General features: G+C 42.0%; 9 protein-coding genes across 12 annotated transcripts; 6 read left to right on the top strand and 3 right to left on the bottom strand.

Moving 5' to 3' along the window:
* Window positions 1–12,923: 12,923 nt before the first annotated feature.
* hid1a (HID1 domain containing a) lies at window positions 12,924–21,829 on the top strand. Its single transcript, XM_031867825.1, has 19 exons — window positions 12,924–13,077; window positions 13,731–13,880; window positions 14,606–14,776; window positions 15,076–15,192; window positions 17,188–17,294; window positions 17,416–17,532; window positions 17,677–17,884; window positions 17,972–18,028; window positions 18,116–18,256; window positions 18,345–18,435; window positions 18,523–18,674; window positions 18,764–18,842; window positions 19,019–19,183; window positions 19,337–19,564; window positions 20,108–20,259; window positions 20,336–20,422; window positions 20,516–20,607; window positions 20,695–20,853; window positions 20,940–21,829. Exons 1-19 carry the CDS (start codon window positions 13,012–13,014, stop codon window positions 21,001–21,003), a joined length of 2,403 nt encoding a protein of 800 aa, XP_031723685.1. The 5' UTR covers window positions 12,924–13,011; the 3' UTR covers window positions 21,004–21,829.
* Window positions 21,830–22,203: 374 nt separating this feature from the next.
* On the bottom strand, window positions 22,204–28,076 carry LOC116394609 (proton channel OTOP2-like). Of its 3 annotated transcripts, none has more exons than XM_031867828.1 (7): window positions 25,877–28,076; window positions 24,119–24,516; window positions 23,905–24,041; window positions 23,742–23,800; window positions 23,542–23,666; window positions 22,656–23,461; window positions 22,204–22,530 (listed from the first exon to the last, which is right to left on the bottom strand). In XM_031867828.1, the coding sequence occupies exons 2-7, from the start codon at window positions 24,468–24,470 to the stop codon at window positions 22,360–22,362; spliced, it is 1,650 nt and encodes a 549-aa protein (XP_031723688.1). In that variant the 5' UTR covers window positions 24,471–24,516; window positions 25,877–28,076; the 3' UTR covers window positions 22,204–22,359. The 3 variants fall into 3 exon arrangements, with proteins under 3 accessions (XP_031723688.1, XP_031723686.1, XP_031723687.1); XM_031867826.1 differs by lacking the exon at window positions 25,877–28,076 and adding an exon at window positions 25,028–25,793; XM_031867827.1 differs by lacking the exon at window positions 25,877–28,076 and adding an exon at window positions 25,028–25,793 and having other exon boundaries at window positions 23,947–24,041.
* On the top strand, window positions 25,755–27,768 carry amn (amnion associated transmembrane protein). The gene has a single exon (XM_031867830.1). It carries the CDS (start codon window positions 26,057–26,059, stop codon window positions 27,713–27,715), a length of 1,659 nt encoding a protein of 552 aa, XP_031723690.1. The 5' UTR covers window positions 25,755–26,056; the 3' UTR covers window positions 27,716–27,768.
* On the bottom strand, window positions 25,877–30,803 carry LOC116394610 (tripartite motif-containing protein 16-like protein). The gene is made up of 6 exons (XM_031867829.1): window positions 30,036–30,803; window positions 29,769–29,864; window positions 29,456–29,689; window positions 29,053–29,224; window positions 28,732–28,806; window positions 25,877–28,631 (listed from the first exon to the last, which is right to left on the bottom strand). Exons 1-6 carry the CDS (start codon window positions 30,573–30,575, stop codon window positions 28,084–28,086), a joined length of 1,665 nt encoding a protein of 554 aa, XP_031723689.1. The 5' UTR covers window positions 30,576–30,803; the 3' UTR covers window positions 25,877–28,083.
* A 79-nt stretch (window positions 30,804–30,882) lies between these two features.
* Window positions 30,883–38,418, bottom strand: ush1ga (Usher syndrome 1Ga (autosomal recessive)). 2 transcript variants are annotated; one of them, XM_031867833.1, is made up of 4 exons: window positions 37,902–38,418; window positions 34,323–34,776; window positions 32,693–33,489; window positions 30,883–32,563 (listed from the first exon to the last, which is right to left on the bottom strand). In XM_031867833.1, the coding sequence occupies exons 1-4, from the start codon at window positions 38,063–38,065 to the stop codon at window positions 32,560–32,562; spliced, it is 1,419 nt and encodes a 472-aa protein (XP_031723693.1). In that variant the 5' UTR covers window positions 38,066–38,418; the 3' UTR covers window positions 30,883–32,559. The 2 variants fall into 2 exon arrangements, with proteins under 2 accessions (XP_031723693.1, XP_031723691.1); XM_031867831.1 differs by lacking the exon at window positions 30,883–32,563 and having other exon boundaries at window positions 32,689–33,489.
* A 1,767-nt stretch (window positions 38,419–40,185) lies between these two features.
* On the top strand, window positions 40,186–43,671 carry LOC116394709 (proton channel OTOP2-like). The gene is made up of 6 exons (XM_031867978.1): window positions 40,186–40,628; window positions 40,714–40,850; window positions 40,936–40,994; window positions 41,681–41,823; window positions 41,922–42,766; window positions 42,854–43,671. Exons 1-6 carry the CDS (start codon window positions 40,193–40,195, stop codon window positions 43,022–43,024), a joined length of 1,791 nt encoding a protein of 596 aa, XP_031723838.1. The 5' UTR covers window positions 40,186–40,192; the 3' UTR covers window positions 43,025–43,671.
* Window positions 43,672–43,883: 212 nt separating this feature from the next.
* LOC116394647 (Golgi apparatus membrane protein TVP23 homolog B) lies at window positions 43,884–47,112 on the top strand. Its single transcript, XM_031867897.1, has 7 exons — window positions 43,884–43,967; window positions 44,137–44,204; window positions 44,285–44,429; window positions 45,256–45,345; window positions 45,814–45,939; window positions 46,026–46,154; window positions 46,239–47,112. Exons 1-7 carry the CDS (start codon window positions 43,956–43,958, stop codon window positions 46,263–46,265), a joined length of 597 nt encoding a protein of 198 aa, XP_031723757.1. The 5' UTR covers window positions 43,884–43,955; the 3' UTR covers window positions 46,266–47,112.
* Window positions 47,113–52,778: 5,666 nt separating this feature from the next.
* LOC116394706 (inward rectifier potassium channel 16-like) lies at window positions 52,779–56,585 on the top strand. The gene is made up of 2 exons (XM_031867974.1): window positions 52,779–52,900; window positions 55,401–56,585. The coding sequence occupies exon 2, from the start codon at window positions 55,423–55,425 to the stop codon at window positions 56,563–56,565; it is 1,143 nt and encodes a 380-aa protein (XP_031723834.1). The 5' UTR covers window positions 52,779–52,900; window positions 55,401–55,422; the 3' UTR covers window positions 56,566–56,585.
* Window positions 56,586–60,829: 4,244 nt separating this feature from the next.
* On the top strand, window positions 60,830–63,948 carry LOC116394705 (inward rectifier potassium channel 2-like). Its single transcript, XM_031867973.1, has one exon. The coding sequence runs from the start codon at window positions 60,855–60,857 to the stop codon at window positions 62,169–62,171; it is 1,317 nt and encodes a 438-aa protein (XP_031723833.1). The 5' UTR covers window positions 60,830–60,854; the 3' UTR covers window positions 62,172–63,948.
* Window positions 63,949–68,838: the final 4,890 nt, after the last annotated feature.

Below are 68,838 nucleotides of genomic sequence, written 5' to 3'. Positions count from 1 at the left end.
AGGCCATGCGTCTTGGGCTGTATTTCGAATTTCAAATTCAGATTTTGTGGATCTTTTCAATCTATTTTGCCACCTGCCCAGGCCCTGTAAAGATCACAGAGATAAATCTGTGTTACAGAGATGCAGAGGTGGTTTCGGAAAGGCAACATCTCATCAAAAAGGGGTCAAGAAAACGACCACAAACCCTTGCAGCTGTACTGAAAAGATGACTTGGCGTGTGTCTCCCACACACACACACACACACATTATGCTGATCTTATAGCTGTCTGTGGTCCACAGAACGAGGCAGTTCAAGGCGCTTCACCAGCTGCCTTGATAATATGTGACATAAGAAGGAGGGAGACAGAAAAGTAGAGAGCGAATAAAGAAGTAAAAGAACAAAGGAGGAAAGTCAGTGAAGGCTCAGGAGCAAGAACACAAAGAGAGGGAGGGGAGACGGTGTGTATGAGAGTGTAAACGATGTGATTTGGGCAGACATTTGTTCCCCTTGGGCGAGCGTCTTACCATTCTGAGGAGGGGGAACACAAGAGAACAACGCTGCTGTTGGATGGAGGCTGCTGTGGTACTACAGTATATCGAGAAAGTGAAAACATTTAAGAGAAGGTCAGCATTAAAGCAGCGGCAGCCCTCTTTGTTTCCACCTAGGACTGAACAGATGTGCTCACAACTGTCGCCAGATGTGGATATAGGACCATCTGCTTGAGCTGTTATTGCGTGTGCGTTTGTGTGACTGAAAAGAAAAGAGCAGGAGCTGAATGCTTCAACTTACAAATTGAGTAATGTCACTATTTTTGATGATTTGATTTTTACACCTATACCTTTCAATTCCCCCCCCCCCCCCCAAAAATCCTCATAGCCTTAAGGTCTGTGTTGCCTGTTTTATGGGAGGAAAAACAGCTAAACGTTTAATTACTGGAACATAGTTTGGAGTGTGTACATAGACTCTCAGCATCTTGTCACACTTTTGCATAAAAAAAAAAAAAAGCCGGTCATAAAATGCTGCTGCACAAACACGCTTTGATCTCATGTGTGGTCAATCTGATCCTGAAGAATGACTCTATTCCATACTGACACACACACACACACACACACACAAGAAAAGAAAAGGAAAGTAATTTTGTCATTTTTTTGTATGATACCAGAATATAAAACCTGATGAGACATATAAAGCCATAAAGTGTTATGAGACCCCGTGAGATGGCAGATTAAAATGTGGAAGGGCGATTTCCACCAATGAAGGTGGAGACAGCGGCAGCTCCAATGCTGTGCTCTGCGCCAACAGGCAAAGAGAATGGTCTGAATGGATTTCAGCAACCTTCATAAAGCCAGGACTAAAGCCACTTCACAAAAGGGAATAGAGACCAAGCCAATCAATTAATGTCCCCCAACAATGACAAGCACAGACAGGGAGAAATGCTTTCAGGCCCGGTGTACGTTTGAAACTTGCTGGGTTCCATCATCCTGTGGCATTGAGCAGGAGAGTCAGGGTCTAACTCCCTGCATGTTCACGGCTGCTTTCTTTGTGTGTGTTCTAATGTGTTTCTGTGTGTGTGTGCGTGCGTGCGTGTGTTGAAAAAGCTCACTATTGAATGAGTACATTCAACAGAGCACCGAGCTCTTTAAATGCCAATGAAAATAAAGAGAGGGAAATTGTAGGCACTCTGAAGCTACAGGGAAAAAACCAACAGAGCGAGACAGAGAAAGCAGAACCTTACAGCGCCAAGGGAGACTTCATAAGGTTTAGCAGCCCTCCACTCTAATAAATGGCAGCCATAAATCCTCCACTTAATGTCCTTTGGGCTCCACTTTTTTATGGGCGGTGACAATGACGGTGAGTGACTCCTTTTTATTTTTTATTTTTTTTTAAATGTTAATGAACACAGCAAATTTCAACAAAGCCTGTCTGGGTAAACTCCAAGGTTTACTCTTTCAAAAACTCCCTGTCTGGTAATGAAAGTCGACATTACGCTCCGCTGCACTGCACAAGACATTCAAAGGGACGTGAAATATTATGTTTCCACTGAAGTTTGGAACGAGTAAATCATTGAATAGAATGCAGACAGCCAAATACATGATACTGTACTGTTAAGAACACCACACTTGGTGAAATAAATGTGTTAGGTTTCTTCTTGGCATTGTTTCCAGACTCCAATCGGCCATAAAAATGACATTTGCAGTGACAATGCAGATACGACGTGATAAAAGATGATGTACTCAAGTATCAGCAGAGAAATCTTCTACCCACAGCGCTCTATGTGACGAATGGTCCTGGTTGAGTGGTAAAATATGAATGCACAAACGCTGTTTTTACAGTTATTAAATGTTTTTTTTATACATAATAAACAAACATGATATAAAGTGTTGACGTGAGAGATTTAGACGTTCTAGTAGGCAGATTTTGTCCTCGTTGGACAGAGGCTAGCCGTTTTCTCCTGTTGTTATGCTAAGCTAAGCTAAGCAAACTGGCTGCTGACTGTAGCCATATATTTAACAGATAAATACGATATTCTGTGTATTTACCAAATGTCAAACTATTGCTTGATAGTGGTATTCCAGCTATTTGTCATTGCACCTCTACAATGCTGGGGGACTCAGAAGAGGTAGATTTTGTTAAAAAGGATACAAAGTCTTTTAGTCCTAATATGGTCCAAAAACTACATTGCCTCTAATGCAACTCAACAGCATATTTCATTGGACCCCTGATGATATCATCAGGGGCGTTTCTTCAAACTTTACAAAGGTCCCTCCAGACCCACAGAAGACATTAAACTACTGCTTTTACAGGCTGAGTCACACTTCTTACGACTAAAGTGAACTTTGTGTATAAAATCAGCAGTGTTCCTTTAAATGTGCAATATTTATATCACAAAATGCAAAAATATACAAATATTTATTCAAATATATATTCACAGTGCCAGCAAGTTAAACAAGCGCAGTATTTGAGTAAATTCACTTGTTCCAGCTCATCACTTACAAATCCAACATAGTATCATTTAGTGCGAGAGAATCGTTCTAAAAAATATTTTGAATTTTTATCCTTCTCTTTTTGTGTGCACAATTAAAGCTCCAACCATCAAGGCTCTGTGGGTGAAAAGTTCATGAGAACTTGTGTTCCTTCCGGTTTCATCATTACTCATGTTTTTACACCCCCCCCACACCCACACCCACACTTTGTAACTGGTCCAGCACAGACAAGTACCATCATTCACTGTGGCATTGAGGTGTTTCAACAATCATGTGCATGCCCAATCAATACTCTGTCCAAGGATTACTCACTGTTTTCTTTGGAGAGTCAGTTTGTTTTTCTATTTTGTCCATATATCCATGACTCCATATACCCGAGCTCTGTGATGTCAGCCTTCTCTCTTTATGTTTTTAGGTTGTTCGCAGTCGATCCTGATGGCTCATCAAGTTGTCATGGCCTTCCAGCTTTTACAGCATTCCTCTCTTCATGTCCCGAGCGGCACTTTCCTTTTTCATCAACGCACACCGACTGCGCTGTAAAATAAGGGCCATGAGCACACCAAAAGCTTTGAGGTGCATTCAAGGCCAGGTACGTCGTGTTGATATTGGAAGAGCCCCGCCTTCCCCGATGAGCATGATGCCACTCTGGGCTCGGCCTTCCCTTTTGGAAGAACAGTAGGAGGCTGCCCTCTTTGAAAGTCTGCTTGGGGTTGTGTTTGTGTGAAAACAAAGGGACTTGTGCTACACGGGGGGGAAAGCTGTGTGGGAGAGAAAGAGAGAAGGAGAAAGAAGAAGAAAGTTTGGTCGCCACGGCCTTGGTTTCATGTTTAACAGAGGAGTGATCATCAATGGGGGAGAGGAGGAGCGGATGGTGACTGAGTGACTACTAGCCCAACAGACATGATGGATGACTTTAATAACCTCTGGCTGCTTTTTAGAGTCCTCCAGGATTTGTTGTTATTAAGATCCCGGCTTATTATGATGACCGCCTCTTTCATCGACTCCCACATCACGCTGGGCGTCAGTCCTGACAGTCAAAATAAACACAAATCCAAAAGCCCCCTCCCCTGTACTTGTGCTGATGTGGCACACTGTGGTGCCAGCATGTCTAAGTCCCAACCAAGGAATATGTGGCTTTACAACAGTCAGCAGTGACAGGAAAACAAAACAACCCTGCTCGGTGATCACCTGTTGGAATCTGCACATTAAAGCCCTGTGGCCACTGATCTAACGTCACCACTGTACACGGTAGATTGCAAAAGCATGTTTAGGTAAATGGCATTTGATGGTTTTAATAAGCGTTTCCATTACGAAAAGGAAGGAGGAAGGAGAAAGGGAAGCTTGTTGGGACCACGGGAGCCATAAGACCTCATCACTGCTGAAAAACAAAATGAGAACATTTTATTGTGCTTCCATTTCTTTTGAAAATAACAATCACAAACACTCCGTCCGTTTAGTGTGTCTAAGTAGCTCCAAGCTCTATCCCGAGCATAGATTTGGTGAGGGGCCATGTTTTATTAATTTGCAGATGAGCTCAGCTATTGATGGCGCTGGCCGCCCGTGGGTTCAATTAGGATAATACAGGGAGAGGGGCAGATTATGGGCGGCTATTTAAGTGAGGGTATATCTCTTCCTGACAGTTATAGTCCAAATGAAACAAATTGCACCTTGGTGGCTGTGAGCGGCGCCATATCAGTCCTCTGGTGAAGAAACATGCACGTGTGGCAGGTCCGCCGTGTGGCATCAACACCAGGCTGTGTGAGCCATGTAGCCTGTCCTCTGTGAGCTAACAACACTGGCCTGAGTGCAGCCTATTCCCATTCAGTTAATAGGGGCCATTTAGAAAACAGCGGTCTATATGGCGGTGCGCTGAGTGCATGCTCTACCCAGCCAACCCTAAACAGTCCCACTTAGCACGACCCTCTCTAAACTATTGCACTTCTTCTCTCTGGCACTCTCCGGGTTGAAAGCCTGTTAGTGTTGAACGGACTGAAGGGGGCAAAACGGAACCACGTAAACATCACGTTTCACAAACACAAGATGAGGGTGTGTGAATATTCCCACGAGCAACCGTAAGAGGGGGAACGGTTGTGGCCTGCATGCGGGACAAGAAACTGCTCACAGCCTTTCTTTCTGTGTACCGGGGTGAACATTTATTATGATTGATCGGGGCCTTGACTGTAACTTTGCTGCGCAATGAAAACAGTCTCCTGTACATTGTCTCTGGAGCGCATTGTGTGAAATTGAACAGGGAGGCCATAAAGTGGAACCGGAGACACTGACCAAAGCATGCCGAGCCTGTCAGTTATCGTACTTTTCGGTTCAGTCCGTTTCAAGGCCTTACAACTCCTGACAGCTCGAAAGAGAGTGGCTGGACTGTTGTGCTTTCTCCCTCTCTTAGGAAATGACTCTCCGCTGCATCGGGGCTGCATGTTTTGGCTACAGTCAGTGAGATAACCCAGTCGTCCTCTCCACACCCTGACGGCAACAGTTGGGGAAAGGCGTATGAACTCACAGGAGCAGCGTAGGCTGGCTCAAAGATGATTAGGAAGATGATCCCCTTCTGTTTTTGTTTTTACTCAAGAGCAGGGGATTTCAGGCCGAGTGCTGTGCCTTCACAGCCATGCATTCTATATTCTAACAACCTCTGTCCTCAACTTGAGTGAACTGGCTCACTCTGCCAATAGGTTAAGTGCCAAACACAGAAAGACGTCAATCACAAATCAAGAATTTCTATAGTGCCCGTATGAAATCCAGTACTTTCCACGTGGCCTTTAAAAGGAACGTTAAAGGCCGATCGCAGGATGAAAAGGATTTGCATTAATGCAGTAAACACTCTAATATCAACCGAATATCTATCCATCTTAATTCCTGACCTGTGAAGTACTTCATCATCCCGACTCACTAACCCTTCGCTCTCCTTGTTCGCCTGCCACGGCTTTCACTACTCCCCGCTCCAGCCAGGCCGGGGCAATAGGGCACCGCTAATGTGCTTGGTGGGTCATTAATTCTTCGGACGGCCACGGGGGCAGCGGAGCGTTGTTGTTTGATTTTGGGGCGAAATAGTGGTGGGGAGGCAAAGCAGATGTTTGTGTTGGCTGGCGAGGGAAAGCTGTATACTTGATGCCAATCCAATCATCATCTCATGCTAGGCAACAGCTGCCCAAATACATTTCAGCCAAAGTCTGGCAAAGAGAGAGACAAGGGTGAGAGGGTCAGCTTTAGCTTACTTTTGCTGTCTTTTCTCATGTTCTTTAAGCCATCATTCTTAATTTGAATACACCACTCAGTTGAAGGACTGTCCTGCGACCAGTTTGTCTTTTCCTTTTTTTCAAAATAATCATAAAAGTGAGATTACTCAAGTGTTGAGGCTGAAGGTGAACCAGACACTGATAAATATAAAACATACAGTAGTTTGTCTGCTTGTCTGTATTTGTTGTGTGCAGCTGATGTTCACCGTGCCTCTTTGCCTTTGAGGAGAGATGGGAATCTTAGAGAGGACACAAAGAAAAGGAAGCAGCGGCTAACCCAGATTTTTTTCCCGCTGGCCATGGTAAAAATATAACAATGTATGCGCATACATAGACCCCAGAACAAGGACAGTTCATTTAACTCTCTCCTGCCTCTTCACTCAACTGATATGAGCCCATTCATCACCGCCCACCTTCATATCTGTGTGCTGCCTGGAAAGGACAGTATGTGTGTGTGTGTGTGTGTGTGAGTGTTTGTGTATATGTGTGTGTGAAAACAGATTAAAGATAAATGTCTTCTACGTAGCCCACACGTTTTGACCCTGTTGTAGAATCCCCAGCTCTTATGAGCTGCCGACTGCGAGGAATACAGTTTGTGTCCAGCGAACACTCAGACTGTGCTGCCCTCTACTGCTCCTTTCATGAACATCTGGACTCAGAACATCTGCTGCTCAGAAAAAAAGACTGCGAGTATTTATCCTTAAGAATACTGGGCTTGTATCAATGACTTTTGTCCTGTATGAATAAAACCTTTTGGTTCATTTTGTACATCTACAGATGTCGATGGGTGTGTCCTCCGCATATCTCGACAACCCTTCATCCGATCTACTTCACACATGGAGGGAGTGCCGTGTCGAATCGGGTGCAATTTGGACACAACCTGTTTAAAATTTGGACAAATAAGCAAACACGCTCTGTGACCCCAGGCTTCACTTTTCAACCTCTCTCTAACTGAGAATGTTGGCCTTTTCACTCAAAACGTTTTTTCTGAAGTACAACTATTACCTATTAATAGTAAAACTGTCAATACCGCACAGTATATGTCCAACAATCAAAATTGTACAAATTGAGTGTGAATAATTTGTTATATTTCGTGAGTTAAATCTGAATCTGCAACTTAATCAGTAACATTTCAGTCAGGTAAATGTAGTACTACAAAGTTAAGTACATAGGCTAAGTAGCATATAGTTGGGTTGCATATATTTTATGTGCTTTGGGGGCCTCTATTAATAAGTTAGCTCAGGGTACATGAGTTAGAATAGTAACATATTTTTCCTATCTAAACATAATAAATCTATAACATGTTTGGGGCCCAAGGCGAGGCGTACCTCACCGAACGATGATCTGCCACCGGTGTTTTCTTTTCATGTGAACTATGTGTGTGTTTAACCGGTGTTTTCTTTTCATGTGAACTATGTGTGTATTTCACTGGTGTTTTCTTTTCATGATGCAATCATGTCATGCCAGGTGTATTGCAAAGGACCCGAGGAAGCTCAGTGTCTAGTGTGATGATTGAGATGAGCGGGACTCCTAAAAGCTGCAAGCAGCAAGCCCACAGGCCAGGCATTCGTCTGAACAAGCTATGTTATTACGGGGTATTGCGCAAGTTGTTTAAAAAAGCGTAACGGGCTACTTTGGCGTCTTCATTGAATTTGCATTTTGGGGTAAATTATTTCTTTAATATTCCATAATGTTTGTCTTAAACAGAATTTTAGATTATCACCAGGAAAATATTTATCGAAGAGGCAGCTAATTGCATCCACACCACCTTAATTACACAGCATTCTGTTGACTCTAATGTGATGTTTGCTTCAAGATACAAAAGGCCGCTGAAAAGAGGCTTACCTCAGATCAGATGAAAGGTTCACTTACGGCTCATTAATTGTCTCTATAGGTTGCTGTGCTGCATGTTTCGACATAATGAGAAGGCACCTGAGAAAGGAAGAGAGCTGCATCGTAAGAGATGCAGGAAGATTGCTAATCCTGAATTATCATTGGCTCGTTTGTCATCTCTAACTTAGCAGAGGTAGAGCGAGGGAATCAAAAGGAGGCGAGTGATGAGGACCCACGGTAGCCATGGCAAGGTAACCGTGGTTCCGTGTGGTGCATTAATGCATGTAATCTGTTACTGTGTCTGTGACAAGACAAGGACATGTAGAGTGCTAATTAAAGAACCTCTCACTGCCTCTCGCTATGACACAGGTCATATCTCATTAATGATGGTCTCAATGCATGGGGAGGCATTCATTACTGGCCTTTTGGAGGAAGAGGGGAGGATGTTTACACATACAGCACATAGCATGCTAAGCTAATAGGAATATTCTCACAGAGGAACAGCATCAATAGACCCAGATCGTAGCAGCATCACCATGTTAGATTTCTTATAGGATGGTTTTAAAAAGGGCCAAATGCAGATTAATGAAAAAAAAAAAAAAAGAGTAAATAATGTCTTTGTTCAAAAACATTAATTTTTATTTTTTCAAATGAAGGGGTATTTACAAGAAAAAAAAGTCAATGGCAAGGCTAATGTAATTTATAATACTAAATACAAAAAAATATATCATTGGAAAATAAAATAAACCACATCTTCAAAATGCTTACATTTCTGACACACCAGTCTACGAAAAATAAAAATAAAAACGCTGAGCTTCCTCCTGGGATGAGGCTTCAGCAATGAAACCAATCCTGGTTAAAGAAAAAAGGAGAGAGGCACAGCCTTATGGTCAGTGCTCGTGTACCTGGATGTTCAGTGCACAGGAACACGCATACAGCTATACCATCGAGTGGTAACACACAGGCAGAAAGGCTCGTCTGCAGTTAAAACAGCTTTTTAGTGGCTCCAGTAATATTGCAAACAAAGCCTTGGGAATGTCTTTTTGTTCCTAAAGGCTGTACTGTACCCCCCCCACCCCCCACCCCCGGACAGAAAGAACTACATTTTCCAACACGCTCAAATGCCACATCAAACAGCCCTCCATACGACCCAAAAAGATTAAGAAAGTCCAAGGAGTATGGAAGGTTGTTCCTGGGTGTAACAATCGTTTTGTTTTTACTTTGTGGTCATGAGAAAACAAAGCTGGTAATGTTGCGATCACTGCATTTTTCCATGATCACAAGAAAACAAAAAATGATCTTAACTGCTCAAATTATCTGAACTAATATATCAAAATATTCCAAATTATTCTCTCAAGATCTCGACATAGTAAGCTTTGTTATCATGATCAATTTTGACATTAATTAATTTCTACTCTCATGATTATTAGAAAGAAGACGAGATATGTTATGTCAAGATCACAAACTTCAGTGATGACAAGAAAACAAAAAGGACTCTTATGTCGAGATCACGACAAAAATTATAAATCTATTCTAAGATCAGGAGAAAATAAAACTGCCAGAAGGCAACACCTGTGCATACCACTGCCAAGAATGCACAATATTTTAATAATCAATTACTATACTATTTGAATCCGCATCAGGAACAATAAACATTCCTGTGCTAATCGTTAAGCATGGGATAAATGACCCACGTTTATTTAAACCATGGAAATGCAGAAAATTGGCACAAGTGTTCAAAACTTCCTATCTTGCAGACTTCCTTTAAAAAACTGCAAACTGCACTACAACCAAATCATTTATTCCATGGTCTGACTCTCCACTAAATGTATTAACTTCTGTCTAAAAACTCTATAAACTAACAAAATAAGGACATGAAATAATAACATAATTGGCCACGATAACACCCGTGGCTTCTACAGGTCCTTGTTAAAGGGGTCCCTGCCTGAATATGAAAGCAAATGAGCAGAGCAAGACAAGTGCAAATCCTCCCTGAGACTGGTCCATGTACTCACACAGGCGTCAGATTCAGCATTATACAACCCAAGTACCCTACTTGGAGACTAAACGAGTCACACTGACCGGCCTAAAATTGTGTTTGGTGCAATTACTGCAGCTCCAGTAGCACTGTTTTCATACAACATTTAAAACAAAACACAGGGATTCGTTATCATCAATCAGTCACAATAAGGCTTCCGAGAGCAGCATGTTAACCAGACTGGTCAGAAATCAAGTGGATCACAAAGAATGTTTGAGTTGATCACACAGTTATTATTGCTCAGAATGATGATCACTTTTGATTTATTTGAATGATGAACCCCCTCCAGATACCTGACCAGGAGCTGGTCTCCATCCACAGATATGTAAAGCTGCGAGACATCACAGTAACTGGAGATGGGTGGGAAGAGCCGAGTGAAGTGAATCAGCATGTGGTGCTCTGGCCTGCCTCAGGGACTCAGTCCTCTGGTGGCTGACAAGGAGAGACATTAGGTCATCATGTGTCTCTGAGCTGACATCGGCTCTGCAGGCTCTGGAAGTGGGCGTGCTTCAGGATGCGGTTGATCTGCAGGTAGGACACCAGGGTTGTGGGGCCGGCCAGTTCTGAGGAGTCACCGTAGCCGAGGGGACTGCAGGGGCCGACGACACACTGACTGCCACAGCTGCCAGCCGCATGTTCCGGACTGCTGCTGGTCTCGCTGTTGGATGACTGAAATGCATATGCCAACATCAGCAGTGTGCTCCCCAACACCCAGGGTTGTTTTGTCATGGTAAATTTAAAGCCTTACAACGGAAGTGCATGGGGTAGGCATCAAAAAGGCCTCATTAGCCATGACGCCTTTAAATAAGATACATGAGTAAGGGTGCTTTTTGGCTTAACCAGTTTGGTGCAGTTCAGACAACATCTGGTGCATTTGCCAATCTTGTTCAGTTTGTTTCTGGTATGGAAGCTGCAAAACTGAGAAAGACGGCTTGGAAAAGAGGTCTCAGTCTGCTTCGATTCAAATTTGGTAAAAATAAGGTAGAATACACTATTTTCAATCATATTTCTCCCCATTTTACACCTAATTGCAGTCTTAAGTAATAATTCTCAAGAACACTCATTTTTTTTGTGAGCACATGGTGACATTTCGTGTCCTTTTTTGGGGAGGGTTTTGACAAAACTAGAGGTATTGAGGTCTACCAAAAGCGGCTGTTTTTGCCTGTTTGCCCAGCTTCCCTTACATTAAAGTATTACCATTTTATTCCCCTAGACAAATATTTGTACCTCAGAGTCCCAGGCATCCCGACCTGTTTCAGGAGAGAGAGGGTGAGCTCTGCTTTGCCTTTTGGCTTGAGGCACGAGGTGGCCATTCTCCTCATCACCACCGCTGCGCTGCCGTTTCCTGTTTGGGGTGCAAAGCACATAGGTTACACACAGGCAATTAAAACACACAGTATGTGCCATCTCACATAGATCATTGTATCCCATGTGTGAACCCCGATCATTTGTTACACACCCCGGCAATCAACATGTTTTAATGACTGCAAGTGGTTAATACAGGCCACTGTAACGTTACACCAACATTTGTTTCGTTACATAATGTGTTGTAGGCGTCGCTCACCTGTTTTCAGTCAACATATGACGACACTAAATCAATCTTTCCTTCGTGTTTGTTCTGACCAGACTGCAGGACCCGACCGGTTGACGTTATCGACTCGTTAGCTTGTTTCCTGTCAGTTGGTGGCCTATCAACAGAGTTAGCGTTAGCAAACTAGGCTTGCTTAGCTAGTTAATAGTGTTAAAAATCGATGTGATACTCTAAGCCATTTTGGCAACACTAAAATAATAATATAATATGATTAACTACACAGACACCTAAGGTAACTGGCTGTTAATTCACATCAGTTTGATCCGATATTACCGAGCTAGCGTTAAGATAGCTAACGCTAGGTTCTTTAAAAAGCCAGTCACCGCTCCAAGCTAACGTCTTTGCTAGCTAACCTTCTTAGCTGATGCTCGTAATTGGCTGATCACAGAACAATATACAGATAAAAGGCCTAGTTCCTTTGATATCAGCCTAACACTCTCAGTGCCCGAGTAAAAATGCACCTCTTTTAGTTGAACCCGGCTAGCTAGAACAGCCACAGCTAAAACCACAACCGACCGCGGCAGTTGTGTTTACATGGCACTGCGCCTGCGCAATGATGCATTTACGTGCTAACGGAAAATATTGTTATTTAATGCTAGTTGGATAATTAGAACAGTTTGCTGTGGCATCTGAGATGTCACAGAAGAGTAGCGAGCAGGATAGTCAAATTGAAGTGATGGGCACTAGTACTTTCTTGTAGGTGACACGTATGATGTGAAGGATACAATTCAGATACGATAATGTCTGAAGGAAAGTGGGGACTTACAAACAGCACTTAAAGGCCGCATATAATGACAAAGGCGCACTTGCAGCCTATGAGCATTACAAAGCACCATGACTTCATTCATTTCTTTATGCAATAAGGATATAATTGGTCATAATCAGACACAACAATTGACAAATATTGGCCACGGTGTTCGTTTTCCTTAATGTCGTGTTGCGGTTTACTATTCATCGTTACACGTTGCAGCATACTTTATTTGCTTTAGGATTTGGAAATACCAACTTTGAATAAAATCAGATCTAGATGTAACACGCCATCTCACTAAACAATCAATGTGGGTTTTCTATACCAAAGAATGCATCAATTTACAGCCTAAAGACATTAGAACAATTACAGTTTTGTATCGGTAAATGCTGGAAACAAAACATCCTGTCTGGCTGAATGGTTTACATCTTCACAATCCGGAAGTTACACCCTGTAGGAGTGCAGGTCCAGCCAGCCAATAGAGTAAAAAAACGCCTCCGCCAATGACTCAAGCGAAGGACGGAGGTGAAAATAACAGGGATCCTCAGCAGCAGCGGTCCTGTTGGTATAAAGGGAAATAATCGCAATGGGCAGCACCGACTCAAAACTGAACTTCAGGAAAGCAGTGATTCAGCTGACAACCAAAACACAGGTATATTCGCATCCATACAGCGGAATAAAGGATTATATAAAAACAGAAATGTGTCGATGAGCGCGGCCGGAGAGCATTTTTGAGGAGATGAGATAACGCGTATGATGTGATGGCAAAAACAAACAGGCTGATGTTGCATAACGGACGCTTTATAACGGACATAAATTTATTTTGCATAGTCGACATGTTTATAAGGTCGGTATAGAAGGACTGCATGCACTGTACTCCAAATATGTCGTATTTTTCATAGATTAGGTTAAATGATGGCCGATTCTTCGAAGCAGATCACCATAAAGCTTTATCCAGGCTGTAGCCTACATGTCTAGTTTAGATTATAAAACAAGCGATGGCGTAGCAAAATCAAAACTGATGACGTCTGCAGATGCGGCAGGTGGACTGTGCTTAGACCAGTGTGCCAGATAATGTTTCCTCCTGCTAGAATACAGGTTGTGTTTACATTGCCATTAGGCAGGCCTAGGATGAGCTCAACAATGAAGTCCAAACAATCACGTATGCGTTTTGATCAACAGGGAAAATTGTATTTTAATGCACTGCTAAATCAATCCAGCCATTGTATTTTGAATCTCACAGACATAAAAATGCTCCATTTGGCTTAGATATATGGGAAACGTATGTAAACACATTTTCTACAGCCAGTGGAAGCCACAGACGATGCCTTCTGGGACCAGTTCTGGGCAGACACCACCACCACGGTCCAGGATGTTTTTGCACTGGTGCCAGCTGCAGAGATAAGAGCTGTTCGAGAGGAGTCCCCCTCCAATTTAGCAACTCTCTGCTATAAGGTACACACAGCATGAACAGCGAATGCATCTGTGTTATACAAACTTGTTTACGAAATGAGATTGCAGGGGACACTCCCTACTGCGAGGCTACATCATGGAATAATGTTGTTTGTTAGAGCCCAACATGGGAGTCTGTCAGCAAGGCTCATGCTCTCAGATGCGGGAATAAGTGAGTCAACTCCCCTTCCTTTCCCTTCGCTTCTCGTCTCATACCAGCTTCCGTTTGAAGCTTCCTATCAGAAAGAAAACAGACATAGTGAGCTGTTACAGCCTAATTAAATAAAGAGGAGACGAGAGCTCTTGAAGCTGAGCTCATTTAAAGTGGTTTGTTGCCTATTTTAAAAAGGCTGTAACATGGTGCCGATTCAATTTAGATAATGACTCATTTTTTGTAAGTTAATCTTTGTTAAAGGCCCAACAAAGCAAACAACATATGTCCTCATATCATGTATCAATTGTACTTCCCAGTGGAAAGTATATCAAGTTTAAAGAAACTTGATGCAATTTCTAAGAAACTAAGTTGTTTGTCATGGTACAGTGCCGTGTTCATTGGGCAATCATCTGAGAACCAACAGTTCTAAAATATGCACCAATGCTGTAGCAAATTGCACTATTAAAATTGAAAACTACATAAATCTTCTTCTGTGTGTCTTGGTCAACAGATGTTTCCATACCACACATACTCATTCTCACTCACCTCCTGATCATATTTCCTGTCTCCTCAGGCCGTGGAGAAGCTGGTGCAGGGGGCGGAGTCCGGTTGCCCCACAGAGAGGGAGAAGCAGGTGATCCTGAACTGCACCTGCATCCTGAGCCGCATCCTTCCTTACATATTTGAAGACCAGGACTGGAGAGGATTCTTCTGGTCGACGGTGCCCGGTGCTGGGCGGGCTGGGGTGAGTGGGCACAGGAACGCATCAAGACAGGTCTTTTAATCACTCTTAACACTTTTTATCTGACAGTGGAAGCATTGGGGGGTAATCTGTTGATCAGCTAAATTGGTTTCCTCATTCCAGCTTTAAGAAAGGTGTAATTTACTTGTTCCTTGTAGAGCAGGAAATATCAGCTGTACTGCACCATTTCTTTCTAGCCACTTTTCCCATGTTACCTATTACATTATTTCTTTCAGTGAATACTAGAGAATATTTTTTATCATCTAGATCTAGTCTCATACATACATGTCCATCGTTTCCAGACAGATGAGCTGGATGATGACGAAGGAGCTCGACCCCTGGCCGAGTCGCTGCTCCTGGCTATCGCTGACCTCCTCTTCTGCCCCGACTTCACTGTCCACAGCCACAGGAGAGGCCCCGTGAGTACCCAGTGTCTCATCACCGTCAGGCAAAATTCATAATTGCTGACGCATTTACGAGGAAAACGGTTAACATGATCTATTTCGATTGTTAGAGATACAGTGGGTACGGAAAGTATTCAGACCCCTTTAAATTTTTAACTCTTTGCTTCATTGCAGCCATTTGCTAAAATCAAAAAAGTTCATTTTATTTCTCATTAATGTACACTCGGCATCCCATCTTGACAGAAAAAAACAGAAATGTAGAAATTTTTGCAAATTTATTAAAAAAGAAAAACTGAAATATCACATGGTCATAAGTATTCAGACCCTTTGCTCCGTATTGAGTAGAAGCACCCTTTTGAGCTAGTACAGCCATGAGTCTTCTTGGGAATGATGCAACAACCTTTTCACACCTGGATTTGGGGATCCTCTGCCATTCTTCCTTGCAGATCCTCTCCAGTTCCGTCAGGTTGGATGGTGAACGTTGGTGGACAGCCATTTTCAGGTCTCTCCAGAGATGCTCAATTGGGTTTAGGTCAGGGCTCTGGCTGGGCCAGTCAAGAATGGTCACAGAGGTATTCCAAAGCCACTCCTTTGTTATTTTAGCTGTGTGCTTAGGGTCATTGTCTTGTTGGAAGGTGAACCTTCGGCCCAGTCTGAGGTCCAGAGCACTCTGGACCTCAGAGTGCTCATCTTTCATCTTTCCTTCAATTGCAACCAGTCGTCCTGTCCCTGCAGCTGAAAAACACCCCCATAGCATGATGCTGCCACCACCATGTTTCACTGTTGGGATTGTATTGGGCAGGTGATGAGCAGTGCCTGGTTTTCTCCACACATACCGCTTAGAATTAACGCCAAAAAGTTCAATCTTGGTCTCATCAGACCAGAGCATCTTATTTCTCATAGTCTGTGCGGGCTATGCGGGCTTTCATATGTCTTGCACTGAGGAGAGGCTTCCGTCGGGCCACTCTGCCGTAAAGCCCCGACTGGTGGAGGGCTGCAGTGATAGTTGACTTTGTGGAACTTTCTCCCATCTCCCTACTGCATCTCTGGAGCTCAGCCACAGTGATCTTTGGGTTCTTCTTTACCTCTCTCACCAAGGCTCTTCTTCCACGATTGCTCAGTTTGGCTGGACGGCCAGGTCTAGGAAGAGTTCTGGTCGTCCCAAACTTCTTCCATTTAAGGATTATGGAGGCCACTGTGCTCTTAGGAACCTTGAGTGCTGCAGAAATTCTTTTGTAACCTTGGCCAGATCTGTGCCTTGCCACAATTCTGTCTCTGAGCTCCTTGGGCAGTTCCTTCGACCTCATGATTCTCATTTGCTCTGACATGCACTGTGAGCTGTAAGGTCTTATATAGACAGGTGTGTGCCTTTCCTAATCAAGTCCAATCAGTTTAATTAAACACAGCTGGACTCCAATGAAGGAGTAGAACCATCTCAAGGAGGATCAGAAGAAATGGACAGCATGTGAGTTAAATATGAGTGTCACAGCAAAGGGTCTGAATACTTATGACCATGTGATATTTCAGTTTCTCTTTTTTAATCTTTTTCTACATTTCTGTTTTTTTCTGTCAAGATGGGGTGCTGAGTGTACATTAATGAGAAATAAAATTAACTTTTTTGATTTTAGCAAATGGCTGCAATGAAACAAAGAGTGAAAAATTTAAAGGGGTCTGAATACTTTCCGTACCCACTGTATTTTTTGAACCCTGTTTCCTTCTTCCTGGTCTAACTGGTCATTCCAGTTTCTCTGAAGAGACAGCGTTGAAAGAGTTCATGATTGAGGAAACATCGTTAGTCTCACCAGGAAGAATTCCTCGTCCCTCATGAGAAAGAAAGAAATGCTGCACGTCACGCTGCAACTTTGTTTACAATGAATGCTCTTTAGGGGTTTAAACTTCCTTGGTGAATTGTTGTATACTATACTCATTATGGAAAACAAATATTCTGAGACGTTAATTCTGCGCTTTAATTGAAATGATTTATTAATGTTTTTTTGTGACCACATCCAGGACTCGGTAGAGAACATGCAGTCTATAGACAGCTGTGAATACATCTGGGAGGCAGGGGTGGGCTTTGCACAGTCCCCCCCTCTGAACTACATCCATGATCTAAATAGGTGAGTCAGCCGGCTGTGTGCAGCTGTGCTTGGCAGCATATAGCACGAACCTTTATTCTCGTGGGTGATTTTCTTCTGTCCACCTCTCTGCTTTTTTTTTTTTTTCACTGATCCTCTTCAGGACAGAGTTGCTGAGGCTGTTACTAACCTGCTTCTCTGAGGCCATGTACCTGCCTTCTTCATCGGACAACAATGTCCTCAACCCTTGGGTGACTTTCTTCTGCTCCACAGAAAATAGGTAAGGGGCTGATGTAATGATTCGTTCGATGTGTATTGACTAAAGTAAGAGACTTCAATTACAAGTTACAGTATACTTTCATTCAAAAAAACTGCGTGGGGGTGTTCTTGCACCTGATTCTCATCTTCGCATATTTTTCCCTAGACATGCTCTGCCTTTGTTCACCTCTCTGCTGAATGTGGTGTGTGCCTATGATCCAGTGGGCTACGGCATCCCATACAACCACCTTCTGTTCTCCGACTACCGGGAGCAGCTGGTGGAGCAGGCAGTACAGATCCTCATTGTGACGCTGGAGCATGACGGAGGGGTTCCCCACCGGCCCCCCTCCCCATCCAGCATGGAGGAACACGAGGTATAGCACCTCCTCAAAGAAATCCATCCGATGATTGAATGGCATGTGTTTAATGCCATTCCAATTAATCTCCTTATCTTTGTGCAGTCTACAGGCCCTGAAAACCTGTTTGTGAATTATTTGTCAAGGATCCACAGAGAGGAGGTATGCTCATTATCATTTTTTATGAAATACTTAAAGATTTCCCCAGTACATATGTCCAGAGCACACCTTCTGTCTCTCCATTTGCAGGACTTTGACTTTGTGCTGAAGGGCCTAGCTCGTCTGCTGACCAACCCTTTGACTCAGACGTACCTGCCTAACTCTACCAAGAAGATCCAGTTCCACCAAGAGCTGTTGGTGCTTTTCTGGAAGCTTTGTGACTTCAACAAGGTTGGAACAAAAAACTACAATAAAGAGTTTCTTTGATTAAAAGTCTGTGATTTTACTCAACAAACTCCCTTCTGTGACCCCACGACAGAAGTTCCTGTTTTTTGTCCTGAAGAGCAGCGATGTGCTGGATATTCTGGTTCCCATACTCTTCTATCTGAATGATGCCAGGGCTGACCAGTGTGAGTCTCATCCCACTGCTTCCTTGCACCCAACAAGCCTTTACTAGGCATACGTTTATTAACTTCTGATGTGTTTTATGGCTGCAGCCCGTGTTGGACTCATGCACATCGGTGTGTTCATTTTGCTGCTGCTGAGCGGAGAGAGAAACTTTGGCGTGCGCTTGAATAAGCCCTACTCTGTCCATGTGCCTATGGACATCCCAGTGTTCACGGGGACTCATGCTGACCTGCTTATAGTGGCGAGTGTCTACTGCATTGCATCATCTGAAATGTTCTTTCTTGCTGCCAAATTAAGATACTCACAGCTGTCACTGTGTTTGTTTTGTAGGTGTTTCACAAGATCGTCACCACAGGCCACCAGCGTCTCCAGCCTCTGTTTGACTGCCTACTCACAATCATTGTAAATGGTAAAATTGCTTTGGCGCCATCTGTCTGGCAATGCACAGATAACAGCAACAGAAACTATTTAACCGTTTTAACATCTTATAACAAAACAGATACCACTTCATCAAATTATAATGTCTGTTATGTTTTTATTTATTTATTTAGTGACACAGTCTCCTTAACATCTCTCCTTCTGCAGTGTCTCCCTATTTGAAGAGCCTGTCCATGGTGGCAGCCAATAAACTGCTCCACCTGCTGGAGGCCTTCTCCACTGGCTGGTTCCTGTTCTCTGTAGCCCAGAACCACCACCTTGTGTTCTTCCTTCTCGAGGCTTTCAACAATATCATCCAATATCAATTTGACGGTAAGAGTAAGCTGAAACAAAACAGCATTCTGGGCTCGCATGGCTTTGAAAAGCTTTCTTTTAGAGTTGCTGTCAGGATCAAGATAATAGAAGGGACTTTGTTACACATTTGCTCATTTAGTGAATCTGTCCCTCTGTCTCTCTCACCTCCAGGAAACTGCAACCTGGTGTACGCAATCATACGCAAACGTAACGTGTTCCACCAGTTGGCCAACCTGCCCTCTGATCCTGCTTCCATCCAGAAGGCTTTGCAGAGGAAGAGGAAGTCTCCGGATGTCATTTCCCGCACTAGCTCGCAGGAGACTGTATCCATGGAGGGCTCTCGCCCTGCTGTACCGGCAGAGCCTGGTACACTGAAGACCAGCCTGGTCGCTATACCAGGTGCTGACTCTGTATGCTATTTGGATGTTTGTGATTGGATGTTAAAACCGGCTCATTGGTCAACTTACTACACTTTTCATATTTTATGAAATTGACAACCATCCCTTGAATGTGGGGTGGATTTCTGTCCTGTACAGCTTAGTACATTAAGCATCTGAAAACTAAGAGGACTGTCAAATATAGGTACATTTGTAAGAAAAACAAAACGTTACTCAAACAGAAATAAACTGAGTAGTTGTTTGGGACTATTTTCAGCTGCAGATTGGTTGCACTAGCAGCTATTTACTGCAGCAATAAAGTTTAGAATTGACTTAAAATAAATTACATTTCCCATGTTCATGGTAAAGAAGAGACATTAAACCCAGTGCAGCGATGTGGCACGGAGAAATAAGTTACAGTATATCAGGTTTTGGACACAATGCTACATTTCATTCTTTGTTTTGGGCTTTTCATAGGATTTGTTAGAATAAGAAAAGTATAGACAATCACCAGACTTATCCTTCAAGTAGTTATAGGTTTTCTGTCATTCGTGGTTTCCTGCAGGCATTGATAAACTGACTGAGAAGTCCCAGGTGTCAGAGGACGGCACCATGGTGTCAGTTCCAAAGACAGACCCCTCACAAAAAGCCCACTCAGACCAAAAGGCAGTCGTTGGGACCAGTGACACAGAGTCAAACTCAGGCCGAGACAATGAAGTAAGTGTGCGTTTGTGTGCATGCGTTTGTTTCAAAGCACATGCATGCCAGTAATTGTATTTCTTCAAATTATCAGGATGTTTTCTACACTGAAGCAGAAATGGAGAGAAGACCTTTGTCAAGAGCATCTTCAACATCGTTTTGGGCTCCCACACCAGAATGGGTTGGTAACTTCTTTCGCCCTCACCCTCTCCAATTCCTGATATTTGTCAGAACGCGTAAATGATCTGGATTTACCTTTTTATTTTTGTCCTAGGTCCTCTCCTGGAAGTGTAAACTACCCCTACAGACTATCATGCGACTTTTACAAGTTCTAGTTCCCCAGGTGGAAAAGATCTGCATTGACAAGTATGTTACTTAACTATTTAAACGCTTGTATTCCTTTTTGAAATATCACCGTTTTCTTAAAAAAAGTGCTCAAATGTTTCACTGTAGGGGTCTAACAGATGAATCAGAGATCCTTAAGTTTCTCCAGCATGGCACATTAGTGGGCCTGCTGCCAGTTCCTCACCCCATCCTCATCAGAAAGTATCAGGCCAACGCAGGAACTGCCATGTGGTTTCGTACCTACATGTGGGGCGTCGTCTATTTGCGGTGAGTCAGCCATAAGAGCAGAGCGTTATGCAAATACTCGTCTATCCACGTTGACTAAGCGCTAACATCTTATTTTGTTGTTCTAGCAATGTGGACCCTCCTATCTGGTATGACACCGATGTTCGCCTTTTTGAGATTCAGAGGATGTAGACAGAAGACTAAAAATGGGACTATTCAACAGGGTTTCTGCTCCCTTCAGTATCTGCTGGTTTCCCAGTCAACCTCACTGTGTTTAACTTGCCTCCCTATTCATCATGATCATCACCATCAGTGCGTACACCACCAACCTGGGTAGGAGAGTCATTCAGACGACTCCGGTAGAGACACGTCCAGATTAAGATGATTGAATTTTCACTATTGTCCATAAATAACGGTGTTTGTACATTTCTTAAGATCTCAAGACAATAGAATGTCTGGAGCGTTTCCTGAAGGCCAGACCTCTTTTCTTGGCGGAATAGAGGAGTGAAAGTGAAGTGAAAGAGGAACCATTGTTAAACTTTGCAGTCAGACTGGTTATAGAAGATATGGTGCTTTCCCCACAGAGGCTTGTAACATATCCTGGATGGCACAATATTGGTGTTTTACGTTATTTGTTGTACTTGCCATGCTTTAAAGTGCACTCTTTGAGTTGTGAATATGGTTGTGGTTTATGTGACAATGTAACTCTACAGGATTTTGGAGACAACTATACAGATTGTATGTTTTTATGTATATGGCCAGGTTTAAGTTTGGACCTGGCTGGCTATGCTTACAATGCTTGATGTTGGAAAGTGTATTTTACGTAAATGATCCTGAATATATATATATATATATATATATTCATATGCATCTGTGAATTCTGTGTTGGTCACATTACTGAACAATATGCTTTACTGGGGAATCTTTTTTTAAGCAATACATATGGTTTATATGTATATATTCACAAAGGAGTCAACATTTACTCTGTGCGCCAAAGATAAATCAACACTTAATTATCCATATCAAGTGCAGAGCTTATTAGAGGGTATTTTACCTTGTCCATCGGTTGTATGTAGTTTGGCCACAACATGCCGCATGAAGTCAAAGCTGCCCCTTTACACCATGAACACTAGATGTCACCATGTCCCTCTCCAGCGAGCAGTAAGTTACATTTTAGAGATACTGCTTTGGATGTTTTTATAGCATCCAATTCCACCTTTGCTTATGTCCCGGTTTTTTTTTTTATTAAACAAGTACTATTTTTTACATATTGGTTAATAGTTACTGAACTGATCAAGTAGTTTGATAACAAATTAAATGTCATGGTTATAAATAACCACACATGTAAATGTAATAGCTTGTTACGTGCAGAGCACAACAAAACATGGCCTTAGTAAATTTGATTCAAAAATATGGGAATTTAAATGTTAGCCAACTAATGACAAGTAACACATTCTTTTAAGTTAACATTTATTAATACAAGTTCAATTTAAACATTTAATAAATAAGATATATCATAAAATTACTCTAAATTAAAAATAGGTTCATCTAAGAGATCAAGTACACCTCAAAGAGACTGGCGACAGAGTGCATGCGGTAGAAGATTCCAAAAGGAAGTCCAATATTCACGATGGCCGCCCACATTGTGAATTTGTAGAATTTTATCTCAATGGGATGATCAAACTGGGGACGAGCGCCGAAGGCGGGCATGATCCACAGCTGTCAATACAGAGTGAGTGAATAAGCAGGACACATTTCAAGAGGAAAACAAATAGCTCTTAGTTAGTCTTAAGAGTTTGTTGCAATTATAGTGATTAAAGAAATGAAGCGTAAATACAACTTACAATGATGTTCGCAAGCAGCAGAAAGGCACAGACTTCCTTCAATACTCTTCTCTTCCAACTTGGCTTATCAGGACTTGAGGTCACAAAGTATTTGGACTGACGACTCCCCAGAACAACATTTGTCTCTGGATGTTCCTGGAAGGCGTGAGCATTTGTGTGCAGAGCGGCTTCCTGCATCACGTGGAAAGGCTCCCTATGGAGGCCTTCGATGATGAAGTAGTTCTGCAGACCGAGCTGGAGCACCGTCAGCACCGCCCAGGACAGGTTGAGGGCGTTCAGGTACCCTCCGGCTCCTGTCGCCACCGCAGCCACGATGGCGAAGTAGCTGATGATGAACTGCCCCATCGAGGCTCCCAACAGAAGCCTCACATCCAGGCTGCGAGTGGGGTTTTTCTCCGATACGTGCTCCCTGTGGTCCAGCCTGTAGACGACGCAGCCGATCACAGTGGAGACGGACATCAGGCTCACTATCACTATATTCATGATGAAATGAATCAGCAAGGCCTTGTTTCTGTTCTTCTCGTCCTCTGTCAGTAGGTCCACCTTGTACACTATGAATGTGACAAGTCCTGCCACCACCAGCAGTATTCCCATAACAGGTCCCGAACACACATCTTTTGGACGGAACTTTATGCTGTGGTGGCTGCGATCCTCCACAAGGCGACCAACATTTTTCCACATGACGTAGGCCACGGCCGAAGCAAAGAGGCTGTATTCTATGTTGAAGGGGTACAGGTAGTAGAAGGCGTCTTTGAAGGTGTCGCACGCCAAGTGACTGCATTCACACTTTCTGTCACCATAGCTGGCTGAAACGGAAAGTTTTTGGAGTTACTTTTCCCTCATAATGAATACATGAATGAATTGAAAACACACCGTGCCTAAATACCTCTGTACATCTTGTGTGAGACACTGACATTTAGGTCTGGAATCTCAGTTTGGTGAACCGATTCCTCAGTCACAGCTGCCATCCACACCACCAGGTTAGTTGAAAGCGTAAGAGCAAGCCCACACCTGGAAGAGTGAAAACATGAGTGTCCTGCAAATTAGAAAAGGTACATTTTCTAGTGAGTAAAATAAATAATTTACCGTGTGAAATTTGGGTGTAGTTGCACACAATCCTTTGCATGAAACCAAAGGAAGTAGGTCTACAAACAGACAGGTTTTGTTAAGTTTCCACCCACCAATCCACAGTGCAAGTAAGACTGCATATTCTTGCAATGCATGAGTAATGTTTTTAAAATGCAACAACCTGGACAAACAGAAATACAGCTTGCACAACAGGGAAGGCAACCTTAACAGCAGAGTCACAGTGAAGGTAGCCCACATAGGTGGCGATCTTGAAGATGTCCATGATGAGACTGAGAAGCCCAAACAGCAGAAGCCCACCTGAAATATAAACATTAAAAAGGGTTTAAGCCTTGAAACGATACTCATCTAAAAACAGACAACCAGCAGGTGCTGACCTCGGAGCCACACAGGCCCCGCGTGGCTATCTTTGAACAATACAGCTTGATCCTTCCGAGAGGTGACGGCTGTGTAAGACAGCATCCACAACATCGTGAGGAAGAGGAGAATGATGAGGAAGATTTGCCTGTGCACAGCAGTGATGGCCACGCTGTTGAAGGCACTGCCGCTGACCAGAGCGCAGCCCAGGATCAGGATGTTGACGCAGACGATGCCAGACAGGAGCCATCCACCACCATGGTGGGCCCTCTCCACCACTGCCTCCACGTGGCGAATGCTCTCTCCAGCCTCCACATTGAAAGTCTGTGAGGGACTGGGCAGATGTTGGATGTTGTCCATCTGTGCTGCCATCTCGATGTTGGATGGCCGTGCCTCCACAGCATCCTCTGACGTTTTTCTACAAAAAAAAAATACATGAAGTGTCTCCGAAAGACAGTAATAATCACATACTGTTTAAGTCAGCAGCTTTTTTTTTTTTTTTCCACCAAAAAATTAATTAAAAAAAGTGTCTCGGTCTTAAAATTTCACACACTCCTTCTCCCGAAATGAAAAATGTATAATCTATGAATATGCAAATATTTTGTCCATTTCAAAAGTTTAACCCACAGACACAAGATGTTCATGTTCTGCAAGTTTCTCTTTTTCAAGCAGAAGACAATTTGAAAAACATTTCAATACAATGCAGTCCAGTAAGCTACAACACAACTACAACCTCAATGTTTGAATTTAAAACTCTGACTGTCAAATGAGGAATTTGTGGCGGATATATTAAAGTAGGCGTACCAAACAAGTGGCTATGGCTGCATCTTGAAGTATAGCGAACATAACTCTATACTCGATACATAAAGTTGGTTTAAGACGTGATTTCTCTAAAGCTGCCGAGTAAAAACACATCATCACACGTTTACCCAGAAAAAAGTTGGTTGCAGGTCGGTAACATCTCTTGAGCTACAGTTTTCATGATGGGTTTTCCGACCAATTGGAGACTGTACGCCACAAAAAAAAAGAAATCATAAGCGGGTGTCAGGACACTTGGACATGTCTATATCATGGCAAAGATGAAATGCATAGGGACATTAAAGGAAATACACCGAAAGTGTAGCGTTCCTCTCTCTGTAGGCGAGGTTGCTGGAGCGCCGCAAAAGGGAAGTTAAACAGGTGTAATTACTTTCGGCTGATTAATCGTGTCGCTCCCCTAACAATTATTTAAAGCAGCTCCGATCGTAACCTCCAAGTCAATTTGTCTGCGCGTTTTATTGATAGTCCATGTAAACGTGCCTTTACTTTTCTCCACAGCAGGCGACTGTGGCCCGTGATTGGACACTGCCTCAGGGGACATTCAGGTTCAATGAGTTTGTGTGTTTGTTTGTTTTTTTCCCCCGTGCATAATCCTGGTACCTGTACCACAAAGCAGGATTACGATGTTGTTTGATGAGTGAAAGCCTGTTGACTCAACACATTCGGAAATCCAATATATAGCTTGCAATTACAAAAAAAAAAAAGCAGTTACATGAAGCTGTTAGGGAAGCAGCAGTAAAAACAATGCATTCATGAAATGTAAATAAACATAACACAATTTTGGAAACTTTAACGACGAAGTGGCTTTCACTAACATAAAGGCCCTCAATGACTAGAGACAGAACATATTGGATTAGGAGTTTTATATCTATAACTGGATTTGATTTCATATTAATCAAGAGGTATATAATTTCATTTGCTTCCCTTAAAGGTCTCTGCGTGTCATGTACAAAACTTACATAATACTTTTTTTTTTATTTTTGTCATTAGTTTATCAGCAAAGTTTCCAGGCGGACTCCAGTAACTGAGGGGCAAAAGGAGCTACGAGGACTGTCCAGAAGTTATCCCTTCAGCAAATCTTGTCCCTGCAAAAGAAGAATTGGTGTCGATGCCTGATGAGGACCACTGGACTCTAGAAAATGCATAGAAATGTATTCATAAGTGTTCAGGATATTCTGATAATAGACAAACTAAAAAAAAAAAAAATCTGTTGTTGCAGATTTGTAAATCGTTTACAGGTCACCTGCTTGTCCAGGTCGATGTGGTTCGGAGCTCATCAACTTTACTGGAAAGCTGTGTGCACTCATGTGTTAGTCACAAGGTTGGAAACAAAGGTCACCTTATGTTCTCTCAGTCCATCACAAATGTTCAGGATGCTGAAAACACCGGACATGCTCCTTCTCTTCTTCTGTCTTGTCGGGGCAGTGGATGCCCTGCAAAAACAGTGGATTCCTGACACCAACTATGAGAATAAGACCAACTGGGACAAAGGGGCTGTTCCATGTGGCAACGACATAGTTCAGTTTCCAGCCCAGAGAAAAGTGTCTGTGTTCGTGGAGACCACGCATGCTGTGCAGGAGATGAGGCTGCCAGACGATGGAGAGCTCATCCTAAATTCAGGAGCTGGATTTTATGTTGTGAGCGGAAAAGATCCAGGCTGCGGAGCTGGTGTCACGACCCAGTTCAGGGATTCAGAGTCTCTTCAGTGGTTCAACCCAGCTCTGTGGCAGGCAGCTGCAACTCTGGAAGACCTGCAGCGTGGAAACTTCTTGTTCTCAGTCCACGAGGAGAGTGTCCCTTGCCAGTATGATGATGTGGTTTTTAAAGCCCGCTCCTCTTTCAGGGTGGACACCAGCTCCAGTCAGTCTAGCATTCCTGTCAAATCGGTGTCTGTGCTGGGGAAGAAGTTTGACAGCAGATCTGAGTTCTCCCAGTATCTCGGCTCACGTTCAGGCCAGCTGCAGTTTCAAGGATCCACTGGCGTCACTGTTGGAAACCAAGAGTGTGGGGATCCTTCTGGCTGCGACTGTGGGAATTCTGTTAACCATCAGCGGATATGTAACACTGTAACATGTGGCACTCTGAGCTGTAAGAAGCCTCTCCTCCCTGTAGGACACTGCTGTAATGTTTGTGGCGCCATCGTCACCATTCACTATGCCGCTGGTTTCAACCTGCAAACTTACAGGGATCGAATCCACCACCTATTTCTTATCTTGCCAAAATACAAATCCATTCAGCTGGGTATGTCTAAAGTCTTAAAGTCACAGCGGTTGATGGGGGTCATCCCTTTTGGTGCTTCGCCAGAGATCCAGGTGGTTGTTGTGGATGGAGAGAAGGGATCGCAGTCCGAGGGTCTGGCCCGGGACATACTGAAAGATGCCCATTCTCATGGCTCAAACCTGGGAATCACTGAGGCTGAATTTCAAGCCTCCTCTGGGAGCAGCAGTGATCAGACTGGAGGAAGTGCTGGGATGGTGGTTGGAGTTGTGTTTGGAGTTTTGATTATGATTACAATCATCATCGTGGTGGTGCTGGTTCGTAAAGGGGTTGTTCAAATGCCATTGTCACTGCCGTCACTGCCGTCTCTGAGCAGCTTGAAGAAGAGCGCCGATGTTGGAGACGTTGGCGGGCCTATTGACCACGGCTTTGACAATCCCATTTTTGACAGGCCCAACATGCTGCCTGATATTCCTGGCGTGTATACGGCTGAAACAAAGCATTCTATCTCCATGACTCAGACAGGTGTGCACTTTATAAATCCACTTTATGATGAGAATGAAACAGATTTCAATGCCTGAATTTTACTGCAGTGGACTTTAAGGAGGTTAATGCTTTCCAAAGTACTTTTGCATTAACTTGATGATTTTACAGACCCTTCATAAACAATAAATCCTATTATAGCTTTATGATAATTCAGCAAATGCACTTGTACAACAAATAAAAGAATTGTTGTCAGATTACGTACTTTTTTTCCTCAATCATGTCACATTCAAGAGCAATATAGTTGCAATAAAACTGCAGTAAATTCCTAACACGAGAAGGTAGTAAATTTAACCTTCAATGACATGTATGTGAAAAAATCCTCCAAATGTACCATAACTTTATATACCTTGTTATGTAACCTCAATAAAGATTTATAACACAAACTTGCAGTGAAGGCAGGTGATCATTTCTTACATAATTTCTCATTAACGAGAGAAGCCACGTTGTCTTTTTTTGACAGCCAGGCTGTAACATATAAGGGCTCTATGAAATCAGCCGTGTACTTGTGGAGCTGCCTCATAGGACCGGTGGCATCATAAAAAGACACAGAGCCTCGATGAAAGTCGACATACAAGCCAAGTCTCGTAATATCGGTGACATCCAAGGGCGTCTCCGCACCAGCATGCCAGGCAAAGCAACCTCGGCTGTTCCTTCCCACGCACCAGGAAAAGTCGTTTCCAGTGATGCAGCCGGTGCTTTGCTCTCCTTTACGATCGATGCTCCTGTACGTGACTCCTATATGTGCACCCTCCCCAATCAGGTCTGCTTCAATATAGTGCCTCCCAAGGTAAAGGCTGTCTGAAGTTATTGCCTGACGCCAATGTTCGAAGCGACGCGGGTGGTCTGGGTAGCTGTGCTGCCAGGGGCTGGTGTTGGTCAGCTTTCTGTTGTCCTCCGTTACGCGGAGGAATTGATGGGTGGTGTCTGTGTCAAAGGTCAAACTCCTTGTGTCTACAGTACATGGGGGAAAAAGAATTTGTGAAGACAAATGAACACGTATGATTAGACTAACAGAAAACACAGAACATAATATTCTGAAAGGTGTATTTACATTTCAAAAAGTCCTCTCGCGTCTCAGGATCAGTGAGGGGTGAGGGTTCAGATTCTGGCATCTGGGACTTAGTACCTGCTTGCAGAGAGATGACTTGGTATTTTGATAAGAGATGAGGATTTTTTTCAACTGCTAAATGTGCTGATAAATATAAAGGGTTAGGGTTAGGAGCAAAGAAAGATTGATATACAGGACTTAAAGTACAGCCATGGCTTGGCTAAAACAAGCAACTAACAAGATACACTGAAGAAAGCATGTCTGAAGCTATTTTCTCTATGAGGAGCCATACGATGTAAGGTATAGGACGTGATACACACTCACCACTTTTACAAATACATTTCAGTTTTTCGTTGTAGGAGGAGAGGATCAGGCCACACAGCTCCTGGGTAGAATCAGTCACTACCTGGACGTAAGAGGTTAAATGGTCCATGCGGTTGATGTGCGGACTAGGCCGGCATACGTCTGCCACGCCTTTCTTCCACTCTGAATACTCCTGGAACAAGCAAAACAAAAGTATTCACAATGCAAAATGAAGCTACTAAAGAAAATGCAACTACTTTTTCTCTGTCAAATAACTGCAGAGATGAAATTCCTGCTCTGTGTACACTGTCACACCGGCATCCAAAATAAAATAAACTTAGTCTCGGACTACAGCATGCGCTAATCCAAGATCATATGAGACACGACACTCGTTACTATCTTAAATGTTTCAGATATTTTGTACCCGCAAGAAGTCTACATCAGACTTGCTCCTGGACAGTTTGTTCATTTGGGCCACAGTTTTCATGAGCTCGCTTTTCCTCTGCTCCAGATGTGCCTGGATGCCCTCTGCCTGTCTGAGGGCCGTTCTCTGCTCCCCCTCCAGCACATCCACCACCCCTTTTCTGGCCTCCTCCATGGTTGTCTGCAGCCTGGCAAACTGCTGTTCAACAATAACACAAACCTCTTGCACAGACGACTGCCAGAGGGGAAAGGGAAAGAAAAAATTCAAACCAGACCATGGTGCATTAAATGAATGCAAAATGCATGTAACATACCTTAATTAGGTCATTGTTACTCTGTAGCTTTCCAATCGCTATCTCAGCTGCTGAGGCACTTTGACTGATCTCTTCTTGTTTCTTCTGCAGCTCAGTCTACAGCACAAACAATCATCACAAACATAACTGCAACAGATGCTGCAAAAAAGCAAGGCCATTAATGACAAATCTTAAATTAAGATGTTGCCCTTTTGAGACAATAAAAGGAAATAGTTTTACACTTTCAAGCAAATTTAAAAAAATGATGATGTGTTGTGTTGTTAGGACCTCAATCTGTGTCCGTGCCTCCCCGACAGACGCAGTCGTGTGCCCTTCGTGCTCCTGGTTCTCACAGTCCAGACACACACAGCAGCCGTCCATCAGACAGAAGCGTTCGAGAGGACGCTGATGAAGCTCACACGTCTGACAGTCGACGTCGTGGAGGGGATCCACCAGACGATGGTTTTGAAATTTGACGTTCTCCAGATGGGGTCTGAGATGAGCCTCGCAGTAAGAAACCCGACAGGTCAGACAGGATTTTAGGGCCTCGCTGGAGCTGTCCATGCACGAGTCACACAACACATCTGGTGGGAGCAGTGTGTCGGACGTCTCGGTGGCAGGATCCCTCGGCTCCTCATTTATTATGTTGTGCCGACTCTCCTTCAAGTTCTCCTCATTATTTCTGCTGAGAGTAGCCATGTTTGAGAACGTTCCCCTAGTCACCTTAAACTGGATTTGGTTGAGCTTTCGACGGTCCCAAGTTACTACGGCTGCCTTTTCCTGCCTTTTCTGAGATCTAAAGACCCTCAGAGAGCATAAGGAAATCATTTAAAACCACGCCTAAGGTATTTCGTACTGAGCCAGCTGAAGCATTCTCATTTTTCACCCCTCCCCTGTTTAACTCTTCTCTTCTCTCTGTATCCAACCACACAAAGCTTAAAACACAGAAGATTACTCAGATTAGGGGAGGAAATGACAAGTGTATTATGACCAAACCAGGAAAGGGACATCCTCTCTTTCATTCTGTCAGAGTTAATGACTTGTTTACTGATTTTACATTCTCTGGCAAAGTTGGTTTTAAAAGGTTCATTTCACCAATAACGGTGTGAAGAAAAACAGTTGTGTCTGGCTTCTGTCACCAATAAGATAAATAGTTTAATAAAAACACAAGTAAAGTCTTTGTAAAGTAGCGTATGGTTAGGGATGCTACAGGACCCATGTGGGAGTGTCACACTGTTTCCTTCTGATAACAATGTCATGTAAGAGGCATGGCGTTTCCAGACAATGACACTTATCTACAGTAGAACTTCCTGACTTTGTGTACAGAGACAACAATGATGCTTGGCTTTGGTGTGCATGCAGCATGAGAGGATTGTCACAATGACTGAAGATGCCAAAACAAGTATATTCCGGTCTCTGGGTCTGTCTCTCTCTCTCTCGCACCTAAATCCCACATACCAAAGTCTTGGCAGAGGTGTAAAATGATGTCTTTGTAAACAGGTAGCAACTGAGACAGGATTAACACTGACCTGTAAAAACTATGACTACATACAAACAGTGAATATTAGTTACACTCTACATTAATAGGAACTCAATTCATTTACATGTTTGGTTCACTACTGAGTGAGTATACTATACCTTATAGTAGGGATTTAGAAATACTATTCCCAGTATCCCCCAAAATGTGAATGAAGACATGACCTTAGTGGTAACCATGGCCCTGCTTTATAAAGGCACATCTTACAGTTTACTCTGTGTCTCCAATTTGAGCTACTCTGCAGGTGAAATATAGTAAGTAGAGTGCAGTGACGAGAGCAAAACATATGGATCTATATCAGTTAAGTAATTCACAGCATTAAAACATTAGTATTTATTATTTTAAATCCACCTAAATGTTAAAAAAATGTAGATTATAAACACCAACATATGCTCCTGTGCAGATGTTATTTAAAAAAATACTTAAGATACAAAGAGTTGGAAGACTGTCATATTGTCAAGACTAACACGAGTGATATACAAAGGTTAATAAATCCGTATGGACTGAACATGCAAAATATAGAACTGCAACATGCTATATTGTGTATTATAAGATATTGTGCTTTCACCTTCTACAGTAAATCAGAACCGTAATCTCAATGAACAATTGGCCTGCATTTGACAGCGAGCCACACATGGACTGACATGGCTTGCTGTATGTAAACATTTACAGAGGTGGAATAAGGAAACAGTCGAGTGGCTCTGGGTGAAAATGTTGCTCAGACTATTGCAATTGAAACTGTTCATAATAAAGTTACAATAAAGTTAATGTCAAAAAGTATTTAAGACAAAAGACACTTTTAAGCAAAGGCACAGGCACTAGCAATGCAGGCACATGAGGTGGTAGGATTTACCCCACAGGGGCCAACACATTCAGGGGATATGGACCCCCACAATCAGTTCTCTGTTAACTATACCAAATGGCATACAGTGGACACTGCACTCTGATGATTGCCTTTCAGTTTTTTTTAAACTTGCAGTGCAGGGGACTTCAACCAACCCACATACAGAGATATTTACAGTGATCCTCCTGAGGCTAACAAGATGCTGTAAAAGGATCCTGTAAGGAATTAGTCTCACACTCGTCTCTTCTTGCTTGACATATTCCTCTTGACAGTGTCCTTTCTGCTTTGTTACCGCTGAGGTACCAGGAGAGGTAAATCATTGGGCCCCCCCCCCCCCCCCTGTCCATACGTGACATTCAATCCACAATGCTCCACTGACCTTTAAGCCTGGATGAGCACATGGCAGGAGGGGCCATCTACAGCAACTTTTATTATCTGCAAGACAGAATGAAGACAAGAGGAGAAACGGTTTGTATCCGAAGATGATTTGCAAACACAGCATAACAAACTATATGCCCAAATATTTCCTCACAACACTGTACAACTGAAAATCCTGTCACTCACAGTTCTGTGTCCTCAATGCAGTCTGGGTCCTCTATGGTCTCCAGCCGTCGCTTGCAGGCATCCAAGATCTTTTTCCTTGGTCCTAAGGGGATGTGGATACTCTTAAGGTCGTGATCAGAGCATAGCAACAGTGCTTCAAGGTCAATCTTCTCCCTCTTGAAAATGGAGAAGAAGTCAATCATGTTCTGTGTGGCGAGGAAGACCTCCAGAGCGCTTGTGTGAGCCTCATCATCATCGTCCAGCCCTAATTCCACTTCTTCCCAGGGCAGCTCCTCCACATTCCTCTCTTGAAGGCTGCGTGCACTGCCGATGCTGTCTTCATCTGCATTCGGGTATTGGTGCAGCCGACTGCGTAAACGCACATTATTGCCTGACCGGTCTGCACTGTCCTCATCCCGGCCACCGATGTCAAACATCCCCCCACTCACATAGTTTCTCCTAAAGACCATGGCGCCCAGACCGGGCCTATTGAACAGGGAATCATGTCCCGAGTCAGTGCTGATCTCAGAGTAGTCTACATCAGGCCCGTGGAGGTCCGGCTCACTAATGGCACGTGAAATGGCATCGTAATTTTCTCTGGGGAACATGTCACGGATATTGCGACGGCCACGGTCCTTTGGGCTGACGTAAGTCCCCTGTTTGACAAACATGACATCGCTGCCCAGCTGAAGTCCGGAGAGGGAGCGCACACTCTTCCTCCCATCCTCGTAGATTTTAAATGTCCCATCTCCTTGCTTCCTCTTCTCCAGCTTCCTCTGAATCTTTGTCTTCCCTCGGTTTGTGGCATGAAGAGTAGCCTAACAGGACATGAATAAATATAGTAATTAGGCACAATATCACATGAGAGGATTAGATTTTCCAGACATAACTAGTAACCAAATGTCCGGGTTCAATTCATGTCAAAATGCTGGCCATGCTAGTGGGCTATTGCAGTAGGTCCACCACTGAAATATCTCAACAACTATGGATGGATTGGGGACATTCATGGTCCCCAGAGGATGTATACCTCTGCCATCGGTGATCCATCTAGTTCCGTCTAGAGCCACCACGAAGTTGACATTCTCGGTTTTTAATGACATATCTTGACAACTATTGGATGGATTGCATTGACATTTTGAACAGACATTCATGGTGCCCAGGTGATAAATTGTAACAACTTTGGTAAACTCTGTACTTTTCCTCTAACACAATTGTCAGGCCAAAATTCCCACTTGTCTGATATTTTGGTTAATGACCAAATACTTTCAAAACCTGTGATGCGAGACTGGAGTTGGAGTAGAGAGACAACCGGATTGTTTCACAAGTAGCCAGTTTACAAGCTAATTTTAAACCAATATAAAGCTAAACCCTCATCAGGCGGTAGCCGGATTCCCAGATTGGATTTCAGCCAATGCATTCCGCCTCTTTTGATCTCCACATGGAGTGCTTAATTGTTAGCAATGTCACTGTGAACATGTTAGCATTTAGCTTAGTCTTGTCTTGTAGTTAGGAGTAGGAATTGTAAAACATTTTACAGTAAAACTATGCAAAAAAATGAAAATAAAAGAAAAAATTGAAAAACTAAACAATGCGAACGTGTAAAACAAAGAGACTCTGTCCTTAAAGAATAGGTAGAAAAAAACCTGCTGACCTGAGAATATGGCACACTGACTGTGGCTACATTTAAGTTGTGCAGCTTGTGGCTAACAGAGCTGCTGGTGTAACTGGAAAAGCTCATGACGTCTGACACAGAAGCCTCAGAAGTCTCTTTATGAAATCTCCGCTCCATGAGTTTGTGGTGTTTCTTCTGCATCTTCACACACTCCTTGATCCGCCGCTCAGCATCGCGAACCGCCCGGTCCTTCATCTTGCTGACCAGCTTCGTGTTGAGGCCCGTCTGCTTGGTGGCGATGGTATCCAGGTAGCGGACGCAATCCATGTGATTCTTTGTGGCGGCCATGTCCAATGGCGTGTGGTAGTCGTTGTCCAGGCACCAAATGTTGGCACCGAAAGACACCAGGAAGAAAAGGCAGTTGAGGTGACCATTGGCAGCTGCCAGGTGGAGCGGTGTGTTCCCCCATATGTCACACTTGTCAGGGTTTCCTCTGTGGGCCAACAGAAAGATGTTAGATATTATATTTTGACTCAGGGGATTTCAGATTTACCAAATAAATGTCTCCAGTTCTTGTTCAGACTGTTAGTAAGGTTATGGATACCGGTTCCCTCCTTGGCCCTCTGTTTAGATGACTCACTCATGAGTAAGCATTTGATCTTTTGATTATTTTTTCAGCACTGACCTGTCATCCGTGGGTTGTTAATGGGGCCTTATTTAATAATTTATAGTCCAAACACCACATTGCCCTTTTGTAAAACCAACCATACAATAGATCTTATCGACATTTTCTTTCTTTTGACCATTTGGCAAATAGAAGGTTTGATTAAAACAATCTGTCAAAAGGGAATGTACTGTTATGCAGGGGCCATAACTACAACTATAAGCAACGTTTACTCTTGGCTGGCAGTCCACGACCTTAGGGTTACCTCTTTGTGTGCTGCACTGTTGCTGCCTTTTCTGTAACATGACCACATGCTTGCCAGCACCACTGCTACACTACCTGTATCCAGTTTCAGGGGAGGCCTAATAGGTTGCGCCTGACTCAAAAAGGACAACCGTGCGTGATGTCACGCTGAGTTCCTCAAGTCAAAACATAACAGTATCACAGCTGTATGGATGACGTGGAGGGCAGAGGTGTATGGAGCTTTCTTATTTTCCTTTCGCATCATGAGCCTGCTACGCAAATCTACAGTGTGCGAGCGCATACGTTTGCTCATTATTCACACTTTCAAATAGTATTCCATTAAGCGTCTAACTGATAGTATCGTTTAAAAAAACAAAACAGGATTTATTAATGGTATACAGCTTGTCTGTGTCCATCACAACTAAATATTGCAACAATACATTAAACTTTAACTTTTTTCCATTTATATTTTCAGTTTAGAGTCATCTGTATGGTCTCACACCACCTGAAATGACATGTTTACTGATCTGTCTTGTCCCTGTCTTCCAATGTAGCCTCGTACAGTCTGCTGAATATTTGATACGATGGATTGTGAAGCTACTGTCGAAGTGCAAATGTATTATTGATGGATTGTGTTGTAAGGTTTTTGCAGGGAATGCGTGTCTGCAGGACCCAACCTGGGCAGCGATTAGCGAAGTGAAGTCTCACTCTGATTTCAGCCCCCTTGCTCATTTTTGTCTGCACAGGATTGGCTTCAAAATGCTCAGAAAGCAAAGCAGCTTTAGGATCAGGAGGTGCTTGAGTTCAAATGTATGGAAATGGTTGTCATCAGTGTGCATGATGGACAGCCCAGAACACGACAATAAAGCAATAATCAAACAAAGGAATTGCAATGTTATTCCTGCGCTGAGATACATGAAGGAACATCAAATGCTATTTAAGAAAGATAAACAGCCATTAGCTATGTTCAAATTTTATTTTGAAAATAAATATTTATCACCCTCAGATTATGCAATATGCTTGTGGTAGAGACCATCTAAGATGACAGCTTTACATGTCATAATTTATGTCTGTCCTACTAAAGACCGCAGTGGTGATAGTTCTGCCCACTTAACCATTCCCTGACCTTCATCACATTATGGGCTGTTTGCCTCTTCACTTCCTATGACAGCTTGATGTTACAGCAGACTGCTCGGTGCAATATACTTGTCAAATAGAGCACTGCATGGCATCTTTCCCATGAAATCGTCAAGCAGCATTAAACTTATCTTCATTATATCCCAGGGTCTCACAAGTTTGGTGCCTTAGTGAAACATTATGACAGTTATGTTTAATTGTAATACCTCATGTCAATCAGGACTTTATCTGCCATCAATAGAGGAATATATATGTTCTTGGCAGCAGAATGACGCCAAAGCCTTGTTTACACTTATTACACCGTGGCAAATAGGGAATTTAGTATTATCACATAAGCCTTCCTTTGTTGCCTGTGTGTTTTAAGAAAACTTTAAATAAAATAAATGTCCTCAAATCACATATTTTGCATTCAATAAACCAAATGCTGATGAATGATGTTGTCTCACAAACTTTACTCAATTAAGCAGATTCATAATGGGCCCCATTTTTCTGGCTGACAGCAAACCAGGTCAGCCAGAATAGATGAGGAATGGGATGTTCATGACTACCAAAAACATTTGCACACTTTGCTGGAGTAAGGCCAGCATTTATACCATGACGCAGCCTCCTAAAATGATCTGCTGTTAATTTGATGAATCGTTTTCTTCCGCCTGTGATGATATCAAATTGGTAGTTAAAATTGATGAAATGAAATGTTTCCTTTTTCCATTAACGTTAATGATTCAGGAATGAGTAATTATAAGTCTCTTTATGGGACAACATAGATGTTTTAGCTGTTATACAGTAAAAAATGTCACTGAATGTAGCACTAGAATAACGTTTTGTACTCGTCATTAATATCTCAACGATTCGTTCCATGTATTGGTGCTTTTTTTAATGAACAGTGTCATGTTAAATGCAATGGAGGTGCTAAATATTACACAGCCCATAGTTCTATGTGGCTTTGCAAAATGACAAATCTCCTGCTATGACATATTGGTAATGATCTTTCAGATGATCATAAAGTTACAATGTTAAGAAAATATCTGGTGAAAGCTAAATGTAGTTGACAATGTTTAATATCAGTGTAAAATGTATGATGCAAATAAAGCCCCGTCTCTGAAATGGTGCATAGGCCTGTTTCATCTTGAAATACCCCTCTAGCCTAACATGGGTATTTTTCAGACATGCCGAAATACAACTGAATAGTTGCCAAACAGGTAAAAGGGCTCTTCTTAGCCAGGAGCTAAGCCTGAGGTTATATTGTTGATATTTGTCAGAGCCCCTCCTCCTCTCCTCTGGGTATGTTAAACTCAAAAACATTGCTGGACCCTGTAAAAAAGGTGACCTATAGTTACTGGTGTATTGTTACTTTAGTTGCTAAATTTGTATACTGCGAAACATGACTTTCATTTGGGGTTATTGTTTACCTATTTCTACCCAATCTGACAGCGCAAATTGTTTGTAATAAGCAAGAAAAATGATAAAATACGTGCTCTAAAATGTTCAATACCTATTTCGAATTACTGAAGATGGACACCGTGGTACGCACACGCATGCACTAAGTCACACAGATACCAATACTTTCTACCCACCCCCTCGCTGCGATCAGCCGCAGAGTCTCCAGGTTGCCGTGATAAGCAGCCCACAGCGTCGGTGTCATGCCATCCTCATCCTGCGCGTTGAGATCCTTCCGAGTCGCCTCCTTCAGCAGGTCCAGGTAGCCATCCCGGGCCGCCTTGTGGTACCTGTCATTCATGGTGCAGAATTAATCCTCCCTGCTCGACTCCATTCCGTTTCATCAACACCACCATCATCGTCGTCGTCATGCGGCGATGTAGTGGGAGCAGACCGGCTGAAGTCCCAATTCGTTCCGCAGTCGCCACAGAGCCAGTCGCTGCTGATCAGTGGAGGAGCGCGTCGGTGGTATCCAGGGACGCCACGGTGCACTCCAGCGTGCGGGTAACAGTGCTCCCGGTGGCCGAGGTGGACCAAAAAAAAGACCTTCAACAACCTACAACACATATACAATATGAGTGCTTAAATATCAAAGAGAAATAAATGTTGTACCCCTAACTGAGGAGTCATTTTTGATTTAATGATGTCCCCATTGATCTCTCCTCTGGTGTATCTGAGGCTGTCAATAATGACTGTAAAAAGACAATATCCTGAAATGCTGACATACACTCATTTGCCAGTTCATCGGGTACATCCAGCTGAAACTAATGCAATCTAATGCAACAGACCTGCAAATAAACCTCCCTTCATAAAGGTCTTCATATTCAGTTTTAGAGAGGTGTTGATGCAACTTGTCATTTCTCCATGATGTAGTTTAATGCACCTCTTCAGTCAATGTACACGTTAATGGCTGGTTCAAAAACAATATACATTTTACGTTTCTATTCAATCTGAAAACATTTCTGAAACCTTTCAAACTCATTCATCCGGAATAAACTTCAAGACACACTGAAGCTGTCTACACTTGTGCAGGGTATTATTAGCACAGACACTTGAGAACACAAGTATTGCTGTCTCACTGTGAGAAATGAGGAAGAGTTACTCCGGTGTGTATTTTGTCAGCTTTCTTCTGAATAAACCCATTGTTCCCACTTTAAACTTTCCATTCCTGGTGGTGTTTTATTCAACAACATTTTTGCAGACAAAAGAGTTCATTGAGTGTCGCAAGGCGAAAGTCCCTCACTCCCAGACCCACCCCGATGAAAAGGACATCGATTATCTATCTATCTGAAATAAGAAGCGACGCTGGAGTTCTCTGAAACGTCCATAACAATGGGCACCGATAGCGCCCAGGCTTTTCATGTCCTACACCTCAGGCGTTCTGCAGAGACACATGACGCATGGGGCACGTTTCTTCATTGAGCATTCTGCATTAATGAGAACTGGGAGTATTCCCTTCAAGCACCGAATTAAAAAGATAAAGAGTTTTACACGCCAAAGCCTGTTTAGAGAATTTAGATCGTGTTTAGAGTGCGATGTAGCTGCATGGGGTCAGCCGCAGCAAAAAGGCCATCAAGTTGAACACGACACAACTCATAAAGCTTCTAAAATATATGAATGCAAAAATATTATGGGGGGAAAAAAAACATGCTTTGATGCAGTTTTGTTTTACCTTACGTTCGCATTTATTTTGCGCATACTGTTAGGACTTATACAACCGAAAGCCCTGGAATACAAATGTATCGTGTAATATCAAAGAAATGCAGTTTATCCGAAAAGCAACCGGTTTCTTGTATTTTGGAATACGTGAGAAAAGGTTTTTCGTGGAAACATCTTTTGAACTTTACTTGAATATTTTGTGCAAAACACGCTGTGTTTGGTGATAATATGGTGTTATTCATAACAGTTGACATTTATGGCTGCACACGTGCTCAGTAAACCACGGCGTTTCTGACGAGGTATAAAAACCGTGATGGCTCAGACAGTGTGATTCTCAGGATCACACTGCATCAGGTAAGTTTACAGGTATCCTGAAACCTATACCTTCATTAAGAAGGTCACTGCTTTGTCGGATTGTCATAAGAGCGTCATATTTTTTCTAACAAGAGCATGCACGTTATTATATTTCACCTGTCCTGGTGTTAAAGTCTTTTATCATAGATGGAGAGGGATAGTGTAGATTACTTCCCTCATAGCTTATTCATGCAAACATGTTTTTTGGATTCTCACTCTGTACAGCACTATAAACATGCAAATTAAATCCCATTTGCTGATTTGAAACTACTCTTTTGTGTCTGTTGTTTCGCTGGGATCTGCCTTTATTTATAGGGAGCTAGTGAGTGGGTGTAGCAGTTAAACCTGTAACGTTTAAGAGGGAACCAGGTGCAGCAAACGACTCATTTGTGAATAGGCTTTAGAGAAGGGAAGGATGTGTTTAGCCACCGGCTACCAATGCGACTGTTTGACCCATGGCAATCCCTGTGAACCATGCAGGATGTCGGCCAAAGACAGGGAGACGGAGGAGGCCAGCCTGTCCAACAACATCAATGTGCCGAGTCAAGTGGAGGGCACGTGCGAGCCCGACCCGAACATCCCTTCCGCTGGAGCCCTGAAGGACAGGGGCCGAAACTGGGGCTGGATGCTGTCCGGGATCATTTGTGTGAACGTCTTGATCCTGGGCTGCGCCCTGGTCAGCGGCAGTGCCAACAACAATGTAAAGATCGGCAGCGCTGACCTGCAGGTCTTCCTCATCCTCCTCCTCCTCCTCACCTCCATCTGGATGGTTTACTATCTCATCTACACGGCCAGGAAAGACAATGCTGTTGATTACAAGGACGGCCATGCTGGACCTGTATGGCTCCGGGGTAAGTAACTGTTGCACATCTTCAGACTAAAGTGTTTTGTATTTGCTGAGAATGTTCAAACTAAGTTTGCTCGTTGCTCCTTCAGGAGGACTTGTGCTATTTGGATTGCTCAGCATCGTCATGGATATTTTCAAGATAGCCAGCTATGCGGGCTTCCTCCACTGCGATTCTGCCGTTAAGGTTGCATTTCCTGTGGTGCAACTTGTCTTCGTAATTGTGCAGGTAAAAATGCATAAAGACATTAATTCGTTAACTCAAGTCTTTATCATTGCAAAATGATTAATACAATTGTGCTATCAATTTGCAGACATACTTTTTGTGGATGCACGCGAAGGCATGTGTGCAGCTACAAAGGAACATTACACGGTATGTAATTAATGGACCACTCACCGTGTTCTACTTAAAAAATGAACCCTTCTCCTTTAGCATTTTGTGTTTTAGTTGTAGCCGCAGTTCTGATCTTGTATTACTGTCAAAATCTGAAATTTCTCCTCATTGGCAAACCTTGAAATTATGCAATCAGTATTATTTCTATTGCATTTATCTGAAAGAGTGCTGCAAACAACGGTTATTTTTATTATTGATCATTCTGCAGATAGTTTTCTTGATTGGTCGATTAATCATTTGGCCGATAAAATGTCAAGAATAGTGTAAAATGTTTATCACAATTCCCCAGAGCTCACGTTGACATGTTTTAAAAAACCCAAAGATATTCAGATTACTATCATAGAGGACTAAGACTAAGTATTCACCTTAATATAGCAAAACTCAAACTATTAATCGATTATAAAAATAGTTTCCAGTTATTTTTCTGTCAATTGACTTATTGACTGACGTCTTAGCACTAAACTGTAATAAGACATTGTGGTTTGACAAGCCAAATTAAATTAAAAGCAAGACTATTATTACTTGGTGGATACTGATTTTTAATGTTGCCCCTTGAATTCTGTATAAATCAGACACTAAAGCAGACCATTAAAAAAGAAAAGAAAATCAACACTGTTTTAGTCTGATCATTTTTTCTTTTGATTCCCTCTTGTCTTCTTATTTAGCTGCGGGCTGATGCTCACCCTCTCCACAAATCTAGTTGTGTGGATGACTGCGGTCACCGAGGAGTCCCTACACCAAACAACATATCCCGAATATCCGAGCAACGACACCAAAAACTCAGGACGAAGCCTGTTCATCAGCAAAGGTAATTAAAGCAGATGCATCAATCAAAGCAGATATAGTGACGAGTAAAGTACCACAACTTAATACTTCTGTCTACCTGTGCCCCGTCATGTCTTACAGCGGGTTACGGAGACGAAACGTGCAAGTGCAGCCACACTTCATGTAGCATCTTCAAGGAGGCCTACTACTACTTGTACCCCTTCAATATTGAGTACAGTCTCTTTGCCTCAGCCATGGCATACATCATGTGGAAAAACGTGGGCAGAGTAACAGAAGAACACGATCACCACATCAAATTCCGTATGAAGGATATATTTATCGGTCCTGTGGCAGGAGTTCTCTTGGTGGCGTCGGGCCTGGCAACCTTCATCGTGTATGAGATGGAAATGGTTAACGGAGATATTGATGACGACCGGAAGGATAAAGCAGTGATGATGCACTTTATCATGAATATAGTGATAGTGACCCTGATGTCCGTCTCCACTGTGATCGGCTGTGCCATCTACAAGGTGGACCACAGGGAGCACGTATCAGAGAAAAGCCCCACGCGGAGCCTGGATGTGGGGCTGCTGGTCGGAGCCTCGCTGGGGCAGTTCATCATCAGCTACTTCACCATCGTAGCGATGGCTGCAACTGGAGCCAAAGGCTACCTGAACAGGCTCAACCTGGCCTGGGCGATCCTGATGGTGATCCAACTCGGCCTGCAGAACTTTTTCATTGTGGAAGGGCTACATCGGGAGCCCTTCCACGAGGTGCACCAGATCACTGTGGTTGCAAATCCATATGTGCTGCAGCCGAGCAAAGACCTGAGCACCTTTGAAGGATCAGACATGGACACAAAGCCCAGTCCGGTACTCGCAGCACACAGCCCGCACGCACACATGGCCGGGCACAAGCCCAAACTGTTGTGGAAGAGACGGATTTTGAAGGAGGTCTGTGCCTTTCTGCTGCTGGGCAACGTCATAGTGAGTAACGCTCTCCCTTACACTCTCAAAGTTACTGCTTGAAAATGCACCGCATGCTAAGCCTGTTCTCCTTTCTGTCTTTAACAGCTGTGGATCATGCCGGCATTCGGTGCTCGTCCCCAATTTGACCACGACACTGAAACGGAATTCTATAAATTCAACATGTGGGCTGCGATTGTAAATATTGGACTTCCCTTTGGCATTTTTTACCGCATGCATTCAGTCGCCAGTCTGTTTGAGGTTTTTCTGACCTCATAACGCATGCTGGAGCTCACGGCAGCCCACTGTTTTGACAATATAAAGCTGTTTTGTATAAATTGTAGTTTGTTTTGATGTGTCTTTGTTATTTCTCTCTACATTTGTGAAGTGCACGTTTGTCAAACAATGTTTCTCATGATGTTAAAGCTTGAATATGCAACAATGTAAATGTATTCAAAATATCATTGTCAGAAGTCAAACAATAATTGCGATGTTAATCTTTTGTGACATCAATTATTATCATTATTAGTAACACATTATTTGCAGTATACAGCTGTAGTGATCAACCCAATTTTATAATTTTCTGACATTTTGTAGAGCAAATGATTAATTGATTTAATCGAGAAAATAATTGGTAGCTTAATGGATAATGAAAAAATGTGTTGTTTGCAGTCCTAATTATCATCTTTTTGGGACTGAATCTACTGTATACTGTATCTGAAAAGGGTTTTTTGGGGGTAATAGATGTTTTACCTTATTGTTGATTGGCCACTATTTAATTAAACATAGATTGTGGACATCCTACTACGTTATGTTGTTTGAATCAAAAATAATCTATGCAATTTAAGTTTTGTAAGTTTGAACTGGTTGAAATAAGTGCCACTTGGGTGTGATTTTGTGCAAAATACCAAAAACAATAAATCTAATAAAACCTATGGTCACTTCATTAATTAAACACATGAAATAAAAGCTCTCCCATAGCTTTTGGAAGATCTTACGAGCTTGAAATAAAAGCATCTATCTACACTGGAACAATATGCGACATAAATTCATAGAATGTATACAAGAAGCAGAAATAGCTATTCATTTGGGCTGATGTGTTCGTCTTACCTTTGAGTCAGGCACATTTAAAGCCACCCTTCCTTTGGGTCCTTAGCATAAGGTTTTGTTTACAACCACGTCACCAGGAAATACATCCGCAAGTTTCAACATGCTGAGACAGGTGATCGGTCCTAAATTTGACTTTTGTGATAACTCATAAACAGTATTGGCTTTTGAATGTAGTGTAACTCGACTGCTGTGATTTAAATTACAAACAAATCCATGGAAACGGATATCTGGAAGATGAGCATTAGCGTTAACCTGATAATGTATTTATTTTACGTTAACAGGACTCGCAAGACGCTCCTCTCTTTGGGGAAGAGGACGGTGACATAAGAGCCAGAAAGTCCAACATTAGGTGAGATGTGTGAGGGTACTTCGGTCCTAAGTGACTGTCCTGTTCTCAACAAACGCTTTATCATCAAATCTGTGTTTCAGACACCCGCTGGTCTCCTTCTTCCATCTCTTCTTCCGAACAAGTGCCATCTTGGTCTACTTACTGTGCGACATCTTCAGCAGTCGTTTCATTGCCTGTATGGTCACCATCATCCTCCTGCTGTCATGTGACTTCTGGACCGTGAAGGTGAGCGGGTCGGGTGGATTACTGGATGTGGAAAATAAATAATCCAAAATCATGCGTCGGTTTTATACACGACACCTTGTTTGTGTCACGCGAGGAGCTGCAACTAGTTTATTTTACGACGCTGAAGTTAGCTTCAGGTTCGCAGCTTCCGATTCTGCAGTTCTAGACCATATTGGACCAGGTCCAGATCAAAACCCACTATACTTTATGCTATATTTTAATCTGGACCTAGTTCAACTTGGTCTGCATATAACAAAAAGAAAGAATAAAGCTTTCAGAAATCTGAAGCTGTTTTTTAAAGACTATTTGGGATAATCTAGTCCAGATTTGACTTGATTAATTATAGTGGTTTTGGATCTGGACCTTGTCAAAACAGTGGAATCTCCCCTTTTTGCCTTTTCACAAATATAATAAAGCTTTCACACATTTGAAAGTGTGTTCCCGACAGAAGGAGAATCTGTTGGTTCAGTTTAATATAACTTTCCACTTAACTGTCAAATCCAAACGCTGCGAATCAGAAGCTAACTTCACATTGCGATCAGTACCAATACATCTGAAAGTTATTGTCACAATTAATCAATCGTTTGTTTAAAAATGCCCCAAAGAAGTGAGAAAGTTCCCACATTATTTTAGCATCTAATCCTCTCATTAAAGAAGCCGTTCCAATAGTTGCAGATCAAGTTTTTACTTTTATCGGCTATTTTTTTTGTTTTTTTGTCATTGAATCTCCATGTTCCGTGTTGGATTACATCTTGGGTTATTTAGTGAATATTTGGAGGTTTATGTTGTTAATGACAAATCAAAGTAAATGCGCTTTCCCCCTCAGAATGTATCTGGCAGATTGTTGGTGGGCCTTCGCTGGTGGAATCAAGTGGATACCAATGGAAAGAGCCACTGGGTGTTTGAGTCAAAGAAGGTAAGCAGAAGGTACATAGATACATTCCTTAAAGACCCAGCGGGCATTTGCACGGAGCTCTTTGCGGCCCAAGAGAAAAATACAGCTTTCTTAACAAAGGTTTGGAGGAGTAAAGACACACATTTGGAAAAACAACATCTTTTGTAAGCTAAACCGTCTCAACACATTTCTTTTTTTAATACATATTATTCAGTGTGACTTTGGCAGCAAGCAGCTGGAAAGTACTAGAGGTTTCGGTAAATACACGGATGTTCATTGTAACTCAGAGGTGACTGTGCTCCCGTATGTGCATCCTGTTTGTTTCACAGTGTAATGGAGCTGCATGACCTTATTAGACAATTGAAGATGGTGTAACATAGAACGGCTGCATTGTCCTCTCTTAGAAATGTCACCGTACGGACATTGGACATGAATTTCCAAAGAATAAACCAGTTGTTTTTTTTAATCTTGGATTTTTTTTGTAAACAGACGCACAGTCTGAACACGACGTCCAGTGCCGAGTCCCGGATCTTCTGGCTCGGACTCATCGTGTGCCCCATCTTCTGGATAATGTTTGTGTTCAGCACCATCTTCTCTTTCAAGATGAAATGGCTGGTCAGTTCGGTGCTTTTCAAAGTGAACGTCTATTCAATTTCCGTCTTAAATAGTTGCTAATTGTTGGTCCGTGTCTTGTCCCCCAGGCTGTAGTGCTCATGGGCTTGGTATTACAATGGGCAAACTTGTACGGCTACATCAGATGCAAGTTCGGTGGACAGACCAACCTGAGAAACATGGCACAGAACTATCTTGGTGCCCAGATTTTTAAACAGGTATGTGAAGAGAAATAACACTTAGCTTTTTTGTCTGAATGCCATGATGCATTAACTGTTGCATTTATATTTGTTTCACAAAAGGCAATGAAAAAGACAGAGGAACCTTGAAGTTGAAGAGGACGAACCGTCTGCAGTGTGATGGACACATTATTGTACCTGTTGGTCTTTTCTGAGTGTGAAAGTGTTTTTGATACAACTGATTTTGTGTCGGGGTTTTTTTCCTCTGAAATCATTGACTGACTGATTAATTCAGGAATAATTTCCAGACTTTCTATTAATGCAAATAAAAAAAAAAACAATAGTTGCTGTTGAGAATAAATTGCATACAGTAGTTTTGTCAGTTCAGAGCACAGGTAGACTGATACTTGTAACTGATGTAAGGTTATTGTGAAATGTAAACCCTGACTGGTAAACTGAGTTCACCACAAAACTGGCAAAGTCCCTAACAGGCTTTAATTTGTTTTAAAATAGCAGTTAATGAGGTAATGTTTAGATTCCGGAGTCTTGATTAGATTTCGATCAAGGGCAGTTTTGTCTTTAGAAAATGAAAGCATTATTTTTTACATTACACTTTTGTAACTTTTGACGTCTCAGCATCTCTGAATGTATACTGTTGGGAAAAGAGCTTTGGGGGACAATTAAATATATAGAGATAGATGTGTTACCTTATTGTGCTACTATTTAAACTATAGGGGCGGGGATCTTACTGCTGCTTTATGTTGTTTTAATCAAACTTTATAAAATATTGTGATAAATGATATTGGGATATGGCAGGGAGAAGTTGGTGAAGTGTATAATGTTTAGCTACAAGTGCCACTTGGTTGTGAGTTTACACAAAAACTGACGATTTACCCTGGACATCTCTGAAATTGTTGTTTTACAAAAACATAATAAATACAAGAATAAACTCATGACTGTCATTTCTGGCTGGAAGTGTCAACATTATGTTATTAAAACCAATAGAATATATATTCGCCTCTCATTAGCTGTCCTTCAACAGCCTTTGTTTAATGTTGGACATAAACAGAATTGTGAATTATTAAGCTCAACTGTTTTTATCTAAAGTAATGAAGTGCAGCAGGTCACCTGTCTGCAGTGAATGATTACACCATGAGGTGGCAACGACAGCGCATCAGTGTTTACCAGAGGCCACGCAGCTTCATCCGTCTTTTCCTTACATTTAATATATTTTTTTGTATTTTTATAGACATACTATAATATAAGCAGAGGGTGTTATTCAATATCAGAAAATCTTCACGAATAAAATCTCATGTTGAGGGCTGAAGGAACATGGCTTTGTCATGTGTCCAGATGTTCCAGTTTTAAATAAAATATATATATATGTAAAAGAATAGATATGTATGAAATCTGTTTTATGCTTCATATAATATAGAAATCTCATTTATTACCATTAGTCAATCGATTGATTTATGTATTTTGTAATTCAAACACATTGGAAAGGGATGTTTTTCCTCCCTTTATGCGCAAAACAAATCAAACTGAGATCGTAACACAAAAAGCACAATACACGACGAACCGCGAGCTAGTTGAACCGTTGCACCACTAACACTTCCATAACTCATGTCACTCAAAATAATATCAGGAGCGAAGGATTAATTCATTTATTTGTTTTGACTTTCAGAAATATGCCCACACACATCTTTATCAGACATCTACAGATTAACTATACGAGTACAAATGAGAACCACGGTATTTGACACAATATAAAGAATGCGAGGTTAAATACGTGTAATAAATGTGTGCAGAGATTAGCATTTTGAAATCTGAACAGCTCAGTTTGTGATTGTGATTAGTACCAGAAATCAAAATGGTCAACTGAACATTTATAGCTTGCCATCACACAAGTCATGGCAATAAAGTATACACCGCCAAAACTGAAGTAGAGCAGGAAGATTGTCTGGTCCACTTTGTTGGCAAACATCAGATATCTGTTACTTTCCAGTGTCTTGGCATCCAGAGCGTCCAGGAAGTTGACCACCTTTCTGAGCATTTGACTGTAGTCTTCTAGGCCATTCAGCTGAATGGCACTAATGTCAGCTTTGGCTTCTGTAGGGAATGAAGCAGAATGAATCAGAACAGGTCATACACATTGTTTTTTTTTGTTTAAAATCAAGATGTGAGCATCAAAATACCCTTCTCAAAATCAACAACTTCCTCACCCTCATCCTCCTTCAGGTCCTTGTTTCCTGTGTTTTCCGAGAATGACCCTCCCCAGCAGCAGCTGAAAAGGTGGCCGCCATCTGTGGCCATCTTTGTCAGCAGCATGGACAGCAACATGCTCACCACCAAGAGGATCAGACACACAGAGAAGTGGATTCCTGCGGCACAGACGAGACAGTTAGAGACTCAAACTGCGATGCCGTTCATGTATTTGGTTTGCGAGTGTTTGTGACATGCTGACTGACGGATGACGGGGCTGCACTGGCCGTCTCCAGGGAGCCGATCGTTGAGGATGACGAGGAACATGGTGAAGCTGAGCACCAGTGTGACCTTAAAACAGTTGCGTTCACCGCCTCCCAGCGGCAGAGCGAAGCTGACCATATCGGCTATGATGATCAGCATACTGGGCAGCAGTAGTGTTATGAAGGGGTTGGTAGATTTAATGCTCAATTCAACCTGAGGAGTGTGGCAGACAGAGTTTCATGGTACAATATAGAAACTGCATTTTATTGTTTGTAGAACTCCTGGCTTAAATACAAGTATGTGATTCGGGAAAATGGTGAATACTTTATTTTCTGCCAGTGTCTCGTGCATATTTTTTTCTCGATTGATCAATTTGTAGTTTATTTTCACAAAATGGCAGAAAATAGTGAAAAATGTCCATTATAAGTTCTCATAGATGTTCAAATTACTTAATTTGTCCTGCCAGCAGTCTGAAACTCAAGTATATTACATCTACTATCACAGCTGACGAAGAAACGCAACAAATCCTCACATCTGAGAAGCTGGAATCAGGGAAAGTTTGATGATTATTGATGTCAAAATACTTGCAGATTCATTTGAGATTTATTGATTACTATGTCGCAATCAAACAATTGCTGTTTTGTTTTTGTAAAGTTAAATACCGTTAGATTAATACCACTATTGCAAGAATTTGGTGAATCATTATTTAAAGTATAAATGACTATTATACATGCTCACAAACTCACCATGAGGTAATCGCGGTCCCTTCTTAATTTCTTGAGGGTCACATTGTCAGTTCTCCAATCTCCATGGGACCCATCAACATTAATTATTCTACCGAATACCAGATCTGTACCACATCCTGAAAGAAAAGGCTTCTTTAAAAGAGCACTCCACTGACAGAGCATTGACTGACTCATTACGGGCAGTTTAAAAAAATAAAAAAAATAAAATCTAAATCATCTTTTACATCCAAACATTGCGCCTACTTTACCCACAATGCAACATGCCCTCCAACAGTTTGTTCAGAGATACTGGTGTGTTAAGCTAGCAGCAACTAATGTAGCCTCATTTGACACTGCACAACACTTTATTATGGCAATGCCCTAATAATTGGAAAATCATCTAAAAAGCATTAAAAAAACCAAAAGGAAATGAATCAATATCTTCTTAAGAATTAACACAGATGTGTAGAATTATGAAATTAAGCCAGTTAACACATTATGACTTAACAGCCAATGTGCTCTAAGACTTTGATAAAATACTGTGTATTTGTATTAGTGAATTGCTGAGCTCACCTTGGTTGGACCAGCTTTGGATCGCAACAGGACATTCATCACTAGCGAAGGGATAGTTGAACAGGTTGACTTCACAGTTCACCTCTGCATTTATGATCACAGTGTGCTCCACTGTGCCATTACTGTGTACCAGCAGATCACGGGAGTTGTGAGACATAGTTGTTTTTATTCTACACAGGTGAGAAACAACAGATGTGTGGGATGAATATCAAGAAGTCCATGAGTTGAATTTGCGATGATAGTTGGATTATGTTATGTAACTTACCCATTTGTGACATGGAGTTCTGGGGTCCAGATTTTATCCACTGGCAGGGTCAGTTGATGAAATTTGTAAACTGACGTGTTCCATCCCAACTCAGGATCTGTCCACACCTGTGGTTTCAAATCAAAATGATTGTGACTGAAACATACTCTCTGTTTCTTTTTGTCCATTTGTTAGCATCTAGGAGCTTACAATTATGGCTAGCAGACGACTTGTGATCTGGAGAGTCTTTATGTCCTGTTAATAAAAAGATAACAAATGTGGTTATGCAGAGCGTCAACTCCATTGGATTGCTGGTGGGAATGAATCGGTCATTGTCTGACAATTTTGCTCAGATGACCATTTTGTCTTCCTGCATGTATTTATTACCCGATCAAAATAAATTCTCAAAACATCTTCAACATGTTGACATTAATAAGACTTAGGAATAATAACAATAGTTGTAATTTTAGTGAATAAAAGGAGAAACAAATAGGAATTCGCAGTAGAAAATTTATGAAACAATACTTACAACTGACAGAGTCTGGTACTCAATGAGCGGCACGTAAATCTTGTGGGTGCAGTTTTCATTTTGTGGCTGAGATAGATATTCTTTCTGAATCAATATTTCAGCCAGACATCGGCGATTTGTGCAGCTGGCAAGTCCACCACCTGAAATTAGAGATAAAAGATTTGTTAAATACTTCTGCCATTCTACTGCCTCTCTAAACATTGTTTTGTGAAATATCTATACACTTACCTACTGTTAGCAGAGTCAGTAAGACGACTGCCTTCCACAGGCTGTGGGTGAGAAATCTCAACATTTCTGGCTGTTAGACTTTGCGTGTGGTTGATAACTGCAGATTGACTTCCAGCTGTGTTCCATCCCTTCAGGTTTCAGCCTAACATTGCACTTAAATAGGCCCGACTGTGACGTTTAACCACATGTTTACAATTAGGCACATGCACAAGACAATAGGGAGAACACCATGCCTGTCCAGCGTATCGCTCAGTGATCCTGTGTAAACAGTCAGAACACAAGTGCAATAATCTCACTGTCTGTTTACCTGCCAGCAGACACTGATAACTGGCATTATAGCTCGTCAGGATATTCTGTATTATAATGGGACTGTGGCTGGAGTCACCGGAGGCCGCCAACAATGGAGACCCGAGTTAACATGAATGTCTCCCAGTCATGGATGCAGGACAGCCATTATCCATACATTTGTTTTGACAGCTGGATGAAGTATTCAGGTTTTTGTCTGTTTTTTAATTATTTGTTTGATTTGACAATAAGGCCCATAAGCTCATTACATTGTATAAAAGTAATTAGAATTTCCATTCATGTTAGATTGCATCATATTTATTTTGTATAAGTCTTACATGATGGGGTTGTCATCTGCAATTATATAGATTTAACATATCTATAAAATAGATGAGTGACATTTGCTTAAGTGTTATTCTCTAATAAGTTCTAATTTCATTAGTAGTAGTTTATTTTTCAGCTGTATTTGTGCGTGTAGTTCTTTTTTTCATTCCTTTTTACAACCTTGACCTGTTATAGTAATATCTTGAGTGATTATCAATTTTTTTTAATTGTATCGGCAGGCAGTGTTATTTTTTGTGTATTTTGTGTTGATGGCAGCTTCATACTTTGTTAAAAGTCAGATTTATAGCGAATACGTTTGTGTTGGAAAAAAATATCATGCATGTGGGGTAAGAGCAGTTTAAAAAGGTACTAAAAAGAAATATGAGAATTTCGAATTTCAAATCCGAAGCAGGCATAAATAAACCAAAAACAATTTCCAGACTACACACACACACACACACACACACACACACCCACACACACACACACACTGGATATCTTTAAAATGTTGGATGTTGTGCACCACATGGTGCATTAATAAATTACTTTTCTGTCCTGTACCTTTACAGTTTATGTACTGCAGTAATGGAAGTAAAACTGTTTTCCTTCTGTCTGTTTTCACTCAGTCGTTTTATAGTTGCTGCCTGTAAATGACAGACTGATGAACTATTCTTTCCAGGTTATCTCTCAGAGGAATGTCTCTTATCTGTCTTCACACATCATCTTAAACAACCAATACGTGATGAATGAGGCAGGATTCACAGTGTCAGGGGGGGGGGGGGGGGGGGGGGGTGTCATGTTCTATTTATAAAAACACAATAAGGTTGTTTTGATGGTGTTGACCTCTTTGTGACAGCTTTGGATGCTCTTATGACCGCAATAAAAGTGGTTTAAAAGGTAAGTGTGTCCTTGCGGCTCAATTGTGATAGCTCTTGTCTTATCACAACCAAATTGAGGACAACTGAGACAAAGACAGCGTCTCCACCTTATGGAGCAAAGGTTAACTTTCTGTCTAATGAGTCATGGAAATCCAAAGAGAAATGACTCAAATATACATAGCTGCAAAATGATCTATATGCTATCAATATTTCTCTGCCTTTGTCGTTTTCTGGCAGACCATTTAAATTACGCAATTTCTATTTCCTCATCCAGAAGCAAACAGAGGGCATTTGGTGGTTCGTTAGCGACCTTTTAAAAGTATTCCATAGGTCATAAATTCTTCCAGATTGTCAAATAGGGTTCAGAGGGAAGGGATTGCTGTGATATCAGAACAAAATGGGACTTTGCTTGAGGACCAGGCCGGCCCCCGACACTCTGAGGTTACTTCCACTGTGGCAACACATCGTTTAATGCTCGGCAGAACTGATGGGCTTATGAGACACCTGAAGAAACTCCAATTTCTACTTTGAAAGTAAGTTGAATATTTAAACATACTATGTTTTTTTTCTTAACATTTATGTACTTTAAGTACTAAATGACAATTGTGACATAAATAAAGATTTCAAGTGTCTATGTAGAGGAGAAAATCAAATTGACTTTGTGTTTTTACAAACTCTCATGGAGGTAAACATTGTGGTAAAAAGATTTTACTAGACTAATTGAAAAGAAGCTTTTAAGTTAAGAAAATAATTACAAATGTATTGGAGTAGGTACAAAACTCCACAGAATAATACTCAACTGAATAAACACAGAATAATGAACAGAACAGAATAATATTAACAGGGTCAAGCCAGTCGGAAGGAAAATAATTAAAAACAAGTTGCAATAATTAAACATTAACTCATTGACAAACAAATATAACAGCAAATATTAAGTATTGTCACGACACAATGATACATCATTAAATACACTATAGCATGGGAACAAGTGACTATTTTACTTTTTAAATATCTCAGCTTCATATGTTTGTGAATTCATGTTAACTATGTGGAAACATCAACATCAACTGTAGTTATTGGAATTTGTATGAGCATTTTCCCTCATATAGCCTAAGAAAATACAACACAAAATAATACATACAGTGAGAGGTATAACATAAATATGAAAGAAAACATCCAGTAAATCTGCAGGAATCATAAAATGTAATTCAGACTCAAGCTTATTAGTCCAACACAGCCTGCAGAGTCAGATTCAGTAGCTCACAATGTACTCACATAGTGTCTTACACTGTATACAGAAACAGAATAATATTGGAACCACTATCCACTGAACCATAACAACATTAGCTACTCTTGGTAAGTTTCCCTGCTCACTGTCCTGTAAGCTGTTCTCGTCCTCCTCCGTGGACTCAGTGGTTGCTGTGTGGAAATTAACTGTGTGAAACCTGTGAGACTTATGAAGACTTCAACCACTTATGAGAGTGCATGTTGACTTGGTAACTTGCTGTTTTTCGATGCATTTTCCTCTATTTCCCTCCTATTGAGGCATTAACAGTCAATGCAAGAGATATATAGGTCAGATTTTCTATGACTTTCTATAATAACATTTTTGAGTGCTAATACCAACAAGTATACAGCGCTATAACCATATTATAAGGCATTATAAGTTTAAGTAGACATGGTTGTCATAGAAAGTGTACTGATAAATGTGTATTTGAATTGTGTCTGCTTTTTTTTGTTTTACCAAGTTTTTTAAACTTTTATTTGCAGTTTTGCTCCTGCATGAAGGTGACTATTTTTACAATCTTTGAATTTTTCAGTCCGAGTATTTTTGTTGACAGGAAGCTATTTTAAACTACAGTAAAACTGACATTGATCTGACAGACAGGAACACCGTGTTTTAATGACTTAGCACTGTTGCAAGTTTTAGACGTGATAAACCATTTAAAACCGAGATAAACATCAGCTACATGTTCTCAGCCGACTCAATTAAGCAATAAAACTCTAGATAAAAGTCTGATAGACTTCTTGCTCGGAAGGACATGGCTTAAAAATAACCACATTGATCAGTGAGTGAGTCAACTCAGCATTGTGCGCTCAAACATAACCTTGATAGTGAGCCTTTCATCAGTGACAACTCAATCTGCTGTCAGATTACTGAAGTACAGTAAAACAAAGTGTTAACAGTGTCCTGACTTTGGTGTTGATACTGAAAAGAAGGTGGTTAAAGTTTGACATTTGAGGAAACATTTGGAGGTGAAAGCTGTTAGAGGTGGTTGGAGGATAATAATTTACCCTCATGAGGACCAAAATAGAGGCCGAGGTTTTGCATAATTTACCGACACATACTTTCTCAGGACTTGTGGATAAACGTCCGAATATATAAACACTTCATGGCCTCCCTCAAAAGCCATTTCCCAAAACCAAGTGTTCCAGTCTGACAATATGACGGACAGCCTTCGGACTTTTCCATCATTGTTATCATGGAAAATATTCGCAACATGTTCTATTGACATTGTATATTATAATGCTCAGTTTATGGTGTGTTGAATTATGAAATTAATTTCAATTTGTCTTTATGAATTCTATAACTGTGTTCACGATTCGTACTAGGAGTGACAATTGTAATTTATGCATTAGCTCAAATACTTCCAGTAGCATTTTTAATCCTCTGCATGATTACATGTGGTCATAATGCAGACATTAGTTTTATATGAAAAGCTTTTAGCACAACAGATTTGTACAGTGTCCAGACTGTAATGGACCTTGTGGTAAATAATCAACCAGTGAGAAACATTTTTCATTCCCAGAGCTGGGCACTGCACAAGTCATCTGCTGCTGATAGCCCGAGGCACGGAGTGACCTAGGCTGCTTGCTCAAACATGAAGGATTCAGCTCAACAAACAAGCCTGAGAGCCTTTTACATTTCAGTCACTTGTAATGAGTAAAATACTGTCACTCCTGTCCATGCCAAGACAACTGTCATCCTTACATGCCTAACATACCTTCTATTGCACGCTCGTCTTTGTACAGGAAACTGAAAGGCAGCCCCAGCATGGAGAGGGGTGAGCAGGTCGTCATCGATACCTACGACACTACAATCCACACAATGGGCTGTAAAAATAAGGGCAAGTGGCTGCGCTACATGCAGAAAGATGGCAGGTTCCCTGTGGTTTTCCAGAAGGCCCCTGGAGAATGGAGCCCGTACCTGATGGACATCTTCACTACTCTAGTGGAGATCCGCTGGAGGGTGATGTTCCTCGTCTTTTTCCTCTCCTACATTCTCTCTTGGCTCTTTTTCGGTCTCTGTTTTTGGCTCATTGCATATGTGCACGGGGACGTTAGCGATGTCGATAACGCACCCTGCGTGGACAACGTGCGTGGCTTCACCGGAGCCTTTATGTTCTCAATGGAGACCCAGGCGACTATTGGCTATGGCTTCAGGGGGATGACCGAGAACTGTATTGTAGCCATTATTGTGGTGACAGTTCAAGATGTGTTTAGCTGCCTCCTTGACACCATCATCATTGGTATTGTTGTTGCTAAAATGGCATGTGCACGTAAAAGAGCTCAGACGGTTGGCTTCAGCAGATGTGCAGTGGTCAACCTGCGAGACGGCAATCTTTGTCTGTCATGGCGACTTGGGGACTTCAGGGGAAATCACATCCTGGAGGGTGTCGCCAGGGCCATGCTAGTCCGCTATGTGAAACAGCCACTGGGGTCTATTGCGATGTCATACCAGGACCTGCACATCCAGAACAGAGACATCGTCCTCGCCACACCGGCCACCATCATCCACAAGGTGGAGCCTGGCAGTCCCCTCTACAGCCTGGGCCCCGACGACCTGCTGGGGGATGACTTTGAGCTGGTGGTGTCTTTCACCTACACCGGCGACTCTACAGGTATGCTCCACCAGACTCGAACCTCATACACACCAGCAGACATCCGCTGGGGCCAGCGCTTTCGGGAAATGTTGAAACAGGGCAAGAGGCACTACAAGGTGGACTATGCTCTGTTCAACGTGACCACGAGGGTGCCGGTGCCCCTGATCAGTGCAGAGGAGTTTCACAGGAGAGGATGTCCGGTAGAGGGCAGTCAGTCCCGTGGTCCTCTCCTTGCATCAAGCAAGAGGATCGGACGCACTCGCACGGTGAACCCTGACATCACTGAGGAAGTGATGCAGCAAACCCATTTGTAGAGTAGTAAGGTGCACTTGTGATGGACACTTTGATAAGATGTACTCTTGTAAATATATTTATATGTGACTTACAATACATTGTTCATAACCTGTTTTAATTCTTTAGATGAATACAATTCATTGCTACAAATGTTAGACAAATAAAGTTGTCCTTGTGTAGCTCACCCACTTAATTCCAGGTTTGTTACATGATTAACTTTGAATACCTCTTAAATGTAACATCTGATGATCCCTTTGAATGGGAGGTGAATTGGCGAGGTTTACTAAATTATAAACTTAGGACGTGTCAGATTTGGCCATATAACTCTGGCTAGGGTGCAAGAGGGGCCAAGTTCGCTTGTTGTTGAGCTTTACTGTTATTGCAAGTATAAAACTCATTTATACTGCATTTATGCCATGACACTATAAGCGTTATTTTACAACATGTATCGCAATACGCAGTCAACATGAAATTACAATGCTTGAATGCAATAACAAATATTATTCATACTGAAACCCGGTGATTCACACCTCTAAAATGTCCTGGTGACCGAAAGAAAGTAAAACAAAATAATACTCAGGTTTTTATATATCAGTTTGGTACTCACAAACTACTCACAAATTGTCTGTAGCCTACTCACTGTTCCTTAAAACTCAGTAAACTGTCCGGCGGTGGAACCGGCCCGAGGCTCTATGTATGTGCAAAGCGCAGGTTCCTGGCCATGCAGTCGCGCGCCCTCTGCACCTCTGCTGCAGCATCGGGTGTGACATCATCTGACACACACTAGAAACACACGGCTCAGTTTCACATTTTAATCTTATGCACAATGATTTAAAGCTCCCGGCTCTTAACTTTGATGAACAACAGTAAATTAAGAGATTGTACGGAATTTACAACTCTGTTTGTCGCTCTCGTTAGTCCCACCCCCTCACAGAACACAGTCGGCTAATATACCCATCTCTGATTGGCCAATAACAAATTGACACCTGGACCCTTAATGCACACAGAAGAAAGGGGACCTGAGAGGTTCAAGTGCTACTCAAAACAAACATTTCAAATTTGAACCAAAAGGTACACTTCTCCGAAATGCAAAAGGTATTACAAACCAGCGATAATATAAAATATACTGTATATTTGTAAATGGGAAGTATATCAAATAAATAAATATGAAAACAGAATTATCAGGGTACTACATTCAATTATAATAGGCTAATAATTATATAATTCCTCAATCACATAATTTGATGCCAGCGCTTGTGTGTTTATCCTCTTTGCAGTTCTACACTGCCACCTTATGATCATTGGGTGCAAAATCAAACCAGAAGTGGCTATTTTGGAAAGTCACAGATTTCCCACTCACATTAAGCGTACTCTGCACCACTCTGTACATCTGCTTTACTATTTAACAGAAAAGGACAAACACGATATATAATAGGTTGACTAATTTCATATATCACATGCAGTTTTGTAGATTATCTGGAGATCCGTTGCACTCACATTGATTCATATTTCCTGTTACAACGTCATGTTTTCATCGTCCCTGTGAGATACGGGGGTTTCACTCTCCTCGTCCTCCACTCTGACGGATGACGTATCTTCCATCTGGGCTCAGACCCTCGAACAGGCGCTGCAGCTTTCTATTGGCCGTCGCAGCCACAGGGGCGGGGATAAGCACACGTGCTTTTAAAGTCTGTCTTTGCAACGACAAACATCTTCTTCAGTATTGCTGGAGAGGGTTATGGCAGAAATTGCAGCGACAGACGGGAAGCTAAGTGAATATAATAAAAGAGAAGCGAAAATTAAAGTGCAGCAGTGGGCATATCTGGCGCATATGGGACTTATTACAACAAGAAAACGACAGACTTGCGCCGTAAGAACCAACAGGTAGGTGTAATAAGCGGCAAAAATGTATTAGGAGTGTGATGTGCAATAAGAAGAGCTACACTGCAATTACTGATCAGTGTTCCTGTATAAATGCGAAAGCATGTACTGTGATTAACAATTGGTGAAATGCCGTGAAATGATGATTATTATTTTTATTATAGGCTACTTATTTTTATTATTAGACAATGCCTTTTTCTGCCATTGTAGATTGCAGGATGTAGACTGGATGATCTGTAATGTAAACTAAACTCTGTAGCTCGTGATATCTGCATGAACTGAATTTTATAATAATGATCCTGTAGAGTAAAAATTATTATTTTTCGTAATCATTTTATTTTTTCTTAAATATATTATAATCATAACATCTAAATATACTTTTATTTCAAAATGATTGGTGTTGCAGAAGCTTATAAGAAAACATTCTGTCTGCTGAATGATTCGCCATAGTTATTGATTGGTGTTATAAAAACAGAGAGCAGCTTTATGTAACCAGTTTCCATCTGCCTCAGCTGTTGGCTCTAATTGAGAACACATGCAAAACAAACAATCGCAGGTTGTGCAGCCTCTGGAAGCCTTGGTCTGGCACCATGTACCAACCTGCAGTAATATGTGATATAGGGAGCAGATATAAGCTCAGTGACAAAGATCTCAGTTGTAATGAAAGTAAGAGAGAGGGAGCTTTAATGACCTCAGTGTCATAGCGCATGAACACAGATTTAATTCGCACTGGGGGGTCACCTGTGTCAAAAATGTATGCACCATTTACTGCAGGCTGCTTTAGAAAAATCACTCAAATGCCCTCCCTCTGTTGGACGTGTTGCTCTGTACTTCTCTCCAGTGATGTAGTCTAATGTGCAATCTAGGCTTTTGTGCAGTCTGATGTTTGTCTTGTTTTGGTGCCACAATTGAATAAATAATACTTAACAAAAAGTTGACTGAAAATGTAAGTCATTTGTTAAAAGCAATTAACAGTATGTTAAGTAGCAATTAAAATCACTCAATCCACTGAACATATTTGGCATCATTTGAGCTATAAATGAATGGAGCCCCATATTCCCAATTGTGTGCGTGACAGATTGCTATTTCTTCTCGCCTCAGCAGTGACATCATTAGTTGAGCAAAACAAAGATGATGCAGGGGATTTAGGACCTCATCCTGCATATCTTATCGCAAATGACTTTCAGTCACTTTCAGAAGAGTTTAATGCACACTTATTTTAACAGAAAGTTTCCTTTTCTGACATCTGTGCTGTGTCGACCAAAACTAAATAAAAATAAAAATGTCCCTTTTAGACTTTATGGATATTTTCCACTTTGACACAATTGTCCCTTAGATGTTTCAAAAGTGGAGGTAGGGAGTTATTTTGGCACTAGCAGAGCATGTCTGGCTGACTATGGCCTTTTGTAGCCTGTGGTGTTGCATTTTAATGGACCTCTCATGCCACAAACACCAAGTCAATAGCTTTTCTAATTTAGCTGCCCTTGTTGCTCTATTACATATGACGCAAGGTTACTGTGGGTTTCAGAGAAAGATACCCATCCTCTCTGAAATGCGGCAAGGTTCATTAAATCGTGTTCCGTGATGTGGTGGTGAAAACTGTAGTTGTGGATTTGTTTCTGCTATGCCCATGCACATGTTATTGAAACTGTGCACTTGATAACTGACATTAAATATAATTAATGTAATAGTTAGTGTGCATGCTGTATGTTTTTAAATGCATGCAACATGTTGTAACATTGCTTTCACACGTCTGTGCAGAGATAGAGACACATCTGCACACAGCTGCTACTTGTATCTTTGTTCCAGTGACTGCCTGGATTAACATGAACTTGATCCGTAATTTGACTCAGCTCCCCATGGACTGACCTGCCTAATTAATACTTATATTAAGCAGGGTAAACATTCTTTCCCACTTTGTCAGCAATCTAAGCGCTTGATTAATATTTTTAATCTACTAATAATACACGTACAATGCATTCCCTGTGCCTTGTGACTGCACTGCGTACCCTGTTTGTATATTGTCTGTGTATGCAAGAATAGCGCTGCTAACTTTGAGTGTACGCTGCATTATTTAGGCTGCAGGTAACCACGCACACAAATACATTGATCTTTGCTCTGGTTCCTGCTAATTACTTTAAAACTGTTTTTCTCTCTATCTGTAATTGCTACAGCCCATTTCACTGATGAGGTCCAAAGCAGCCGTCAGATAGGAGTGACCTGCCCTCACCAAAGGTGCACAGCACGCCTGCAGAAGCACGGGCCCACTCTCCACCGTTCCTGTCCTTTGCAGGATCTAGTCCTGTTGCCAATAGTTTCTGCTTGAGTTTGTCCCCGAGATTCTTCAAAACTGTTTCTCCAACGCTTCTACCAAAAACTTAGACTGTTTTCCAAAGCAGAACCGGCCCAGCCCTCCCAGGCGGAAGTAATGGGGAGTGTGCGAAGCCACCGTTACAGCATTGTGTCCTCTGAGGAAGACGGCATGAAGCTGGCCACTATTGCCGTCCCGAACGGTTACGGGAACGGCAAAGTCAACAAGGTGCACACAGAGCGCAAACATCAGAGCCGCTTTGTCAGGAAGGATGGCCACTGCAATGTGCAGTTTGTCAATATGAGCGAGAAAGGCCAGCGGTACCTGGCCGATATCTTCACCACCTGCGTGGACGTCCGCTGGCGCTGGATGCTGCTCATATTCTGCCTTTCTTTCCTGCTGTCATGGTTGTTTTTTGGCTTTGTCTTCTGGGTAGTGGCGCTCTGTTACGGGGACTTAGAGAATGAGACTCAGATGTGTGTTTCCAATGTGGACAGCTTCACCGCTGCCTTCTTGTTCTCAGTGGAGACCCAAACCACTATTGGCTATGGTTATCGCTATGTGACGGAGGAGTGCCCCATTGCTGTCTTTGTGGTCGTCTTCCAAAGCATTGTGGGCTGCATCATTGACGCTTTCATCATCGGTGCTGTCATGGCCAAGATGGCCAAGCCCAAAAAGAGAAATGAGACCCTGGTGTTCAGCCATTACGCTACAGTGGCCATGAGGGACGGTAAACTTTGCCTGATGTGGCGCGTGGGGAACCTCAGGAAGAGTCACCTCGTGGAGGCCCACGTCCGGGCCCAGCTACTCAAGTCCCGCACCACCGCCGAGGGAGAGTTTATTCCTCTGGATCAGGTAGACATTGACGTAGGCTTCGATAGTGGAATTGACAGAATCTTCCTGGTGTCTCCAATCACCATTGTGCATGAGATTGACGAGGACAGCCCTTTCTATGAGATGAGCAAACAGGAGTTGGAGATGACAGAGTTTGAGATCGTAGTGATTCTAGAGGGCATGGTGGAGGCGACAGCCATGACCACTCAGTGTCGGAGCTCCTACGTGGCCAGCGAGATCCTCTGGGGCTACCGCTTCGAGCCAGTGCTCTTTGAAGAAAAGAACTACTACAAAGTGGACTACTCTCGCTTTGAAAACACGTATGAGGTTCCCAGCACACCCAACTGTAGTGCCAGGGAACTAGCCGAGAGGAAGTCCAACGCCTCCAGCTCGAGGAACTCCTTTTGCTACGAGAACGAGGTGGCTCTCGAAAAAGTTGAGATGGAGGAGGAGTTTGATGTGGAGGAAAACAGGGAGATGAGGGGTGTTGAGGTCTGCGCACTCGAGCACACAAACACAGATGTGGTTTCAGACCCTGAATGCAATCTGGACTCTTTGCCTTTGGAATCAAGGCCTTTGACAGCAGAATCAGAAATATGACTGCAGTTATAAAGAAGAGTTAAAAACTACCACAGGGCATGTTAAAGATAATGAATTTGGTCCCGATGGCTGTTCTTTATAATGCACGACAGTTTGTAAAAGGCTGTGATTTGAGTATGGGGTTCTCTTTGGAGAAGCTTACACACAAGACACCATGGGAATCCACACACGTTATATGTTATGGTGAAAGGGGTGAAGAATGAACTGGTTGCATGCAGTAGATCTAGATGGATAATATGGGTAAGAGGCCTCTTGGTTATAATGCGTCTTTTTTAGTGTGTGGCCTAAACGTCACATAAGTTTATGTCTGGCTAAAATAATTAAATATAGATTTAAAAATAAAAGGATTTTAACGTAAAACTTTGAAATTTACCTTCAAATGTCAACCCAAATTTACAAATTTCTAGTCATTTTAAATCCAGGAATCTTGTTTTAAAGGCTAAAACATTTAAAGCACCAAACCACCTGCACAAAGGTTACTGTTAGCTAATGAGCTGGCCTCTTAGCAAAGTATATTTACGGTCCTGTTCAGCGTGGTGGTCTTGGTGTTGCTCTCATGGCGTGACGCAGGAAAGGGATGCCTCGCACGGATTACGAGCTAAAGCACACTATGCTCCTCGGCCCGTCATCTTGTCCAAGTATAGCATCTCTTGCAACGTGTGCCTTAACAAAAAAAAGTCTCAGTCCTGGTGTAGGCACTCTGAGCACACACTGCAATAGATGTCACAGGAAGAAGAGGTATTAAAGAGGTGATTCACTGTGCAGTATACTGCCACTTCTTGCAGGTCTTCGTTTTCTTATGTGCAATACCGGTCAGTGGTAGAACGTGACAGTAAACTCAACCCTGAGCCAAGGTTATGAATGTTGATAAGTGCTGCTAAGTTACATATTCTATGATTAGAAGGGAAATCTGAGGAGCCAAAATGTATTATTTGTCTTTTAAAGTATCCATTTTGAGGATTGCAGATGCAGCCTATATTGTTATTTCTAGATGTAGACGAGCATGATTCTGTCGATGTGTTTTCCAAAGCTTTAATGTCCTTTTTTTTTCCTCTCCAGAAAATGTTCTCCACACAACAGCAGAGACTGTTTTATTAACTTAAAGCCAAATGTGTACATATATATAAGAGACAACAACCGGCACTCATCTGTTAGTTGATGTTGATTTGAAACCAGACTTTATCCTCATCTAACAACGGCTAGCTGTTGAAACATTGAATAAGTTGAGTGTTCTTGGCGTGGCGGACATGCAGAATTCGGACACATGGTAGTCTGCTGATTAATATTTCAGTCACAATGTAGACCACTTGACTTCAGTCTTACACAAAAAAGACCTTTAATGTTTCTTAACTGTTATTGTGACACACACTCACGCTTAGATCTGTGGAAGCAGAACACTGCACTGCTTCTCTGCTGAGGAAATTAGAATTAAAACATTTCATCTGTTCTCACACTGACACTTCTCCTGTCTTGGGTCTTTATTTTTCTACAAGAGTCTTCCTGCCTTCCTGCACAAACCAGAGACTGTACAGTTTTTTTTTTTAAAACATCTTTTTGTAAATTATTATGCAAATACTGTGTATTGATATTGCAGTTGTTGAAAACAGTTTAGGTCCTTTTTTCAATAAAAATGGAAAAAAATAAATAAAAAAATCTTGAAGTTGATGCATTAATTGTAAACAAACAAATCCGTTTCAGCCAATGACCCAAAATGTGTGACATCTGGAAGCCCGCTCTGCTGTTTTCGCTGACTCTAATTTGGAGCTGCGGGCCAAATTCCAGGATGCTAGCTGTCAGAGCTCACACCATCATTTACTATAATTCACCAAACTGACTCACTCCAGGAGACCCCATGCTATATCAGTCAGTTCCGCTGGAAGTCATTTTCAGTGACAGCGATGGAAAGAACGCCTCGTTGTCTTCTCCTGATCTCTTTCAGTAAACTGAGGAAAATAAGTGTATTCTGAGCTACTGAGTGATCTTGAGAAAAGGTGACAATGTCTAGAATTAGCAGTAGTATACCGTAGAAATTCGGATATATCAATCCAAATATATATGATGTAATAATGCTCACTTTGTCATTGTTTCTTTAAAGGAATGACAAATTACTGCATAACACACCAGGATGCCGCCAGCATTGTGTGAACACCCGTGCCTCTAATCCAGCATAAATATGCACAAAATACAGTAAATGTGATCAATATGGTTCTATCAGAGGTGAACGTGGGTCTGCAGTATGACACATCTGTCAGCAAATTTAGTCAGTTTCCATCCACAGCTGCATTCTGCCAGCATGAGACGTAGTCGAGGGATCTATTGATCAGACACGTCCGCAGTGAGGCTGTGAGCCGATTTGATTTGGTTCTACATAGGAAGTGGGTGCTGCCTCGGGGCATTTTCCACATTAGCCAATGAGACCGCCACAAAGCTCCAGCTTGGAGTGAAAATGAGGACTCTCCCTTTTCTGTTTAGAGAATAAATTTATATTAATTAGTATCTCATTGCCTTAAATGTAAAAGCTGATGAAGTTTTTCCACAGTGACTTTTGCTACATGACAAATGTGTATCTTTTAGTTCCAGCTTCCTTTCAAAAATACCCTCTGGACTTCAGCATTGTACACCTAAATGCTTGGAACCTCTGAAATGACGTTCAGCTAAAGGCGTTTGCGGCTGCCCAGTTCGTGCCGGGTGAACTGTTTGAAAGGAATTGACAGCCAGCATTGGCCAGAGAGCTCCCGTCAATGATGCTGATGACGTCTCTCTGGCGAAGTCCCCTGAACTAGCTTATTAAAAACAGGCCGGTCCGACCTTCGGATCAGATGGATGAATACAAAAATAAACAGTTTGTCAGCACAGAAAACACATGATTTTATTTTGTGCAAAAGATAATCACATATGAAGCAGACATATTCCATGATCCAGACCTCAGCATGAACGGATAAAACATACAACATATGACTCGTGGAAATGTGGCATCTGTCCTCATGTTACCACTTGTAAAAGCTCAGAAACACCCCTGGTGTATCTCAGTGACTGTCACTATAGAGACAGTATATACACACTACTTTAGAGAGTGTTAAAATCACAGGCATATTTATTGCTCAGGAGGAAGTGTGTGTAGTCTGGACAAAGTCTTTCCTGAACATATTTAGAGAGGGAATTACACCAGAAAAACGATCCGACATAATCTTATGTGGGGCACATCCACAACCTGCAACATTATAAATAGCTGAAACTGAATGTGTTTGGCCTAAATTCATGTCTTGAGTGAGCCGGCGAGGTCAGAAAACAATATGTTTCAGATAAAAGAGAGTCAAATTTCTGTTTGAGGAATTGTTATGTCATCTGTATCGCCAAGAGATATCAAGTAGAAGTAAGTCCAAGACAGCTGGACTGAACTTCAGTACATGACTAAACTGAAGCATTCGCAGGTTTATCCCATCATCACAGACTTTGTTTCCAGCCATCTGCCAAATGTGACAACTCTGCTACACTCAGCCTCTCCATTTCTTGTTACTTGCACGAAAACTTGACGGTAAAGGAAAGATGTAGTTGTAGCAGTGACGTTCACAAAATTGTAACCATTCAGTCAAAATTAGTTATTGCCTCAAATCTGGATGTGGGTCAGAACTTGCGGATGGCAAACTTTTTTTGAAAGGCAACGCAAGTCTGAGGGATGTGCTTGACCTTGGTTATGACAAGCATATAACTCACGCAACATGTTCTCTTCGTGGCGAGGTTGTAAATAACAGCCTGGTGAAGCCTGTGATCTGATACAGTCAGCTCACTTAGACTGGGAAGCCCACAGATATAACTAACGATGCAGTTCTAAGTTAATCAATATTGGTTTTCAGCATTGTCATCTGCCCCTCCACTGACATGACATGAAAAAAAAATCACCACAACACATCATCCTAGAGTGCAATGGGATTCAATTAGGTAATTATATAATTCTGATGACGTGGCAGTTGTGTAAGGCCTCTGGAGGATCTGACGGTGCAGTGGAGACCTGCTGTGTCATGCATGTCAGTCAGTCAATGATGGCAGATGAGGATTTGTGGCACGGGGGGGCAAAGCACTGATACTCACCTGATGTTGAGGGTGATCATGTTGACATGTCAGCCAACATGCTCCAAACACACAAAGGTGAAGCAGTTAATGTGTTCGGGTGTATTTCTCATGAATTTGTGAGTGTTTGATCATTTTTGCAAATATAATTTTTCAACTATTTTACCTTGAAATAACAGCTTCAATGCTGGCAGGGAGTGGCACAGGTTTTGTGCCAGAACCGGAGCCGGACATGCAGGCAATGTAACCAGGTTTAGGAGCCTCTATGGACATCATGGTCGAGGTGAAGAAAGAGACCAAAGAGGACGTTGCTGAAGGAAGCTAAGAAGAGAAAGGGAGAGACGGATTGAGCAAGACGCTGCCGGATAAGAGTAAATCCCAGACTGGCTGGAAGTTGTTTGCGACAGCGAAATAAAATGGGGCCTTGTTGTTGTCGGACTAGTAAGTAGTAGCTGGCTTGCTATGTCTTGTTTTGTTTCACTTGCTTGATGTTTGGCGGGGTTAGCAAAGTTAGATTTTGATCATGAGTAATATAATCACAACAAACGCACATTCAGCTGTTCATATTTATGAAAGCGGCAAATAAGTTAATTGCACTCTGAAACTGTGAGGGCGCAAAACAGCAAAAATACCAATTCTTGCATAATGTTACTTTAATAGAGGCTCACAAAACTCTTTTGTTGTAAATCTACATATTTCCGTGCAATAAATACATCCAACATATACAATTAAGTGATAAAGCCTTAATTGGGTGTGCGAGGTATATGAATACACTCAAAGCCTTTTTGTTGTTTCATAGATGAGTGTGTCTCACCAAACAACAGCTGACACACTCGCCTGATTCCTGGCTGGTGACAGCAGTGATCATCACACTGTTTACTAGTTTAAATGTTGTAGTTGTTTGTCTCTATTCTTTCAACACTTAAATTTGACTACTAAACTTTGCTAAAAGTTATCCTCAAAAGTGATTGAATTTTAGCGTCTACAGAAACTTTTAGTTTTCCTTTTCTCCCTACATTTAATCATAGTTTCAGATTTTTGAACTATAATAACCTTCCACATGCAAACAAACAAACAGTCTCTCTCACACACACACCTGCTGACACTCATTTTGGCTCTATCATCGACAGCCTGTCTCATGACACCCGGGGGAGGAATAGACCCGTGGGAGGAATAGGAGAATCCAGCAGGTACAATATGTTGGACGAGATTCAGGCTTTTTCTATTTCCTGCGCCTGCTGAAAGATAATATGTACATTCATTCACGGTGTGTGTGTCTGGTCACACAAGCACCAACAAAAAGGCATTTGGCAAAATGACAAAATTGTGTGTTTGTCCGTCTTTGTATTGTTGATTTAATCCTGAACTTGACTGTTCATGATTCATGCAAATGTTTCTGCATTTGTGTCTGAGATTGTGTTTCTTTATGTTCTCATTGGGGCCTAAATACATTTACAGCCTTGCAATCTCAACGCTGTATCTCAGTGACTGCTCGTCTATTCATGCCGCTGACCTTTACCCTTCTGGCTCTGGCTCCGGCTCCTCCAACCTTGACAAATACATCCAGAGCCAGGAAACAAAAGCGATACCTATATGCTCATTGTTGGCTCCTGACCACAGGCTCCTTGTAATGAGAGGACTTGGCTCTGTGTGGGGCTGCAATTTCTTGCAATGGAGGCGTATCAGTGAGTGAGCCACAGCAGTTAACTCAATGCCTTAGCTATTTAATTCTTGTTCCGTCTGCAGTTGTCCTGTCAGGGTCTTTACCAGGTCTCCACACAAATTAGCAAAACTCAATGAGTGAAGTCTGGAGAGCAACGATGAAATAAGAGTATAACAAAAAGTATTTCCAAAACATGGGAATTTAAAGGACGGGATACTTGAGAGGGGCTTGTTGATGAGGACAGCTGAGGAGAGATGGATACCTCTGAACTGTGTCCAGCCCTTCACTGATAAAGGTTACCATCAAACTGGTCTTGCCAGCCAGCCACTATGCTAATACACTGGGGACCACCAACTGTAAGTCCACAACAGCACACTGCTTTTTATTGTCTGTTGATGTCTGCCAAATAGTCATGTATTGTCTGTAACCTAATCAAATTATATTAGATAATAAGATTATCATCAATCAAGTTTATATATTCAGGCAAGATCTACAGGAAAATGCATGATCATTTCCTCCCCACATATTATTGTCCTTCCCCTGGGGATTCAGTTTGACCAAATGCGTGTTTCTGTAACCTGCTCTGCTGCTGGCTCCATGTCACTGCTCATTCACTGTCATTACCTGTTTTTGTGAATGGAGCCGACATCTTTCCACTGTATGTGTGGCACATCAGCCCCCTCGGGACGAAGCAGCTTCCACACCTAAAAGAGCCAAAGACAGACCCACAGCCAGGATTACCATAACGATATCTGGGCAACCGGCGACGTCATCTCCAGCGTGGAACTCTCTGGAGGAGAGTTAGAGAGAGACTTGGAATCAAACTCTTGTTGTTTGTTCAGTGTCCAAAGATAGATGAGGTTGGTGACACTTGTGACATGTATGATGACATTTAGGGCTCATATTGGCAAACTAGTGGGAAATGCACAGCCTTCA

This window comes from Anarrhichthys ocellatus, unplaced genomic scaffold (genome assembly GCF_004355925.1).
Source record: "Anarrhichthys ocellatus isolate YVR2014 unplaced genomic scaffold, GSC_Weel_1.0 scaffold40, whole genome shotgun sequence".
NCBI lineage: Eukaryota > Metazoa > Chordata > Actinopteri > Perciformes > Anarhichadidae > Anarrhichthys > Anarrhichthys ocellatus.
The sequence above is the reverse complement of the archived record's forward strand: the minus strand, read 5'-3'. Positions and strand labels throughout refer to the sequence as shown.

What these genes read in the sequence shown, in the direction of transcription:
- hid1a (XM_031867825.1), top strand. Translation starts at nt 13,012, where the DNA reads ATGGGCAGCACCGACTCAAAACTGAACTTCAGGAAAGCAGTGATTCAG. An exon ending in AGCTGACAACCAAAACACAG is followed by an intron (nt 13,078 to 13,730) that starts GTATATTCGCAT and finishes CATTTTCTACAG; the next exon opens with CCAGTGGAAGCCACAGACGA. An exon ending in ACTCACAATCATTGTAAATG is followed by an intron (nt 18,843 to 19,018) that starts GTAAAATTGCTT and finishes CTCCTTCTGCAG; the next exon opens with TGTCTCCCTATTTGAAGAGC.
- LOC116394609 (XM_031867826.1), bottom strand. Translation starts at nt 25,080, where the DNA reads ATGAAAACTGTAGCTCAAGAGATGTTACCGACCTGCAACCAACTTTTT. An exon ending in CTCACACAAGATGTACAGAG is followed by an intron (nt 23,462 to 23,541) that starts GTATTTAGGCAC and finishes TTTCCGTTTCAG; the next exon opens with CCAGCTATGGTGACAGAAAG. An exon ending in TGCTGCTTGCGAACATCATT is followed by an intron (nt 22,531 to 22,655) that starts GTAAGTTGTATT and finishes CTGTATTGACAG; the next exon opens with CTGTGGATCATGCCCGCCTT.
- amn (XM_031867830.1), top strand. Translation starts at nt 26,057, where the DNA reads ATGCATAGAAATGTATTCATAAGTGTTCAGGATATTCTGATAATAGAC.
- LOC116394610 (XM_031867829.1), bottom strand. Translation starts at nt 30,575, where the DNA reads ATGATTTCCTTATGCTCTCTGAGGGTCTTTAGATCTCAGAAAAGGCAG. An exon ending in CTGATGTAGACTTCTTGCGG is followed by an intron (nt 29,225 to 29,455) that starts GTACAAAATATC and finishes TGCTTGTTCCAG; the next exon opens with GAGTATTCAGAGTGGAAGAA. An exon ending in GAAATGTATTTGTAAAAGTG is followed by an intron (nt 28,807 to 29,052) that starts GTGAGTGTGTAT and finishes CTCTGCAAGCAG; the next exon opens with GTACTAAGTCCCAGATGCCA.
- ush1ga (XM_031867833.1), bottom strand. Translation starts at nt 38,065, where the DNA reads ATGAATGACAGGTACCACAAGGCGGCCCGGGATGGCTACCTGGACCTG. An exon ending in CGGCTGATCGCAGCGAGGGG is followed by an intron (nt 34,777 to 37,901) that starts GTGGGTAGAAAG and finishes GTTGGCCCACAG; the next exon opens with AGGAAACCCTGACAAGTGTG. An exon ending in TCAGTGTGCCATATTCTCAG is followed by an intron (nt 33,490 to 34,322) that starts GTCAGCAGGTTT and finishes ATGTCCTGTTAG; the next exon opens with GCTACTCTTCATGCCACAAA.
- LOC116394709 (XM_031867978.1), top strand. Translation starts at nt 40,193, where the DNA reads ATGTGTTTAGCCACCGGCTACCAATGCGACTGTTTGACCCATGGCAAT. An exon ending in TTGTCTTCGTAATTGTGCAG is followed by an intron (nt 40,851 to 40,935) that starts GTAAAAATGCAT and finishes ATCAATTTGCAG; the next exon opens with ACATACTTTTTGTGGATGCA. An exon ending in AAGCCTGTTCATCAGCAAAG is followed by an intron (nt 41,824 to 41,921) that starts GTAATTAAAGCA and finishes CATGTCTTACAG; the next exon opens with CGGGTTACGGAGACGAAACG.
- LOC116394647 (XM_031867897.1), top strand. An exon ending in GCCAGAAAGTCCAACATTAG is followed by an intron (nt 44,205 to 44,284) that starts GTGAGATGTGTG and finishes TCTGTGTTTCAG; the next exon opens with ACACCCGCTGGTCTCCTTCT. An exon ending in CTTTCAAGATGAAATGGCTG is followed by an intron (nt 45,940 to 46,025) that starts GTCAGTTCGGTG and finishes CTTGTCCCCCAG; the next exon opens with GCTGTAGTGCTCATGGGCTT.
- LOC116394706 (XM_031867974.1), top strand. Translation starts at nt 55,423, where the DNA reads ATGGAGAGGGGTGAGCAGGTCGTCATCGATACCTACGACACTACAATC.
- LOC116394705 (XM_031867973.1), top strand. Translation starts at nt 60,855, where the DNA reads ATGGGGAGTGTGCGAAGCCACCGTTACAGCATTGTGTCCTCTGAGGAA.